General features: G+C 40.1%; 1 protein-coding gene and 1 long non-coding RNA gene across 2 annotated transcripts; both read right to left on the reverse strand.

Annotated features, from left to right (window-relative positions):
- Positions 1–5,020: 5,020 nt before the first annotated feature.
- On the reverse strand, positions 5,021–9,434 carry LOC147752887 (uncharacterized). The gene is made up of 2 exons (XR_015312842.1): positions 9,259–9,434; positions 5,021–5,382 (listed from the first exon to the last, which is right to left on the reverse strand). It is a non-coding gene; the product is annotated as an uncharacterized LOC147752887 (long non-coding RNA).
- An 8,890-nt stretch (positions 9,435–18,324) lies between these two features.
- On the reverse strand, positions 18,325–22,661 carry LOC111264866 (uncharacterized). The gene is made up of 3 exons (XM_022841091.2): positions 22,176–22,661; positions 21,148–21,383; positions 18,325–20,194 (listed from the first exon to the last, which is right to left on the reverse strand). The coding sequence occupies exons 1-3, from the start codon at positions 22,489–22,491 to the stop codon at positions 18,740–18,742; spliced, it is 2,007 nt and encodes a 668-aa protein (XP_022696826.1). The 5' UTR covers positions 22,492–22,661; the 3' UTR covers positions 18,325–18,739.
- Positions 22,662–72,089: the final 49,428 nt, after the last annotated feature.

A 72,089-nucleotide genomic window follows, 5' to 3' on the forward strand; every position in this document is an offset into this window, starting at 1 on the left:
ATAGAGCTAATTTATGTTTAGAGTTTAAAACTTCGTTGAAAGTCAATGTTTTGAATCGATAAAAAATTGAACTTGCGTTTTCACCACGGCCCGAAATCGTAGAAAACTGAAAAAAAACGCATTTCAGTCATTACATTGTATTGTTTGTTATGATTATTCAAAAGCAAATAAACACAACCAAATGCTGGTAACCCTATGATTAAAAGTACAAACAAGAAAAACAACGGCAATATAACAACTAATAATAAAATTGTATAATAAGAAAATCGATCTGCATCACAGAACCAAAATAGCACGCTATTTACATTTTGGACAATTCAAGGTCTAAACTTTAATCACGTAGGCCACAGGTAAAAAAAATCACTTTATCTAAAAAAATCTATAAAAAAATAATCACTTTATTTAAAAAAATCACAGGGCTAATGTCGTTTAAAAAGCGTAACAATAGCTCCTCCTTCCCTGCACCCGACTGAGGTAAGGACCCATTGCTGTCACGCTAGAAATGTAGAAAATAGGTTACGAAGTAAGCATTTACTATTTGTTTTGCCAACCCCTAACGAACGGACGCACGAACCAAGAAGCCAGATCGTCCAATGTAGACTAAAGAGAGCCCGACTGTAACAAAACCAACATCGAAATTAGTCTCGGAAATTGGTATACCGTAACTCATTATTACCTTTAAGCGTGCGAATTTTACCGGACAGCCTAAATTTTTGAATTTTAAAAATGTGACGCTACGCAGCGAATGTAATAGTATACAAGGAATATAAGGAAGGTATATACTTTTTCAGGTGGAGACACTTTTGGGGTTCTAATACACATAGGGATTTCCCTTTGGAAAGCAAAGCTAAATCAATAAAATCAGCCGTAAAAACTTGTCCGTTCAGTTTAAAAAGAGATAATTTACCAGATAAAATCAGTTATAAGAAATATATGTATAAAAAAAAAAGTAAGTTAGCTTCCTAGGGAAGCTATATGTGTAGGTGACATTTGCAAGACTATCTCATCAAACTATCAAAACGACATCGTAGCGAAGGTGATTAGAAATACTGATTTATCCTGTTGTAGCGGAGTTATCTCATGAGAGTTTAGTCGACTCGAACACCATTAGAGAATGGTCTATTTGCCTTTCTACTATGCGAAAAGTTACATTTTCTGAATCGCAAACAACTGGGCAGACGCAATTCGCTTCTCTTCGCTACGAGCAAGGCGAGGGCGGGGAATGTAAAGTTCTTAGCTCACGGTAAACAAACGTTCAAAAACATCGAAATATTGCTTTATATTACGTATTTTCATTCACAAAAAATGCATTGTTATTATGGCAATTAATAGATTTCTGGACAATTATTTAGATCGTTAATTAGTAAAAACCACGACTGTGGCGTTCGTAGTTATGCAGTCTTCATTCGGCAGTTGTAAAATGAACTTTCCTTTGCTACCGAACGAAATGAGAACACATGGTGCGTGTTTACGCGATTGACGCGGGTTTAATATATTAATTTTCGAGCTGTGAGTACCACTCATTTTTCAACCTTTTTCCACGGTCGATGCACATCCTTGCCAAAGTGACACGAATGCGCGATGGCAAAAAATCGAAAACATAAATAATTCCTTCGAAGCGGAGACTGAAACAGATCAGTGGTCCACATTATCTTGTGACGTATAGCAGAGGCAAGGACGACCATAAGAAGCATCCTTAAAATGACATGCTTTGTGTTCATGACTTAATTTTCGATCTACATTTTTATGATTTACTCAAAGTGCCCTTCGATGCATCTTATTCTATTCTGTAATCGTACTAATATGGACGCAGAAATTTTCAAGCCCATACATTTGCAGAAAAATCTGCTGTTGGAAGCAAGCCAATACAGGCTGCCTGTTAAAGATAAAAGAATGTAAGAGCGCTTTATTGCAGCATAAGCACATAACAAATAACTGAGCGTGAGTTGACTACTTAGATCCTTTGAGTACTCTAAGAAAACACTAATCGCTCGTTTTGTAAGTAATAGGGTTTTTCTCTATCATGAATAAAATTAGTTGACAAATCGGACAAGACAGAAAAAGTAAAGGAACAAGGATAAGATCAATCTCATCTGCTCGTTTAGTAAAAAATATTTGCTTGGTAGCTTCATGAAAGATAAGCATTAGAAAAAAATTGAAAATATACGATGTGTATTCTGGCTGGCCAACGAAACGAGAATTGGATATCGTTACATCGCATTCTTAGGCACTTCATGACGTTTCACGTTTTTCTGAATGACTAGAACGTGTCAGCCCTATTTGTCGTCTTGTGCTCTATTAGTACCATGATTTTAAATCTCTTCGTAGCATTTTATGACAGTCACGAAAATCGTAAACATTAGCTAGACATAACTGAAGACAAATTTGAGGAAAAACCAGTAATGTCCTCCACAGTATTTGTTCTCTTGCTTGACGAATAGACGATCGCTCGTTTATTCTGCTCACATAGACTATTTTTATGTGGGGTGTCAGACAAGCAAACACATAAGAAGCGTAGGTGACATGTAATTAGGAGTGCTTTCGTAATCAACGTATGATTGGTCCATGTTAGTCGAACATTTCCGTATACAAAGGCAATTTTAAAAAATACTTAATTAGATTGGCAAAGCAAAAGATGGACACCGACTATCAGAGACTTTACATGGTATACAGTACAAAGTAGAGCCGAGCTTTCAACCAACGTCATACGCCAATCAAGATTACTATGTAGTATGTAATAGTCGTGAAAAAAGACGGGATGTTTACTGTGCATCTCTCTACCACTAACGCATGGAGAAACACTTAGTCGCGCGCATTTGTTACCGCCTAGCTGACTTTCGCTTGCTAATTACTCCCTCCCACCTTTAGTACAACGAGACAAGTCGGTTATCCCGTAGTCATTTACCAGCAACAGCAGTTAAAAAGAACTACCCAACTGACAAGTGGGCGGAAGACGGCTAGCCTGGCCGAATGAGCGGAACGACACTCGGGCTCCTAACACGATCCATTGTGGACTGCGGAAGCCGGCATTTGGAATAGGCCCAACAACGGTAACAGTAACCATAAAAAATTATAAGCCCCTGCGAGAGCCACTTGCCATTGAGCTTACAGCTTGCACATATGCATGCAAAAATTTGAAGAAACACCTAAAGAAGGGGCACCCTTCTTTAACAGACGACCAAAAGGGGGCATTTAAACGGCTGGACAATTGGTGACGAACAATGACCGCGCAAGCCGCTGTAACAGCCGACGAAAATAGCATCGACTGCTATAGACAGGTAGAACAGACAGCTATGCAGACGAAAACATAGCCCAAAATAATCGTACGAACCGACACTAAATACCAGCTCAAACTGGCTGCGATGACAGAGCCACCATCGGAGAGGGGAAAGAGTGAAAAAGCAAAAAAAACAAACATAAGGGAAATGAATGCTCCGCTTGTCAATAAATAGCCCATAGAGTTAGCGTACGTATTTGTTCAAGTCATTTTGGGCATAAAACATCATACTATGTTAAGACGTGGCTATGGGCGCGTTAAAATACAAGGAAATACATACAGCTGCATGTCCAGTAATGGACTTCATCACGATGTCCAAAAATAATTAAGAATATGTATCCATTTAGACAATGTGCTTTACAAAACAATCAAATATCGGAGCGCACATACTTTTGTATTAGTATTTAGTAAGAAAAAAAGTCACTATATAAAAGTATATCAATTCCCATTGTTTCATATTTTGTATGCATGTAAAATTTCACTTGAATAGTTGAATGAAACAGACGATTAACAGGAAAAGTAATATGTTGCCTCGGTCAGAGATGGGAGTGTATTAGTTGCGGTAATACCGTTGCCAATGTCACACTTAGGAACCGAGTTACCGAGTCGTGCATTTGGCGTCTTGTATTTCCGTAATATACAGGAGCGCTTTCATTCGATCAAACGACGAAATACAAACAATGGGCGTCGTTCGATAGTCGAGTCTGAACTCATAACGATATCACATCGAAACTGCATATTTTACCATCCTTGTTCATATTATAGCTGAGGCTATATTCATACGTTATTAGTATTAACACGAAGATAAAGGCTGTTTGTCCTTCGCAAACAAGTACGACTAACAGCATCGGATGCACGTTTACGTGTAACCGATGGTGTGTTTGTAACTGCTTCTGGTATGACGCTTGCTATTTCAATCATCGCAGCTCAAAACATTGAAATCCAACGTCGTAAGGGAACAGTTTTTATACTGTCGAAACTGTCGAAGGTAAGGCGTGCCATACTCAATATCGCAGATATTAATAGTACACGATGTGTAATAAGTATAAGGGCAATAATACAAACTTAGACAAGATGATTTGAAGTTCAAATATTTCGTCTAACTAGCTACCTTCAGATATACTCAACTTGGACGTTAACAGATGTTCAAACAGATATCTATACATTGCAACACCTACGACGTTGATATAAATATCTTATCTTTTGAAGCTAAGCTAGAAAGTGATCTTTGTAGATTCGAATTTTTCAAATATGTAAAGATTTCGTATTAAAGCAGTCTGAATCCTTTTCCTCGTGGAGGTCGCAACTTTCACTTCTCACTGCGACCCATATTTATATATAAGTAGCTACAAGCAAATACGGTGCACGTTGAAACTGACTACCTTTGAACCAGTTGGGCCAGAACAATTTTTTTATCTGTTACAGGTATTTTCTCACATTTTCTACGTACGTATCGCAACACTCTAACGGTCTCCAGACAGTCATATACTTCCCGTTCGCGTTCCTATATGTAATTTCTCTATGTATGGTTTCTAGAAGTAAATTGATAATGGGATATACTTGTCCGACAGTTGCAATTTTCAAAAAGTTTGGAAACTCTTTAATCATACGGATTTGGATCAGGAAAACAAACGAATTTATGCTAACGTTGCGGATCCCTGCGCTCAATCCGGGAAGTAACTGAAGCCTAGCGACAAGATTTGGCATTGTCATTAAACAACAAGACAACGTTACCACGACTAATTGCTGCGCCATTTTTTTTAAATTTATTTTTTATTGTTTTTCTTCAGATATCATGCTGTATAAATTACTCATTTTCGGCACGTACCTCATGGATGCCCCTGATATCTATTGCAAGTGCCACAATTACCTTGCGTTTAAACGCAATCGACACTGCCGCCGAATTTATCTTTTGCTTGCTCCCTCTTTGACTCGTGATAAATATTGAACATGTCTTTTTAACCCTGTAACTTGTCAAATGTCGGATCCAGCTATAGACTATACAGAGCCTATAGACCACAGGCTCTGCCTTCGTGAGAAACCTTCTCGATTGCAGCAATGAGTTTTTGGTCTCCTTTTGGTCTTCAACAGTTCAATCTCCGTTCCTGAAATGTTCGAACCATTCGAGTACTGTGCTTTCGCTTAAAGCTTCCTTGCGTAGTGTTTTCACTTATTGAAGGTAAGTTCCACAGCGCCGTGACCTTCGTTTGATAAACACTTAAGTTCTGAACGATGATTGCCGACACTAAAGAACTAATTTTTCCTAGAATAAACTTAACCGGTATTTACTCAGGAATTTCTTAAAAACTAGAGTATTAGCCAGTCAAGCTTCGTCCACCAACGGTGCGCAGCTCAACAGTTGTTCAGTTCCATATTCACTCGATATAAAACTTCAACAAACATTTAGCGCTGCAACACAGCGCTAAATTTTTGCTCAACTGCGACTTTTAAATCTTTTAATATCGTCGAGTTTCTGGTGTAAAATTTATCATGAGTATATTCTTACAAAAAAATTAATGGGCAAAATATTCTAGTTCCCCGTTCTATTCCCGTTAGTCTTGGAAACTTCTCACCAGTATGTTTTTAGATTATAATGATAGTGTGTAGGTGTACCGCTGTATATGGGATTTGCCATTTTCACCAGAAGCATCTTAAATGTTGGCAATACATATTTTTTCAATAAATTCACGTGATTGGCATCAGTCACTGTACCGTCAAAAGAAAATGGCCCAATTAGTCTTTTGCTTGAAATGAAACTTCTGATATTTACATGGTGTTTTTACATAGCGTTTGGATTTACTGTTACCTAATTAATGCAAATGTGTCGGTTGATTATGCCATAATTATTTAAGTGTAGCTTCATCCCCCCCCCCCCAAAAAAAAAAAAACTATGCATTTTCTTCACCTTTTTTAACTACTATTCGTAATTGTTTTGTTTGATCCGGACGACGTCTGTACCACTATCGAGATCTCACTTCACCATCTACAACTTCTTAAATACAATGGATACCTGATTTTCTAGTATCAAGTTCAACTTGGCTGCATTACAGCTTTTTAAAATGTAGAAATATAAATTCCAGTATTTTTTTTCTGTCTGGTGAAGCCTTCTAATGGTCTTGGACTTCCGGAACGTTGTCTATGAACATACTGAATAGTTTTTACATTTTCTTTAGTTGAACGTAATAATAGCGAAAAGATGAACGAAATAGTTTTGCCAAAAACCCGCTTTAACGATATTACGTCTGCTACATTTTATATATATTTTTTTGCTTGAAACGTAACCTTGATCCACTTATTGTTTCCAATTAATTACACCATAAAAACAAGGAATGGTACAGCCCGTTGAACACACAGTTCCTATGAAAGAACTATTTTTATCATCAAAAACGTTTCTTTGATAAGTGATATAAATTATACATGATCAAATACACCAATGTATTGTTCTAACAATGGATTGTAACACATACATATAATAATGTAAGTAACATATTCGCTATCAAGTCACGTACCGGCTGCTTATTTCAGTGAAAAGTCACTTATTCCCCGAGTCTGTGCACGAGGGTTCTTAACGACTATAAAAATATGGAGCCAAAACGGAAGTTTCTTTTGGGCATTGATAAATTAGACCACCTTCTATACAACTACACATACTTAATTCTAGCACTCATGGCTCTAGAGAGGAGCTAGTGTGGAAACCCGCTGAATTCATGTAAACGAAGAAAGGCTACCATTATTCCTAACTGAGCTCTCATTATGCGCGGAGTTAGTAACACATTACAAATGAAGACAGATTGTTCTGTTCATACCCTTTAAACTCATACATTCTGCATGGTCGAATAAACAATGCTAATAAAAAATACAGCAGTTACTTTTCCTGTCTTCACTTAGCGTTAACTTCGATAAAACTGGGTTGAAATTGTTTTTCAGCTAGTAGTCCGATTTCCCTTATCATTTGTATAGATCTTTTGCAATAGCGGTAACTTGTTAATCGTTGTTGTTATTATATTCCAAGAAGACGCTATTTAGCTTTTCTTCTATAGTTTTTTTTTTTCGCAAATCAGAGGTTGACATATGAAATCCACTTTAGTTCTTGATTACCCTTCCCACAAACACAATAAACCTTAAAACCGAGAAGTGGATGCAACCCGTGAGATTATTCCAAAAGGAAGCCTCGCATTCTAGACACCCCAAAGATCTATCTTGTGTAGAAGGCCTCTACACGTCACACACACAAAAACTTCTGTCGAAGTTTTTCGCAAGAAGGTGTACATTCATTCCCAAGTATCCTGAGCTATTTTCGAAACCTATCTGTTTCTGTGCGCAAAACAATGTGATATTGGAGCAGTTAAACCAGGGTTCTAACTTTAAACATCAAATAGCTATATCTGTGTCGAAAAGGTGTCCTGGCGTAATCCATCCACCTAACAGCCATTAATTAAAATCCCTTAGAAATGCGAAACACTAGCGGTTCTTAGCTAAAGCGATTTATTCGTAGTATCCTTGCGTATTAATAGTAAATCAATTACAAAATAAATTATCACTTCTTAAGCCGAGCCGAATGAAAAAGTCTAAGGAGAAGCCCCTGTTTACCGTTTTTAAAAATCTTGAAAGAAATGTTGTATGCATGACGATATAGCACAAAGTTATGATGGAATCATTACAGTCGTCGTTCGAACTCTCACTACAGTCATGCAGATCAATACGGTGTTTACTATTTGTGAGACGCTTCATTTGACGCTATTCGGGCACGCCATGAACCACTGCCATAAGCACTATTCTAAAACACTCTCCTGCTTCTTCAATACGCATAAATTGCACATATTTCACAAACGAATTTGTTCATAAGGCTTTATTTTTAGATCGAAATGTAATCTAGATCATTCAAACTTTATCTTGTCAATTTTGCTGACACTTATCTACACAAATTCTTGCTTTGGAACTTGCTTTGGACCCCGAAGAGTATGTGAGCGCCCCACAGCACGAAACGAAATAATTGTCACGTCACCTTTCAAAAAAGACGCTGCACAGCCTAGGTATCGCATATTACGACCTTAACGAAAACAGGTCTGCTAACAAGTTATAGGGAACGGTAGATGTCCGTACAGGACGCTGAGCAAATATTTGCTGAAAGGACAAACGCCGATGCTGGGAATAGTTTCGAAAGTGTGGAGGAACGTGTCTGTAGTGGATAATTGTAAAAACTCGCTTCAGACTGCAGATCCATGCAGACCTGGCACAACACAGTACCTACGCTATAATAGAAAATATAGATAAAACCAGTACACTAATAGTTCCTTGGGGCATTTCTTTAAATTCAGATGAATTTAAAAAAATCATGGATGGCGATAAACATTCGAAGGTATATAAGAACGAGCAAGGTCAACTTGATTAGATTTCTACTTTGATATATGGAAGCTCTATTGAGAAAATAACCATGTAATAGGCAATTAATGCCAAGAATCTAGTGGATAGAATTCAACTATATGGCTAATCGCCCCCTACAGCCTACTAGTACAGAGGGTATTCGTTCGACAATACGGCATTTTTATCACACGAAACGCTTTCAACTACTCATGTACTCGGATCGACAAGCATTGTGGTATTGCTGAAATTCTTTGACTCCCCCAAAAACCGTTACATTTCCTTTGTGATCGAGATTGCAATATAGGGGCGCCAGCACAATAGAAACATTCCCATTCGTGAATTAGTTAAGAAGGCTAGCGTACTCTAGTACTGAGGAATAACTCTAGCTACAGGTTTTTAGAGGTTACACACACGACACCTGATTCGTAAATATAAATATGGAGCGAACATAAGAGTATCTAACAATAAATGCGGATAGAAAGAGACTAACGCAATCACCTATGCTGCCCTAAGTAAAATAGTTACTCAGTCCTTTTTTAGAGAAATTTATACATCCGTATATTATGTGAACTTAGTGAAAAATCCTACTAAAAAAAAAAATTAGCAAAGGATCTTACTAAAGTAGCGTCAGGCGAGTCGTGTCACTGAGTTGTAGAAGTCTACAGCGACTTCTATTCGGCAAAAGCTTTTCAACCAGAGGTGCCTGGCCTAAGAGTGCTCGTCTCCATGGGTAAGTGTAATAATGGGTTGTCCTTGATAACTACAAAATGAATCAAAGCCAAAACATCGTTTCTATAATGTTTCCGTAGATAAATGTGCTGCGGTGAATATTTGTGAAGTAGCGTATTAAATCGATCAGTTTCAGCTTGCCGAAAGATCACAACAACGACAGTTGGGCACCTTTCTGAGTTAAGTTAGCTTCTTTCATGCGAAAGCATCTCGGTGGTAAAATTGAAGTTTTCCGTAATATGCATAATTTATCAAATTATACACTGGATATTTGACCAATCGATTGGTCAAAGGTTTTTCGCGTTCAACAGCGGTAAGCACATACTGCAGGCGTTCCAGGCGAGCAGGCAATGTGCTTGATAAAATTCGATTCTGAATTTCGAAATTGAAAGTGTTTTAAAAAATATTTACTTACACTCTAATATAACGACTTCATCTCATAGCCCTTTGAGAACTTATTGCGCCGGAATTCCCGTTGTACAGCTCCTCATCATGATGGTACAATAATGGTTTTTACTACTAGGAACACGGTCCTTTCACAATCTTTGCTTTGCAACGTGTCTTTCAAGAGTCGGTTACTAATCTATGTTACTGCATAAACAACGTTGAAGAATTTCATGCAAAATAGGCAAAACATATAACATAAGTATATATCACATATACTCGTAGAATAGGCTTTTGATGGTAAAATGCATCAGATCCAAATACGTGTCTAATATTATATCTACTTCCTAGAGTCACAAAAATACAGGTCCATAAAACGGTCTCACACCTTCTCGCTCCGTTCAAGGCCAATGTGGCTTGTAACAAAGCTGTTCCATAATTCTTCAGGAGCCGCATCGGAACAGGTAGACCTGCGTAAACTCTCTGCGTAAACGTAAGTGTCTCAGATTAGTGGTCCTGTTTTTCCTTCTCTCGTTTTTCCTAGCACAGAGAACTCCGTAAAGCCAATCTCTAACATTGAATTTAGGTTTAGCAGGCGTTCATCGTTATTAGGTGGAGTACATGACGAAAAATATGGTGTACTATTCCAGTACCCGTTTCTTAGCAATCCAAAACGGAATTAAGTCCATGCCAAAAACGGTTTCGTAGTCGAAGTAGTACGGCATTAGCCAAATGAAGTTCTATATCAATGATGGTTTAGATCGGAATTTTTACCAACTTCAAGATTGCGACAGTCACTTTGCAAGTTTACGTGGGCATTCATTCAAGCGGACCATACATTTTGCGCCCTGCCGATCGATGCACGCGGTCGCAAAAATCATTGACCATGAAACTGCCCAGTTTTACCAGATAAAGCATGTTTACGGCTGAGCTAAAGGTGACATTAACCCAGGACCACTACTCCATTATTTGATTTGTACAGAAATGAGTTATACAATGTAGTTATAGTTGCAATAAGAGTATTTTTTGGTCTCAACGATACTGTGCGTTAAATTTTCTGTCTATCTAAAATTACTGCATAAATAAAAACACCCAATACAAGCTCAATAACTAAGTTAAGTGCAAGAGTTATATAGTATTATTAGTTATATAGTTTTAATTCAAGGGTTATATAGTATTATTTTAGTATACGATTCTACAACACCGACTTTTATTCCAATAAACAGACGGTTTGTTTCGGATTAGACGCAAGTAAAGTTCGACTTTCATTTCAGTTCAAAAACAACCATATTTGTCAAGGATATATCGGTTTTTGGAAGCCTGGATCTGCTTCTGCGAGACACGATGGTGCGGCGTAATACAAGCCAAGGTCTGCAAACTTGAATCTAGATACCCTTAGCAGTAGTAGTTGAACGGCATCGTAAAAAGTACAAAACCTTAAAATTAACTTCAAGATAGCTAGAGATCTTCTAGATCTGAAGCTGGACTTCAGATCTAGAAGATCATTATTTGCTAGGGGTAGTGCGCAGTGTCACAGTTACCGCATTGACCAGTATTTCTTTTACAAAATGCCTATTATAAATGCACAAAAGCTTTATTGGGTCTCTGCTAGCCAGCTTCTTCATTAAGCTATAATCAAAGAAATCCACTAAAGTTGTATCATTGTTTTTAATGACAAAGGCTGACATACGAATGTATCCAATGCTCAGACTATTCAGGCCATTTGGACCAATGGTACTGTTCAGGTAAGAGTGACAGGATTCCTATGGGTCTAATTAAGTTAACCCAATTGTTTGCGCACTTTCGTTTGAGAATCTGGCCTACGGCTTTCAACGTCGACAAATATAGGACAGGCTCTGAGACATCCAAAAGATTTGGCAAACATTGGTAAGCTACTTTGACTCCATTAGCGATTGCTCTAAAATTAAAAATGAGCACATCATGTCCACATATATAGATCATATAATGGCTCAGGCGCTAGACGCTTACATTCTTATTCTTCTGGTGATGGTTCATGATAGTTTTCTAAGCTTCTTCTGTCTAATACAGTGATGGAATTAACAAAAGGTGATGGAATTAACAACAAATCACGCCGCAGTGATGGAATTAACAACAAATCACGCCCGACATATGAGGTATGCATTCCTGTAAGTTGCTATTGCTGATGATATATGATGAAATGTTCTAAATATGCCCTCGTGAAAAACAACAGAAGTAAACACTAAAGCACACATTTACAGCGGGTGCATCATTGTTTGCCCAAAAGAAAAAAAAAAAAAAAAAGTAAAAAGCTAGTAGAGGGGTTACGATGTGCCGTTGGTAAAACGTTTTTATCAGAAATATCCTTTTAAATCGAATAAGAGGACCGGCCGTCTCATATTGTATTTGATACTCACTCGGATCTGTACTAGAAATTTGTACTCGATAGCACTTTCATACTCGACAACTGTCTAGAGAGGAGTTGACAAGTTTGACGTGAAACTTCGGTGTACATGAAAGCACGTTCATCTTTAAATATAGGGGTGACGCTGCTATATCAACTAGAAAAGTAAAATAGCAGGTCAACAAACGACAACAGTACAGACTACGATATCGACTTTCTAATTTCATTAACCCTTAACACGCTTAGCGTATATCATGTTTTTTGTTTCATATATTTATTCTAAACCCTATTAGGATGAGTGCTGTTGGAAAGAACTATTGTTACCAATGTAACAGGGCTATTTATGATGATGTAGTCTCACAACTCGCCTAAGCTATGATAGAAAAGTAATGGCTTTTGTTGCCGTTTGACGAGCAAAGGCAGGGGATGCTGAGGTTTGTTATGGTTGTGTCAGTAGGAAATCTCAAAATTAGCTTCAAATACTATGGTGGTGCCGTCGGTAAGGGTGGGTAGTTTTCTCTTTTTCGCCGTATCCAATATGGAAACGTGGCCAATGGCCTTAGAGGCGGCAACACAGCCATCATAGGCTTATTTTTTCTTCAGCCACCGCTGTATACCTCAACAACACTAAGGTGTTAGTCGGCGAGCCGGTTCTAGCTCATCTACCGTAGCGCCTTTCACACGCCGGGCACGTACCCTGCCCAACCAGACGGCGAGTTATTTTTTCAGCCGCTGTTAATGCTGCTGCTGCATTATCGCCACTGACAACAACAATGTTGACGGTCATGTAGCAACAGCGGAAACATCAACCGTTATAAGGCCCTATCGGGGAACAGGGCATGGAGGCTCGCTTTTCTGGCGGAATTCGAAAAACTCCAAGTGTTTTATATTTGTTGGCCTTAGCCGGTTGGCCCTCTTATTTTGTTATTATCGTTTTTTTTTTCTGTTACCGCTGTTTTTTACGCTATTTTTATCACTATTATACTTATGTAGCTTTGGCGAAGATCGAATGTACAGTACACACAATTGCAGCGGCCATCGAAGCCAACAAGTGAATGCAAAATCGATGTAAGTCTTTATGAGTACAGCCGGAGCGCTGAGCAGGAGGACGTGGACGAGGAATGACAAAATATCGACAATGGAGGGTAACTGTAGAGGGCATACTTGTTTATCATCCGCTTTTCGCAGCCAGGATGGAGAAATGAGAAAATTGAGCGCTTGGTTTTCAGTGGTGCTGCTTCCAGTTCAATAAGCCCAGATGCTTAGTGGTTTATTATGCCAAGGTTACAGAAATATTCTTGTTAAATAAAGGACACTGGGTAGGACGTGAGCCGTTATGGAGGTAGCAACAGTAAGGGGAGAAATGTCTATTTTGTTGCTTGCCGCAAGGGGCTTAAGGATTTTAGATTTACGTGTGGTGTCTTATATCCATTAGCTTAGTTGAACCCATGCTTTTCGGAGTGATGTATCAGCTGGTAGAACGTAAAACCATTGGAGACCATTCTGAGTTGTTGTTAATTCTGCCGGTACCCGAGACTTTCTACCTGGGCTACGATGCTGTCAGCTTAGAGTCAGATAATTAAACCTATTTTAGTTCGTCAGATCGTGATTCGGAGTGAGAGTTTGTTGAAATATCAACCTCTAGTAGGCGATACTTATTCGTACCTAAGCAAATATTTGAGAAAGAAAATTTCTAATATAGCGCGTTTCTTTTGTGCACAAATATCAATGTGAAGCCGACAAACCTGTGCATTGTACGAATTATATGTTTTTTCAGCCGTCTGACGTCAATATGACCAGGCTCTAGGCAACTCGACTTTGTGGAGACTTCCGAATTGTGAGAAACAAAACAGACAATGTTTATATGTTATGATAGAAGAGATGCACAGATATCGAGCGAATTTGCCGCTAGACAATTCGATGAGTCCTTGATACCTTCATGAGGTGAATAGTGGCCGATCATGAAATACACACACGAGGGCAACGGGATGGTTTCAATTTAAATTATCGCTGTTTTTGTCATCCTGAAAACCTGCAGCTGGCTAGCTCAGTCGGGAAGTAAAAGGAAAAATAGGTCATGTCACACAATGCACGTAAACGGAAGTCTTTTGTGCAGACGATAGCCATTGACATTTTTGTTAGATCATTCATAGTCGAGCAAGGAAGGTCAAACGACCCAGCTTATACGGCGTAAGGGTGTTTGCAACACTATCGATTATTTTATTAAGTTTCATAATTTCGCGCCAAATAAGCCTAACAATGGTATGAATGAAAAAATCTATCGTGCATGGTCTGTCATTACGACACGCACTGTCTACATAATATCAATGTAAAAAAAATGTTTCTTGATATTTAATATCCTCAATGAATTAAGTCCAACTCAGCCCTTCGCTATAAGATCAGGCGTCACGTTCTAGGAAGTGAGCAATCGAACAAACAGGGCGTACAAGCAAGCTTCACGAAATAAAATTTCCGTTAGCGTTATTCGGATTGACTTATATAGCAGAATAGAACTGGAATTGAGTTCGTAGTGAGGGACCCATCCTAAAGCCGAACAGCCTATGAACACGGTCGGAGATGCCTGCTCCCAGAGCACGCGTCTGTCTAAAACTGTTCATCGTTCTCTGGAGCCGACAGGGGGGTCAACGCTTCCCGACTGAGAAGAACCTGCGAGTACCCGACTTCTGAATGCTGCCAGGTGCGACGCCGTCTGGCCCTTCGTCCTGCTTGTCCGCAGGTCGACCCCGCCATATGCCGACTACAGCGTAATCGGTGTGTGTCCTGCTACTCGTCGTCTATTTTTTGTGCTTTTGATGTATTGTCGCTGATGTTGTCGATCCGTTCGGATACTTGAACGACACTGGGGGCGACTATGCCAGCCATGACAACGACGACCGACAGACTGCCCGCGGGTCGTCTAACCACTAGCCCACTTTCTTCTAGCCGAAGCGGCTACCGCCCGGTAAAGACGCTAGAATTCGAAGCATATTACTGCGCTATAAAAACAGTTACTGCTGCTGTTTTTGCCGCTGTTTCCACTACCGTTCCAGCTACAAGTATGCTACATATGTATAATAAATTCCAGTTCACTAAGCGCGTCCACGTTCATATACGTCTATTCCTCTTGCAGATTCTGTGTCACCACCCCCATTGCGTTTACCGTAGCGCTCCTTCCGTCGGTGGACGCACCCCTCTGACAACAATAGCCAAAGGCTGCCCGTCGGCATCGCGTCGCTCGTAAGCTTTACTCGTTTGTTCGTTTAGCGAACAGTATTCCTACAGACGTTGGCTGACGTTTCCGTGGCTGCTCTAGCTATGCAACATAGAGAACCGCTTTCGACAAAAGATAGCAACGACCGTGAAGTGCATCGCATACTGGCGCGAGAGAAGTGGGGCGGTTTTAGAGGGAACAACAAAGCTAGTGCTTTGCGACGTTTTGACCGGCGCTTCATTCTCAACATTTTGCCAGTTTACCCAAGAACATCCGTATCAAGATAGATGTAACGCATATACAGGCACACCACATTCTCCCGAAAATGATATGTTACGTTATCAAAGTAAGTCAAGCTTACGGTAACATGAGTTTGAAATGAAGATAAGCGCATCTACATAGAATTTATTATATTAATTGAAAATGATTTCGACTATCAAGGTTTCAGAAGAATTCAGAGTTTTCATCTAATTTCCGTAATCAACTCAGTGACGGAGAAACAATATTGAACGGATCCTTATGACAGGTTACCTATGCCAGGAAGTATTTAGTCGCCGTTCCAGCTCTTCATATTCCCTAAATATTTTTTTCAGTAGCATTTAACTTATTCGGATTTACTTCGCTTTCCAGTAATCAATTTACCAATATATCGGGAGAGTATATGGTGGGTTATGTTACACAGAATTCAATAAGAGGTGCTGTCAGTTATAAGGGCCAAAATTATAACCTCTCGTATTCGACCAACCTAATCTGGTTAATGCACAACAGTGATACATACTCAAGTCATCTAGACACCCGATCGACAGCGAAGCTGCTAAATCGCGACACGATACTGCCTTCTTGGCTCGGCAGTAGGTAATGGTGCATTTATTTTTGATCACAGTGCCGTCTGGGGTCAGACGTCAAAGGCGCGCCTGTGTACGAGCAAGTTGTTGGATCAACCTTCAGAAATGCGAATTATGAAAACAAGAGGTTGTCACCTCATACCATTTGGAAGCTATTAATAAAGCGGAAAAAATTGCCCTCGTATAACATTATCGTTCATAGAGACTAACACCGAAGCGATTTTCCTTTTCCGGGTTCTGCCCACTAATGGACGACATATATGGCGGCATCTGTTAAGTGTGTTGGTCTCCTCAAAGGCAGCAGGATTTTAGAATTTAGCGATTGTACTACGGCCTCAAACGATGGCTGACGTTTACCAGTGCATAAAGCTTGCAACATAGAGGTGCCACTTTTTTGTTGACAAGCTATCGCTCTTGTTGGAACTTACTTGGACGAACAGAATTGCAAGATATCTAAGGGAAGTGAGAATATCAGGAACATTGTTACAACTACAGTGTACAAAAAGACCGAAGAAAAAACATTTGATATTTAACCATAAAAACAGAAGGAACCACCTGTCTGCGCTGGGAGCCGGCTGATATCAAGTCAAGTCGGAAGTGAACACAAAGAGCCTGCCCCGCAATACTGTTTATTACTAAGGTCTATCTGTAAATTTTTTTTAAAAAGTTTACATGTAAATTCTGGAGGAACCCCTAAAACTGTGACCGTACCTAGATGATCTAGAGTGTCTGTATTTTGTATTTGTATTGCATTGCCTTTGGTTTTTTTCGTAGAACTAAGCTGTTGATAGCAACGAGTTTTTCGCTTAATACAATACTACACTAAAAAGCTAATCCTTTAATTGACGACTCAGCCATCTCTTATCCAAAGGACACTGAAAGGCATCCTTTTGGCTTGTGGTGCTCTTTACGACCTCATTGGATTTTTCATCTTACACATGTTGAGACCGTTTGTCTCTCCCTAAAAATAGGTGCTCGTACTAGCTGGCCTGTTCCTGCTAAAAGCAAACAGCAACAGCCGACTGGCGTGATTCCGAGCTGCGCATGTGTAATTTATGATACTGTAGAAAAGTTAGTATTATATTTAAAAAAAAAGAGCACGATTTATCTACTAAAACAGTATCACAATAACCATTCATAAGATGAAAATAAATGATTGAGGATCGGCCATACAAGTTATGCTTAATGTGAATTTTACGGCTAACTTATTTATCGTTCTTTTCCTCGTCAATGCTTGAGATAATAAGTGGGCTTTTGCAAATACACAATTCGAATCGAATGTTAACGTTTGACACTGGGTTAAGTTCACGGTAAGCTTTCGGTTTCTACAAATGCAATAGCCGTGACGGATGAGTAGAGAGACCATTGTGATTTGTCGTGTCAGGTTGGCAGAGCTTTCTCAACCCATTTTGGTGGCCTGCCAGTATAATTCTTTCGAAGAACACTTCTTCCAATCGATGGCCGCAATGAAAGAGCATGACAAAAAGAAGTGCCAGCTGCTCAAGTATTTATTGCATCATGCGAGAGGTCTGCCGTATAACCGGCGTAGATGGCAGACTCTGGTAGAACGCTTGATACAAAAATTTTTGGCAATCGATGTTACGCTAGTGGAGTTTGGGCATACTCTGCATGTTGCGTCCTCGTCTTTTGTCCCCATGATTTTGCGAAGCGATATGGGAATGCGGGCTTGGGCTCTGTTGGTTAGCGAGCTCGCCGACTACTCAAAGCGCGCCATTCTTTGGGTTGGCGCCAGACTTAAGCTATAAGTGCAAAGCTTGAATAAAGCTTTTATTCGAAATCATCTCAGTAATCGCTAAGTATCTGTGGAATATGGAGCGGTTTATGATACACATCTATGGGGGGTCTGTTCGACTGCGCACTTTATACTGCCTCCACTAGTTTATCCGAAAACCACAGTCATCAGGTGACATTGTATACTTTGCTTACCACAGGACATGAGAAATAGACACGTTAGAGTTGCATGCTGATTTTTGGATTAGGTAATAGGGGCTAAATGAGGCCATTGCCATCTCTAACCTATCGCCACCGTCTGAAAATTATTTAATTCTTATAAATACCAAATTAGGCAAAAAAAGAAATGAGGTAATAAGTGTGCTGCATCTTGATTTCAATCAGGCACAATGAAACTTCTTATTCCGTGCTGATCGACTGGTTCGTCCAATAAAGTCCTATCACTTTATTAAATATTGGTTTTTAAAGACAGTTTTAAACTGAAGAACGTCGTTTCCCGACAGTTCGCTCAATTTGCTTGTGACATTCAAAACGCGAATCGTAAGTGTAGGTGAAAAGGTGGCGTCCTGCGCGTCCCACTGAACGGCATGTGGCGCAGCTGGGATAGGAAAGACAGACATTCTCACCGGTGTGCTTGCTAAGGACCACATGTTAAAGTTAATATCAGACAATGGCAAAGTGCCGTACAATAAGGACGGAAGAACCATCAATTTTTCGAAGGCTACTGATTAGTTCGGTACAATTTTGTCTGATTGACGCCATATCAATTCATCCTTCGGTTTTTTTATTGCGTTCTATTTTTTGAACGAGTTTCTAGAATGACAGGACTGTCTTTTTTTAGACTCAAGATGAACACCTCTTCTTCTCTGAGTATTTTTGTCATCTCCGGAGTCCTCAAAGTCTGTAAGATCTGCACTGCTCGCCGAAGTGATGGGACTTCGAAAGGCGGCAGAATTTTGGCCGTCAGACGAAGTGCGTACATTCGATGTCGGTAACCCGCTACTTCGTCGGATTTTTGCTGCACCGACAGCTCCACCTTTGCCCTTCTTTCTAGGCTTTTGATTTTTTTTTTTTCTTAGATCACGTTTTCTCGCTTTTTCTGTTTTTCGCGGTTTTTTTTTTGCTTTATCTCTAGGCTCTACGAGAGGTTTAGCGTTATCCATGAAAGATTTTTTTGGATATTTCGCGCGTCTCACTGGAGACTTTAAGACCACCGTTTTACCAGTAGGAAATGGAGATTGAGGAGACCGAACTGGTGGTGAGATTCGGGGTGCAGATAACGGAGGAGATGGAACTGACTCTGGAGGTGAGGCCGATTCAGGAGGTGAAGCCGATTCAGGAGGTGAAGCCGATCCAGGAGGTGAAGCCGATCCAGGAGGTGAAATCGATTCAGGAGGTGAAGCCGATTCAGGAGGAGGTAAAAATGACCTAGGAAGACGCGGAGGTGATTTCAAAAGAGGTTGGGGTGGCTTAGGAAGAGATGGGGGTACCTGCGGAGGAGGTGGGAATGCCTGGGAAGAAGGTGAGGGTGTATGGGGAGGAGGTGGGGGTGCGTGGAGAAAAGATGGAGGTGCCTGGGGAGAAAGTGGGGGTGCCAGGGAAGGAGCCTTATCAAATGAAGCAGAAGGGTGGATGTCTGGATACGGAGACGGATATTTCTGCTTCGTGCGATGCAACGGTATGTTTGGTGAAATACTCGTTCGAACAGGAACATATTGATGTTTCTGGATAGACGTGCCAGGAAATGCAGTAGCACTTGAAGCAGGGGAAACCGGAATATTCACTGATATCTCAGAACCTACTGGCCGCTCGTCGCGAGCACTTTCCGGCTCCTCACACTCTTCCTTAGTTACCGAGCCAGAAATTTTTGGCACTAACGCCTTCGCCATCCCTGTGAGCAGTGGTTCAACAGGTTGCCATTGGCTGAATGCACGACCAATGATGGGTTCAACAAGACCGCTCGTTCTTTCTTTAGGCTTATCAAAATGAGTTTCAGCCGGCCATTCTTTAACTGTGCGTTTAGCTTTTGGGGTTACTCCTTTAAGTTTGTCAGTTTGATCAAGGAACCTCTTCACGGATCTTACTAGCGAATCCTTCGGGACTGGATAGGGATTCGTCGGGTCCTCATATCTATGCCTAAAGTATCCTTCTTGACGAGACGAATTAAATTGCTGAGTGCTGTTTGTAAATACATGGGCATCTTCGTCCGAATGTGGGTCGGGGGTAACCAAGTTCGCCATCTTCTTTACCTACATGAATTTCCAGAAAGTGAGTATTAAGTCCGTTTGCATATTGCAAGCAAGTTATTAAAGCTCGGATATGCTACATGTACGTTATAACTAAAGCGTTACTAATAAAAAGATCATACTGTACCCGAATGCAATACCTGCATAAATAGATATGTTATTGAAAGGCTTCTATATGAATAGTATAATATGGCGCACGTACGACTTGGGCTTTAGTAAAGTTTGGTTTCAATTAACTTGAGATGGAACAGCAGAAGCCCCGGCATAGACGGACCAAACTGGGTACGCTTGCATAAACTTAGCGGACGAATGGCATGACATCCGTAGGAACTTTTATGTACTAGTCTGTTCTGTTAAACTAGCCACCACAATAACTAAAACAACCATAGCTCAATAAATAAATGAATATTATTAGTTTAGAACATTTTAGTCGGTTTTAATGACCCAGTACGTGCAATAATCATTGTTTTTAAAGTCCTCACTCGAGAATGTCCATGTCCTATGACTACTTGACTTCATGTCACGAGTTCAAAGGCGGTTCATCGTTAGCAAAGATAAAATTTGGATATGTCAGCCTAACGTGATAACAAATCAGGTGATATCCATTATTGCGTTAGTAGAATAAAGGGCAGCACTATAATTACTAACAGCAATTGACAGTCTTTCTTCTGATGCGTTTGTGATCTCTATCTTCAAAAATTTGGCGCAGGGTAAAACGACGAGACGGTTCTGTCTACCGATTTAGTTCCTATGAGATAATATCTCAGTCGTTTTATCTTCTTGTTCTCTTGTTAGATGAGTAGAAGAGGATAGCACAATTGCAACGGTTCATGGTGTATAGTGTGTCCTACGAGCGTACCAACGTGACGATGGAACCAAAAGTTGGGTAAAAGCGGGCACACGAGATCATGACAGAATATAAAAATTCAGCCCAATTATAATGCTGTACCACTTACATTTTTGTTTCCTATGGCGGGCTGCAAAGACGGCTTAGCAGTATCATCGAAGCCAGCAATCTCGAATTGGCGGGAAGCCATGAAGTTGTTCTTAGCCTTATCGTTAGTAGTGGTGGGTAGTGGAGAATATGAATGTCTTTGCTGTTTGCTCCTTAAATTACTTCCCAAAGCTTTATCCTGACTCTTGGAAATTTTTATCCACTTGTAAAGCACAGCAGTGAATATGATGCCAAATCCTAAAATACACAATATTGTAAATAAAATACGCGTTCAGTCGATAACTAGCAACCAGCTCATGCCTGAATGCAGTGAAGACCCTAAAACATTTTTTTTTTTTTGTTTTAATTTAAGGATTCGTCACTGTTCGTTATTCAAGTTGCTCTTTGAGAAAACGGCGATACGCAGATTTAAATGTGGCAACTTTTTGCAGGTCCTTTTGTCATGGCAGATAGGTGCACCTAAATTCCCAAATCGATTAACACACGATGGCAATTAACAAACTATGTGCCCTGCGCTGTCTAGCAGGTCAAACGCAGTAGATATATCTAACAATTATATAGCGGGTGAGCTTACTATTATGATTTATCTAAACGATTGCTTGGTCGGCTAAAGCTAGTATATTGTAGTATTATATTGGTAAAAAGAAACTGCTCTTCAGACCCTACCTAAACTGATCATATCTGTATGTTTTAGCCAACATAGACAACAGCCGGACGAGATAGGCGATTTTAGGTCTATCTACATTCCGCGTAAAATTCAACAACCAATCAAGGTATTATCACGTATATATTTTGAAATATTTCATTATGTACCATGGATATTTACTGTCATTATTCAATTTTCAAAATCGCAGTCCTATGTAGAAATTTTACGTAGGTTTGACTTTTGGGGTAAACTACCTTGAAAGTAACACAAAAACGTTTTCACTAAGGTGAACAAAAACATTTCCTCTTTTCATCGATCGGATACAGTCGAGTTTAGTAGACTCGGGAAAAAGCGAAGAACATGTGCAGTTAAATGATGCCCACCAGGTATTAAGAGGACGGTCATTTGTGACGTCACTGCAATGATGACGGTAACCACCCCGAAAGCCAAAAAAATTACGATAAGGATGCATGCCAGATCCCCTTGAATGAGGAAATCGTTTAGTGGAAACGATGGCGTCTGGTCTTTTGCAGCATTAAAAGACGATCCCCTCAGCGCGTCATGAATCCTTACTGGGTGTTCCAGAAGTGGGTCGCCGACGCCCTTGACGTCGATCGTTATTTGGCGGTTATTCCATATATGTCGTAGTTCCTGATTCACATTGGCCTGGCTTTCATTATTCCAGTCGTAGTTTCCCATCAGCTCGTTGTCATTCGGGCATACCCCCCTATAAAATTCTAAAATTCGGGCAAGGGGAGTGATGCCAAATTCGTGGTCCTACCTCGGCAGCCTTTCGATGTAATAACGAGTGAAACAAATGCAGTGCGTAGCAATGTGCATAGTTCACATTGTTTTGCACATAATGAGAAGGATGCGGGTTCCTTAGGCTATGGGCTGCAAAAATCGTACACATCAGTTTATCTAATCTATCACCGTTTCAAATTTGACAATGCTACTTATTGTCTGCTTTTTTCATGGGGAACCTCACTAATGTTTCTAACGGATCACATATAAAGACGCGAAAACATTGTACGCTCACATGAACTAATATATAATGATGATTATCAGCTTGCTTATGGTGGCGCTGCTACGGCAAAACGTCTTGATTCCTATCGATATGCGGCAGCAATATTGAATTCTGTAGTATTTGTCTTTGCGTAATAGCGCCATCGCAAGTGCGTACATTAAAAAAAAAAAAAGATTAATTTACATCAACTTACAAATGTCAGTTTTGTAATTATTCAACTCCTTATTATCATAAACTTATACGCTGCTTGAACATTTGTGTTTGCGATGCATATCTATTTATATGATGTTCTACGCTTGGGTGGAACATTTTGCTTGTTGAGGGCTAATAAAGGATTTCATTGGTTTTCCGAATGAATGAAGCAGAAAGCCCGACCGTCTCCACGCTTACAGCAGACGAAAAAAATTACGTAACCACATGTCTCTTTTTAACTAATTACGTCACTCCTTTTCAGTAAAACGAGATATATCACATTCATATATTCGTACCTATCAACAACAGATTTATTACACCGTCACCTACCTGTGACAGAACTATTTGTTAGATTCTGAAATAGCTCCTTATGAACAAAGTAAATTGAAAAATTGTTTGTTTTTCTTCTTATTTGAGAACTTCGGAACGGAAACACGGGGATAAAAGAAACGATAATAATGAATATTTCGTTGCGCAAACGAAAGCACCATGAAGGCATTCGCTTAAACCATACCTTGAAGGGCGATACCTCTCATAGACACACCTGTTACCATTATTCGCAGACTGTTCAAGACCGAAGAAGAAGAATCTAGGTCATGGTCTCGCTGCCTAGCCCTTGCTTCAAACGTAACCTGTGTGTTTTTTCTATTTTTCTTTCTATTTTTTCTATGCCCATACAAAATTTAAGAAACCAATAGCGTGATCTGGTTATTATTTAGAGCGCAAAGATGTATAAAATAAGAGCAGTAAGGCTGCGTTTCTGCAACTGAATTACCTACAAATATAATAATTAAATAAACATTAATAAGCAAGGACATCGAGTTACTATGCCCGAGATGCTAGGTCAGCCAACAGTGCTTAGATTTACCGCTATATATAACCGTTAAGAGATTCTATCACCGTTTTCAAATTTGCTCCAAACTAATCTGTGAAACTCAAGCCTCGAATTATTTAGCGCAAATAGGGGTACTCTTTTAACATACACCTTTTGCAGTAGTGGCTAACAGGACATTAGACCTAGGGTACTGAACTTGGCAACAATCGTTTAGGCCTTTCGACAGCTACTAACAGCAGTATTCGTACGTCTACAATTCCATATTCTGATTTTTGCAAAAGCTAGACGATCTTCACTTTTCGAATGCAACATATACACAAGTGAAATGTTGTATTTAAGGCATACAATCACCAAATGGCCGATTCATGGCCTAAGTGTTTCAAGCTTTACATTTTAAGCGTTTTTACGTTTCCGTACGCAGCTCGATCTCACATAGCCTGTATCGATAAATAACATGCCCGATTCGAGCCTAGTTATCTTAAAAGCAAAAGATGAAATAGAACATGTCTTATCTGGCTATAATAAGCTTCTATATTAGTCCTTTTCAAACCTACACAATAAAGCACCGCTTCTCCATAATGATTCAAATCATATAATAAGGTATATGCTATCGTCTATTTAAAAGAAAATTATGGCTAAACATTAACGAGAGGCCTTCCAGGCGAGATGCAACAAACAGGAAAGAATAATTAATGGCCACTAATATTCCAAGCGAGCGTTCTAAAGCAGCTCCTTATCCAAAATGTGGAATGATTCAAGCAGATCTTTTTAGAGTAACTCGTGCGTTACTCATGATCGAAACGAGCAAGCATCCTGATCTTATTTCTATTATTGTTTCAGTTCAATTGAATGCAACGCCAAAAATCTTTATCTCTACTCGCGCCATTTTGTCAATCCCTCCCCAAAAAGGTCAATCATCCCTTGTTGAGAACGTTTCCTCGCATACGAGCGACTGGAGCTATGAGGATGTCAAATTTTGAGGGAATTAGCTAAATCGTCCCTCTGTTCCAGCGCACATCTCAGGATACACGAATGATGATAAAGATAGCTAGTTTTTTTCTTTTTTTTTTTTTTTGCATGCAGTAAACATGCAAAAATAAATGCGCGTTTATTGATACTTGGCTGATCAATTTAAACATACGAAAAATACATACGTAACTTTCCATCAGCTAAAACAGCCCAATTTAGAACTATGCTTACCTTTCTCGGACCTTATAACCATATCATCCGGTAACTCTAAAGCATCTGATTTTGATATTCGATATAAAAATAGTATGACCACTTGCAGAAATGTGCTTTGCAGGATTAGAACTTGGAATTCTGCGGTCCTAAATCTCTGACATACATACAATTCAACAGCTGAACAAAACATACCATTATGTACTCAAATAATGCATGGTCTACCTTTCTTTTCAATGAATAAGTGTAACTGCATATTTTCAGCTCCCTATTTAACATCATATGTAAAATCATGTAATTGACCACAAATTTGGCAAGCTACAAGCTAGTATTTTAAATATTCTCTAAAAATTAGGTGTATGAGATCTGCACAACGCACGCGCTCGCTCACATATTCGCCTTGACTGAAGTGATATTTAGCAGAAGATTCATCGCGATTAAGGTTTTCAATTAACGGTAAAGGTGTCCAAGAAGATCACCATGATTAATCCTGTATACGAAACGCATATGTGAAATAAAGATCAATCATCTTCATCAGGCGATTTATGTTAGTCAATTGAATTGAGGAGCTTAACCTGCCATAATTCTAAAATGGTTCATGGCAATGACAAAAGCTACTCCAATTTTCTGGCTCTTTGGTTTTTTTGGACAAAATATTCTGTTATCAACTGTCGACACTTCGTTTGGCTCTGTTGTCAACAAAGTTGCCTCTATGGGCCCTATATAGGAATCTGCTGAGGGTCTAACCCGAGAAGAAGATAGTTACTGATTTTCGGTTCTTTTAGGACAGTAGAAACCTACTTCCGTAGTGGTAACGCGTGTACTTAGCTACCTTAGGGACACCCGGCCTCAGACGTACCTGGTGTCGTGTTGGCATTCAGTTTTCTAAAGCAATTTTTACCTCGACGTAAAACTCGAAACATTTACTTCAGGTAGGAGAAATCTTTGAGTAGTCATACTCTGTGAGCCACATTAAGCATATGACATGTTGCGAGCCGCAAATAAATACTTCCAATCCAAGCTACTAGTTATTGCGTGCAAAAGACGTTCTGGTGGTAAATCTTCAATATTATTTCAGCCACCGTTTGCCTTTTTGTTTTGGATGAAACAGACATAAATCGTACGTTAGTAAAACAATTAGTAAGCGATGTTTTACCCTTCTCGCTTACGGCCAAATACGATGAAATGGCCGAAGAGAAGAAAAGGGGCTGGTATGACACAAAGTGACAAAAAAGCGTTCTGTTTTATGATTTTTTTCTTTTTTCCTACTCACTTTTAGGGACGCCCGTATCGCAATGGGCAGGGGCCAAACGGGGCCGTAGCACTAGCTCAGCTTTTTTGCCGTTACTGGCTTGACCGGAGCTGCGTGCTTTCATTAATGCGTCCCACACAGCCGTCCTGTCATGTGCAAAAGGAAAAAGATGCACGGTAACGAATGGGAAGAGAATGCTTTACTGCTTGAAGGGGGCCATTTATGACCATCCCGGGACTCACAGTGGTAGCGTTGGCGACAGCAGCCGTTCCCTGTTTCGAGTTCCTGCATCGCCTTAACGGCGGTATTACGATGGACAAACTATTCTTTCACTAAGAACACCTACTGTAACTGATCTCCCTATCGTATGTTCTGATGGTTGTCGGCTGGTTAGTCGTTACTCGCCATTTCTTGAGAATACGTGCAACGACATGCCCTCGCCAATCCATCCTCACCTAAAGCGAGCGAAAGCAAATATGAGAGGAGAAGTTCCCAGAAGAGTGGGGAAGAAAGCGTGCAGGTGGTTTGGTAATATCTGAAACTCATTCGCGTTCCGAAACGGAATATCACGATCCACTGTGAGTACAATACTACTAGATGATACAGTCACGAAATGAGCGGACAGATCTGGTTTCAATATGATATCACGCATACAGCAACAATGCCAACCGAACCAACAGAACCTTAGAGAAATAGGGTCTCGGCCGCTTCGTTCGCCCAATCTTCGCCCCAAACACAGAGGCCATATTCCTCCGACTTTCCCATCGCTCTCCCTGCTCTCCGACCATTTCTTCGTGGTACCAGTAAATCTGCCCCGATGTGCTAGTAGTTACACCACCATATACGAATTCCTCTCTGCCGTACTATTAGCAGTATCGTTCGTTTTCGACCGCAAACGCGGCCATTGCTGCCGTCGCCTTCGCTGCAGCACCGCAAGCGGAAAAGCTATCTGATGGGAACCGAAGTGGCTAGTCGTTGTAAGAATGAAGTGAAAGCGGCGTTGGGTTAGGCTGGAATCCTAAATGAAACGCGGTCGAAAAAACACAGATCGCGATGGACAACGAGTGCAGATTGAAGAGCCGGAAAGGAACTGGGGTGGGGACTGACCAGATGGAAGCCACGAGCGTAACAAAAGGTCCTACAACGAGCCTGCGAAAACAGGCCACAGAACCGTTGGTCTTTGTTCGGTCATTTGCTAAACGAAGCTCACTCAATACGTCCAGTCCGCCTAGAAATACAGCAGATACGTATCCGCACAACAGACGTACGCAGCAAATGTTTTCATTACGCTCCTTACAATTGCACACTTTTCATCGTACACGTCACCATCGAGGTTCCACCACCACAACCAGTTGTGGCTGGCACTGAGTCTTGAAAAAAACAGGGAGTGATGAAGGGGTAGACTCATAGAGCGTATCAGGGTTAACAAACTCGTTCCAAGGCTAAAGCTTGCAGGCCATATTTGTTTATGAATGTTAAGGAGACTCTGAAAATTGCAAACAAGGCTATCGAATAGGCAGCTAAAAGAAAGTTTCGCACACGCATAGCCCTGACGCAAACTTCATTGTCAGGCGACGGCGACAGATATAGAAACACATTTTACGACATAAGATTCGTACCTGTATACATGTTCCACCTTAACCTTTACTTTAGGTTTACTATAAATTCAAGATGAAAAACATGCAGGTTTTGTCCGAAGGATGATCATGGATCAATTCTAGGTTAACATGTTAAAATAACATGTTGCTTATTTGCCTAATAAGCTACGCTACAGCTTAGAACTTGGCTTAAACAACATATATAGTTGAAGTTATTGCTCGTTCAGCTAGAAACCATTCGTACTATAATTTCCGTTTTCAAAAATGGCATGTTTTATCAGTGCTAACCTAGTCAGAATCCTTTTTTGATCCAAAAGATCGAATTGCGTAAGCTCTGGTTTAGCAAAAACAGAAGGCACGTCTAATTTACTAATCCTACGTTATAAAGCGATATAACCGACATAAATAATACGTATTGAATTGATAATTCTAATAACACTCATTCCAGTCAATCAGCTATAACTAATTCATAGCTACACTCTCGCTGCTCAGAAACAAAATTCTGTTCCCCAGGTTGTGCATGCGTACTGGTGATTTTGTGTTGAAAAATTGTTTGTCTTTGAAAAATATCCTGTTTTTCTAAATCTCAGCTTGAACGTTGCACGTTCAGCCATTGAAAACAGCTAACAATAGAAGGCTAGGGGAAAGCGAGCATTTAAAGAAATGCCCTTTCTTACTACATTAAAAATATTCTATTATTACTGTTGATCAATAGTTGAATTATTTATATTTTTTATGCATGCTGTCACAAAATCAGAAATACCGGCTATATCAGATTTCTACCTTTTCGACCATTGTGACGAGGTTGCCGTGACCAATAAATAATACGAGAACAAAAAATTTAGTTCCAGCTTATGTCCAACGAGTGTTAATTGGTTTCACGTTTTGTTTGAAGGCTAATAAGAAATTTATATATATATATAGTTAACTCCAGACAAGTATTACTAGCGAATATTTCGTGTGGGACTGGGAGCAATTCATGTACGCTCTCATCTTCGTCCTACTGTCCTATGTCTGTTCTCGGCACAAATTCAAGTGGCCTGCTCAGGTTAAACCTGTAACACGGTTGGGCAGAATGTCTGTTACCTTTCACGACAGCGATATGTACGCAAAACATGAGCTAACTCCCAATAAAGATTTTAAAATTATGCAGCTTAGATAGCAACTCCGGTTTATTAGCGTACCAATCAAGAAGCGCCATATCTTAATGACCTGTCTGAGTGCCAATGGGTGGTTCGAGTGTATATTTCGATTCAAAGGTTATCCAATCAAGATTTGTAGATACTAGATAAGACGAATAAGTCATTGATCCGTCTACTGGCCGAGTTTGACCGAAGAGCAGCCCTCTTAACAGCACCGCTTTTTACCCTTAAACTGAGGTAAATAGATAGTGATAAGCTTCAATCCAATCCGCGTCTGAACGCTGTCTATGATCATCTAACGACCTTTAAATTTCCACGGAACTGACGTTTTTTTTTGTATCAGTCAAAATAGACCAGAATACGTAACATGCATTTGTTCTGTTGAAGATGGAACACTGATGAAAATGATTATGTTCCGGACTAAAAGTGGTATTTCTTGGGCCTAAATAACAGAAACGGTTTACAATTGGAACACACATGTGAGACATCAGGTTTTTATTTTCCTGCTGAAAAGAGCCTGCAGCGACTGTCGATGTGGCAATAACGAAAATACCGAAGACTCGATAACCTTTTCCTCACAATTATACGAAATACTGGTACGTGGTAATGTTTAGTGTAATCAGTATATTCCACAACTACAGATATGGTGTCGCTAGTCGCTGTTGTGTATAATTATCGGCTCTAACTTTTAAAAGGCCAAATAGGTTCAATAGCCCTAATCAGAGGGTACCTGTTCTCACTGATCGTTTATGTCTTTGGCGTTTAAAAAACGAGACCTAACAGCGTTGTCCAGTGCTTGCACACTTTGCATAATAACAGCTATTCCATGCTGTTCTGAAAATAAATGTTACCATAATACGGTTATAATAAAGCAATTTTTTAAAATTTTATTTCAACAAGGTAGGTTTAATTACGCAATAAAGGCCGTTGGAAGTTAATTTGATCATGCGATTGCGAAGATCATGTGAAAGTCATGTTTTATTCAGGAAAAAAAATCTCAGGCTGTGCACGTGGGCTTAAACGAGCGCACCGTTAGCAGGCAGACAACTAATTTCCGCCAGTGTTGATTTTATCAATCCCATCTAGCTATCGCTTATTACATGAAGATGAAGAAAGCCAGACGAGGACTTTATAGCATGCTTTTAATCGGATAGAAAAATTTACCTCTTCTGCGGCTCGTAGTGCTATGAAGATAGCTGCAAAGAGCTAAATTGCTTCCGACTTTGTCAAGCGTTGGATCAATTGCAGTGGATAACACTTCGTGCATCTGACAACACTTTTCCGAACCGCTGGCAATTAAATGATTGATTTTTAGATGCGCTCGAATTGGTCATTCTCTGATTTCTAATGCTGTTTTTCTACTGAAGCCTTCAGTATGACTTCTATTTTAAGTTAGGCCTCAGAGCTAGCTTGGAAGCATCCGTTCTTCTTTGTAGTCATTACTACAACTTAACTATGGGAGGAACTTAGTATGTATGCTGTTATATGGCATAACTACATACTCTGACGGCAAGCCAGCTTTTATCCATCACTGACGATGATCATAATGGTTATGATAATTAACAACATAATGCAGGGGTAAGTAAGCTCCTAATAAGATAAGAAGGTGTTATCTGCTGGTCCAATAGAATTTGAAGCCTATCGTTTTTCAACAACATATACATATTTTTTTACTGCTGCGCACCTTTTCAGCTTAACGCACCCTTTCCTCTGTATATCGTGCATGAATATGTGTCAATAAGTTGAGTACGGTCAAGTGTCGAAATAAACGCAGACGCAACAGAACAGGTTAACAATAATAAAGAACGAATGACAGACCCTTTGCCATTACTCATTGTCGTGTGCGAGATCAGTTTTGTGAAAAAATCACTGTAATATAATAAACACATCCCAATGATTACTACCTACATATAAATGGCTAACAATTTTTTTATCATAATAATTCTGCTTCAATTTTGTTTTCTTGAGTTGTGTTTTTCTAACTATATCTGATTTGTTGTTTACGTGCTCTTTCTACCGTCGTTTGTCTCAGGCTGTCTATGAGACAACGTGTGCCGCGGGGATAGGCATTTCGGAGGGTTAGTGATCGTTGTTGGGGGGTGTGGCTCGGGTGTCCGGTGCGTACTGGTGATGTATGTTGAAATCTTTTTGGTATGATGATGTCGCCTGTGAACATATACGTCGTTGAGCTGCCAAGATGCAAGCAAGCGTCATTTGCTCGTTGCCTAAAGAGTAATGAACATTATTCGATAGCGCCGTTCCAGATGGTGAAGCAGCTAGCTACCAATAAAGATCAGTCACTGCTATGAAGCCGTACACGAAGGACAGAAGATGCATCGAAAGTCACTCAGTCAAGTATGAAAGTAGTCAATAGCATTTCACGGAAGGAACCAGACGAGAAACATGTGGAGATAGTGGAAGAGCGGAAACGACTTAGTGAATATTGTCGTATAGATACACGCTACGAAGAAGGAGGACGATGTATGCGCATCCTCTCGAAAAGTCGGTAATGTTATCGACCGACAAATGTCCTTGCCGTTGACACATTACCGCACTATACGGTACCTGTTAACAACTACACGGAGATTTGCGGGATACAAGAAAGTATCTGCAACTAGAGCAATCACCACAACACCATCTACTATAACAGCATCAGTAAGAGCTAATTTGCATGTACGTACAAATACACGAAGGCAATCAACCGCTACGATGACTACGAAGAAACCCTTTCGAACATCCCCTACTTGCTACCGCTTAGGGTAATCGTGCACAATCGGTCACGCATACAACTAACTACGGCGTACTTAGCAACTGTACCATGTTGACACAGAATCAGCGATCAGAACGCAGTGAAACATGACGTCGCAACTTTGGACAAACCAAGTAATAGCAATAGTTACCCAAGGCACTACCTACTAGCCGTCTGAGTCATTCCTAAAGCACGTGATAGTGTAGGGCAAAACTTACCAGATGTCACTATATACAGTGACTTGAACGAGATGTCGTTGACTGTATGTATTATGAGGCTAATCTTTTTAGTAGTTTATTACATAAACGATTTTGCAAGTAAAACAAACCTTGGCAAGACGGAAGTAACGCTTCTGTAATTTTTCCCGCTAAACAACGCCAGATTCATGCTACTAGGCACATTGGACCTAGCGATTGAAGAAAAATCTCTAAATGACAAGACTTTTTGCCATTTTGTAAGCCGCCACTATTTCCAAAATGACCTAACTTTTTAAAAAATTGAAATTTAGGTACACTGATTGTAGGTTATGGCCGTTAGTTCTCTTAAAAAATATTTTTTAGTAAATTACAGGCTGCAGCCTGTTACGCCAAAGGTACGTATTGCGGCCTTTTAGTTTACTGCAAGGCAAAGCTGATGCCACAAATCAAGATTAGAAAAGTAACCTTTAACTATAAGGACCTTCGAGTAGGGTTTTTGTTTTTCCTAATTAATAACTAATAAAAACTCTAATTTGCAAATATGTATTACAAGGTAAGTGATAACGACCATTAGCTTCAAGGTTCAGTATAATTAGAAAATAGCAAATCTTCAATTAGCAACCTATAATAAACAACAGGCTATACAAGGGTTTGCTCGTGTAAAAAGCTAGTATTTATCTGTTCTTAAGCAAATCAAAAGACATCCCCCCCCCCCAGGGGATACATCCACGAACGCATAGAGCGAAAATGATTGACCCAGTCAGAAGAAACAATGCTGGCTGCCGTGAAGAATCTAGATGCTTTTTCGTCGATCTCGATGAAATAGGACTCAGCAATTTAAGCAAACGCGTGTTTTCTTCCATGTAGATTCATGGACGGAATTGACGGTATTGTATCATACTTCATTGATACTAGAAAGGTGGCGCACTCATGGAAAAATGTTTGGCTTCCTCTAGTTAAGCTTATCTCTATAGTCTTCGAAAGCTAGCCACCGTATCTCTGGTCGAAACCGAAAGAGTGGAATGATATTGTTCGGTGTCTATATAGATTTACTTGCTATACTTCCGTCATGCACACTGTAGAAAAAGCACTACGGCGCGCTTTATGACTATGTGTCAAACGCAGATGCATACTTGACAAGCAGTATAATGCTCATTACAAAGCTAAACATATTGCAAATCGCTGATCGTTTTGATACTCCATAATGCACAATATTTCCATTTGCCCTTTGTCTAATATAATTACCTGAAAAAGGGGCATTAAATATTCACAAATAATGGGACATCTCAAATACTACGTGGCCAACTGGCAGGAGCAATATTTGCGAAAATTACCCCCTATGTCGCTTCGTAAATCGTTCTGGCCCATCAGAAACGTAATTGCGTATTACAGTTTATTTGAAGATCCGTAGACTGGCGCATTTCTAGAAGCTTTTCGTACTTGAGAGTTGCGTGCTACATGGTAATGTCAAGCCATCCTTTTTAGAAATCTGTTTGCATTAGTTGCAACGTTGTTCTTTTTGTAAAACGGCGCTTAAATATGGTTGCAATATGTTTATTTAGACACGACAAAAGATTCATAATTCTATTTGATTTACTTTAGCCATATTAGAAACATAGTTGATGATTTTTTAATGTCCTAAATAATCCATATGTTGTCTAATTTCTACGTTTGTTTTTCTATATTTTTGTGTATAGCCTTATCTTGCATTTAAACCACTTGATGCTTCTGCGAGATTGCGCGAGAACATTGTAACTTAAAAAGCTAAACATTGTAAACTTAAAAAGTCTCAAGTACGAGTCTTGGGTTGTAGAAACCCCAGGTTCGGAAAAGTGATGCTTCTGTTCTAGGTGTGGGGTTTGCACTGTGATTTAATCCCTAAAGATTGCATCTTGCACATGCCTGAGCAATTAAGCAGCCAGCTTGCACTTAATTTTTACGACAAACAAATATAAGATCTATTTGTATTAACAAAACCGCTATTTGCATTCACGGCGCATAGCTGTGCTTCAACGGAGCGTAATAACATGAATAAAATTAACAACGCGTATAGAAAACGCATATATTGCACAAACAAGCTAATGCTAGCCAAAATCAGATCGTCAAACGTCACTTTCCACGATATCTATATTCTTCTTATTCTCTCTCTCATTCAGAAATCTCTAATCCTGAACATTTTCACCTCCTGCTTAGTTCGCTTGTTAGTGTCCTCGCTACGCGTTTCGCATGTCGGGTCAGATAAATCCTACCGACGGGAGCCTGTCGCCGGATTCGGCCACTTGGTAAACTATGGCAGCAGCGGGCGAAAGCAGCAGAGGGCTTTACTTCGCTGCGGCGTACCGTCATCTTATATGTCTATACTACAGTAGCCGTTATCACACTGATTGGTCATTTCTACCCTGTCCTACACGCCGTACTTCAGGGGCATCGTGCTCAGATCTACCCCATATGCCCTCAGTCCCTGTACTGTGCTCCAAGATCATACAGACATACACGAATAAAACTATTTTCTTTTGTTCAATCGAGATTACATGCCGCCGAGGGAGTAAAATAGCAGCGTTTGTGAAAAGATTTGAGAAAAAAAAAAAGCAATCTAATTGATACACAATGTCGAGTTCGAACGCATCTAAATATCAAATTTAAGTATGAATTTTGACGCGTTTAGAAAGAGCACCATCCGTATTCTGTTATACTCTAATATATGAAACAACTAGCATCTGTTTCATATATTAGACTATAACTATGGCTATGTTTTGGCCTATTATTTTCATATGATATAACCTCTATATACCCACGTTTAGGACTAATTAAATGAAAAATTGGGGAGGGGGGATTACGGAAAATATATCAGAAAAGAATATCATAAAAGCTCTATATTCTTACTATAATAATATATAATTACTATAATATCTCGATAATATTCTTACTGTGATCGGAAAGATATTGCTAATAATAGAGCTACAATGAGTAACCTACTAATTTTTTTGTAGTTGAAAACAAAACGAATATTTAAGCCAAAATTAATCATTGCTGATTATATTTCTCGAATACAACGAAAATGCTATCTGGGGGCATGCCAGCACCAACTCAACCTTGTGATGCTCGTCATCGTTAGAATAGATACAGCCTCTGAGCTTTACGTCAGGTATCGCCGTCAGGCATTCCATCAGAGGAATATATCTAATCGGTTGGCCATTCTAGCTCTGTCATCGTGTAAACCCTCGACGCAGCAGAAAAACACACCCGAACCTCGAATTCCTCAACGTTTGAAGCTTATCTTTCCCGGTGTCCACCTGGGGGTCGACCCTTGCGGCGTTCCTGACTAAACGGAAATACTACTTATTCTCCTCGATCAAATTAGAACCGCAGTCGTTGGTAACGATGCGTATATTATCATATATGCGCATCGTTAGAGAACCCCTCGGGCTTTAACAACTGCATTGTTGTTGATCGAAATTGCATTTCTATGCAAGAATATATATGAAAGATGGTAATTAAGTTACTAGAATATGTAACGATTCCCTTGCCGCAGATTAACCTACACTCTCTTGAGGCAAAAAAAAACTTTTAGGTTAACTATCAAGCTTCCAGTAACCTTATTCAAGCCTTCCACTTTTTTCACTATATGAACAGGCCGTTCAACAGCACTTTTAATGATTTACTTTTTGTTATTGCGGAAAATTGAGAACGTTCATCGCACCTCAGACATTACCCAAAAGTATATTGGTTTTATTTTTTGAAGTTGTAATTTTACTCACACTAATGTAATATACATATAAAAGGCTTATAGTTATTCATATATAGCTAGATGTGTAAAATGCGTTTATTTACGCAATACACAGTGCTATGAATAATGACCAGTGTCCCGTAGTTTGCCTTCTGTTCCTTATTGAAGGCCATACCCTATTAACATCGTTTGAATATACAGCCACTTAGGTTCTATTTTGATTCGTAGCAAATCCAGTTTCTCGTTTGACATGTCACTCCAATAACAATTGGATAGAAACAATTAGATTACACTGAAAAAGAAGATAAGTAAGTTAAATTGAGCGAATCATAAAATCGTCATGGAAAGCCGAACGCCACAACTTGTATCGTGCATCGAAGTGTTAGGCATGCAAGTTTCAGGAGTGGTCCTAATGACTGAACATTGGACCGTAAGATGTGAGTCTAAATCAAAGCATAGATAGAAAAATATGAAGTATCTGTTTTTAACCATGGGAAGAAGCAATGGGAAGAAGCTATAATGAGCAATGGGGGAAAGGCAAGAGGATGTACCTATCTTTAGCATTACCGAATATCATCATCGATTGACTATTGATGTCTTTAAATCAATTATTGCTTAGATCAAAGCTGTTTTCATAATTGACGAGCATCTTTAAACATTTGCATAACTCACTTGAGTCATGAAAACCGTAAGCCATTGTTGTAGAATATATGAGATATTCTACAACAATGGCTTTTTTTTTTTAACATCTTTTTAATTTAATATCTTTTAATAATGTATCAGTCTATCTTCGCTGCACATAAATGACTATTAGACTAGTTCTTTGTCGCCTTTGCACTAAATACGGACTTACTTTTTCTTGTTTTTGGGACCTACAATTTAAAAGAGTAGGCTTAACTGTAAGCCTACTTCGAATGAATACCTTATGTGATTCAGGACAGTTGTTTACATTCCGTAACGTACATTACATAGTCTATGAAATGTGCATGTATAAGTTAAAATTTGATATTTCTGTTCTGTTATAGTGCTCCTGTATGTAGGCTGTTGCGACAGGCATACCCTGTATTCACCATAACTGAAGTCTATAGAGGCTGCATAAATGCAATATATTTTACATGGATATACTTATGAAGTTTATCACAATAGTGCATAGATTTAGTGATCGATGCGTCATGTCACCCCAGACAGGTAGTAGCATCAATATCATGATCACCTAGAAATTTCTGGGTCCGGTGACTGCTTTCTTTCTACTTACGGCAAGAAGTAGAACCACAATATAGCACATACAATATTTACGACTCATTCATATTTACACTGCACGAGCAAGGTGTATATATAGCTGAGTGCGTAGGACTCCGTCTTTCAAACGATATACCAAACGCTCTACGCGAATTATATAACTCAATTCTGTTTTACATTGGGTTACGCACAGGCCTCCAAGATACGAAATACATAGCATACACAGGGTGCTGCGTTTGAGTGAAGAAACTTTTGCATAATGAGCATCAACTTATACGCTACACCTGGTATCAAAAGAAAGCCAGTTTTTTTGGAAAATAATAGTAACAAACCTACATTCGCTAGCAAAGGTCGGCTATTATCCAATCTTCTTCGCGCTAAACGAACCCCCGAGGTTAAAAACCTCGTTTAACCAAAGTCGACGATCTACGTTGATGCCCCTTTTCATGCGGCCCTTCAGAAAATCCAAGGAAGCCTTTTTTGAGGCTTCCTTAAATTCCGAACCGGAAAATCTTCAATAGAATCCAGATTTAAGAGACTCAAAAGTGGACCAAATGGCTTCAAAGGCCAATTTTAAGACAGCAAAGAAAGCTTCGATGCAAAAATGAATTGCTATCCTAAAAGGGAAGATATCGAGTTACAATTTATCTAGATTAGCTTTTTAAAACTTTTTTGTGGTTCTAAAATGTCGTGCTTGTTACAGCCCTGAAGTTATCAATTAAGTTAAAACTCTTCATATACACTATCTGCGTTCACCTACCTTTTTTTACATATCGTTCGATGTACGGTTACTATAAAATAATTATTTATTATTACTGTAAAAATTAAAGGAAAAAATACTTTGCGAATCGGTTTTCGGCACCATGATCGCAGTGAATGGTCGTTGTGTTAAATAGACATGATTGTTAGATATTAGGCATAACAATTCCAGCCAATGCAGAAAGAATCGTTGAACTAACTGTTTATATATAGATACAGTCTTAGAAACAACGCATAACCAACTGGACAAACGATTGAGGTATTACCCAGAAGGGTGACGAAATGTTGAAACCCCTGATTTAGCGGTGTCATAATCTCAATACGTCATTCGATTTGCGGTGACGGCCAAGGTAGAGTCGGGTAATTATCGTTGAGGTGGTGACGCGCACGCAAATTGCAATTACCTGACCGTACAAATTCTACAAACGAGCATCAATGATATTAATCGTGATTGAGACCAAAGTATTTCATTGTTTTTTCAAATGACCTAATTTTATTTGATTTTACGATTTACGTCATCGACCGACTCTACTTAGCCGGTTGTAGGCGGATCGAGTACATAAGATAAAATGTTGGCATCTGCTGCTTATTAATATTTATCAGGATCGACTTTAGCTGGATCAGGCTCACTATACTGGACCTAAAAAATAAGAATGAGAAAAATAAGGTAGAACGGAGCCCAGGTGGCCTGGTCATGCACTAACGAAGCCAGCACATCGCTTCGCTAGCCGTTTTGAGCGTACTCTTGTCGCTTTCGTAAAATTTCAATATCTCTCATGACCTTGGTTATGGTTGCAAATAGTCACAACCATGTTATGCCTTCTTCCGGAATTCAACATTGGACAGTTTCAATATGAATTAAGTGAGTTGCAGAATGATCGCGGCAGGAATCTACAGCGAAAGGCTAGCACTGTGGTAACATTGTGTACGTGGCAAGTATGTTTTTAGGGGCCGCTTGTATGGGTCTCTAATCAGGTCTTAATCGAGTAATGTCACTTACAGTTATCGAGGCTATCTGATTGACAGCACTTTAATAACCTACTAAGGAGAACGCTGCGAGGGTCTTTACGAAGGGTATCATAAGGACCGTAATGAATGCACACATATGTGTTTCGGACAGAAAAGGCTCATCCTTACCTGAAATGCTTCGTTTAGTAATTTAGCGCAGATAAGCCGGGATTGGCTGGAAGGAACAGATAAACGCGGCCCCTTAGTCCCATGTATATATATATATGAAACTGAGAAGTGACTTTTTCTGACACTGCTAGCACGTACAATGTCAGTACAGCCACCCGGTAACGGGTCCTCTTTAGCCATCGCTACATGACCATACTGTAGCAATCTAACCAATAGTAAGGCAAAGGTAGCAAGCAACATATACTCAATAGCTAGATCGAGTAACTGAAGCCCTACAGGCTGCAAGTTTGGCGACGAGAGAGGACTCCCGAAAAGTCCCGACCATGTTGCAATCCAATATCAATCTCTGCAGGCGCACAGAGCCTCAGGCGATAGAAACGGCCGAAAAACCATGCCTGTACAGCGGCAGGACATGATGCAGAGCTGGTGTCTTTATCGCTGCCGTTTTTCGACAGGCATATAACGAAAACGGGTCTTTCGCCAGCGGCATGCATCAGTGACCCTGCGAACTCGCACTTTGCAGTGGCTTGTAACTGTCTTATCGTTGTTAATATATGTGCAATCGAAATGGTAGGTTGACATCGCTAACAGGATCACCAAAACTGCCCGAATGGTGCCTAATTTTGAAATTATTATGACCGCTGTTTGTTATAGGTAAACTGGTTACCCGCTAGTTTTGGCCCACATGTACACTTCATTCACTTCCAATGTATATTCATGTTATCATAGCACTGTTTTTATAAGAACTACCCTTTAGCCGTAGAACTACCCTTTAGTAGCTTTAGACGACAGCAGAACGGACGTTTCTGCTTCTCGACTTTGATTGCAGTCAAACTACTATATATATATTATTAGTTGCACCAGAATGTGTAGGACACCTATTATACAGTTATGCTTTTATATTGTTTTGGTAACTGACTAGAGTTTAGTGGAAGTACTACAGGTCATGATAGCAAAAGAAATCAAATTGTCAAAAGCTCAGTCACCGATGATCTGTATGATGATCGTATATATAACCTTGTTCCGTTACAATCGTCACTTTATCATTAGTGCTGATATATGAATTTTATGTATAAATGCGCGTCGCGTCTTCCGGGTTGTAGGAAGTTACGATTTTTCCTCTCGTCGTTTATTGCCGTTACTCTCAAGATGTTTACATTGCTAGTTATCTCGAAACTACATGTTATTATATGTTAATAAATTTTAGCATCGGATACAGAATACAGTTTGGTTGTATAAAGTTCAAACGTGAATTTTTCAGGATGATCAATGATTCTAAGATACAAATGAAGATAATTGTTCCCCATACATTCAATAAAATATGTCGTCGATACGAAAAAGATGAATTGTTGTTGTTCTAGTATTATGCATTAGGTGTATAATCACTTCTTTAGTTTAACAAAATGAAGCGGACAACCTAGATATTATCGTTCAAATTAGGCTACACGTAGTAGAAGCATGTGTGAATCTTATTTGTTTTCAGAAGCCCGTTTACGTTAGTTTAGCAAGAACACAAAAAAGTAAATTTCCTACTAAGTCTTCCGCTCGTCTAACCGCGGACGTTCAAGTTGTATACTGTTTCTGGTGCCATCGAAGCTTCGTAGTAGTCCGTTACCTTATTTGTGCGTACTTCTAGGTAATGCTTCCCCTGAAGGCTGGGTGTTGTTCCGGACGCAGGGAGAAAGAACATCGATGGCAGACGGGAAAGCCGCCTCAAGTTTTTTAGTTCGATAAAATTAGATAATCATTAATAATAATCTGCCCCTAGGGTTTAACGCGCCAGGGCATCAGGCGAGGCTATCGAGCTAGGCTAGACTCCCGAGATATCTTTCCGTCTTTTTCCGTAGTTAACCTTCCTCGTTGGAACTGATGAACGACAATGACGCTCCCCACCCAAAAACGAATAGAGGTAGTCTCTAATGCAAACAAGTCAGCCGCTTCTCGTCTCATTTGCTCTCATGATCCCGTTCAGCCTTTGGACTGCTATAGAGTTTTCATAAGTGGCTTTTTACACATTGGCAATAAAATATTTTGGATGGTCAAAGATAAAGGTTATCATCAATATATCATCACCATCATCATGGACGATATTACAAGGAGATAAAACAGTAGACTATATATTGTATGCAATGACATCTGCTTTTAGGATGGCAAATACACGTTTGTGGCAGTACTAGCAATAGCAAACGTAGTGATTAGGACTATACTAGCTTGTTCTCGTTGTTGTTGTTGCAGCCTAAAAGACCTCTCGCCTAGTGGCGTGGGACGAAAGGCGTGACGGGGGTGATTGGATCCCTCTGCCGTCAGTGAAAGGCTCGATAGTAGGATAAGAAGTGCGAGAGAGACGCAAGGGTCGATACGCTCCCTCGTAGTCCATTAATTCCACTTCACGACGTATCTGCTTGCTGTTCTCTGCCACCTCCAGGAGCTGCGTTGATGGAAGAGCTTGGCGGCATTCCCTTTGTTCAGCACAGTCTCGTGCGGCCCGGCCTGCTCTGGCTTAGCATGACTTGGCGCAACTAAGCCCCGAGGGAGGCAGGCGGTAGGGACGACGATGATGGTGATTGCGGCACTGCACAGACCCCTACACTCTCTGCGCTGTGTAGTGTGAGTGGTCTCGTGCCTAGAGAGATGATTGCGGCAAAGGCTATAACGGCTTCCATTATAGCCTGTCCTAAAGCCAGCAACAGCGCAACCTTTGGGCGGTATGGTGAAATGCGTCCTATATGCTACTGGCCTGCATTCCCGGTACCGCCACCACTGACAAGCAAGCATACGAATCGATGGCTTGCGAAACTAGCGGCCACGACCGGCAAGCACTCCTTGAAAGGAGAAGGAGAGAAGGCAATGATGGTACACTATCGTTGTATCGTTTAGCTTGCCTACTTCACAGATGCATGTGACGGGCGACTGTTACGGCGGCTATCGTGACAGCCGTTGCTGAAGTAGTAAAATCGATGAAATTGAGTCTCATTTCCACTTGGATCGGTGAAATCACATACTCGAAGTTGTCCTAGAGAACAACTTCGAGTGTGTGTTTGCGTAGCTGTGTTTGCGACGGATAATAGGTGCCGACGAGAGAGAACTGAAGTGGTCAAAAGCAGTTGGAAGTTGCAGAGTCGTACCCGAATTCCGAATGCGCGGACAACGAGGCTATGGCGACGGTAGCAAGGATGTCGATAACGAGCCAATCTATCGGTCTATGCTGAAGATGGTTGAACGCTTCAAGGATCTTATACTGCCAAAGCTAGCTTGTACCAATTGAAGGTAGATCGTGCCCGTGACTATTGTCCTGACTGGGGATATGCGTAGGGATTTTATACGACAGGCCAGCATAAAGGATTGGCTGCTGCGCAAATGGCGAAAAAGTGGAAGATCTCTAAAAAAATTCATAGTAGGGACAGCCTAATGCGGCGTTCATAAACACGTAAATCGTTATTTCTCCCTTCGTTCTTCGGCCAGATCAAGAAACCGCTGACTTCTAGGACAGATTCATTTGCACTATATTGTGACCTTCGTACGTTTTACTATCTCAAATACACGTTCGGCAAACGCAGCATCATAGCTTGCTTTACCGTGAACTCTACTAACTTCAGTCTGTCCGTAACGTAACTTTAGAAAACTCCGCAGAAAAGGTTACAGTGATGTGACTAAGATAGAATCCCCCATGTGGCTTATCGTATCTATAATCGAAAATCGTTTTGGTTTCAAACAAACAAACCTAACTGTAGAGTTGGCTGATATTAGCGTTTTTTTTTTTTTTTTTTCACTTATCGCTCTCTCAAACAAGTCGCGTCAGTTCGTTATCCTAGAATGATCATGTGGGCGGTTCATCTGTATATACATATATATCTTCTGCGTTAAGTCGTTTTCCATATCTATTGAGCGGAATAGCTAGCTCTGTTTATTATAGTAGGCGGTACCAGCGCTACCCAAGGAGTGTCAGACAGGTCATAACGATGCAAAAAGCTTTAACAGGTGATTGTTTGTCTATTTTTCTTGCCTTCGTCCTTCCTCGTTTCTTGATGCTACCGTTGACGACGCTCGGTGGCTCCATAGCCTCGACATGGGTTGAAGGCACTTTCCGGGTTTTTAGGTAGTGTTACGTCGGCATACCTTTACTTCTTTTCGCTTGCCGTTTGCCTTCGGAGGGTGCCAATGGCCTCCGTTTTTTTCCCGCTTTTACCTCGTAGAGTACACTACTAGTTGTAGTGGGAATGGTCGTAGGAGAAGCAGAAACAGCAGTGCGGCAGCTTGCGCTAGTTTCCTCAGCAACCAGTCTAGCCAAATACACCGTTGATTCAACCCCACAGATCAGATCGCTGCTTTTGTGCGGTAGTAGATCGACAACGCCACGTTTCGGCCTAACAGCAAAGTTCCGAGAAGATAAAGAAAAAAAAGGCACGAGAGAAAGAGAGAGAGAGAGAGAGAGAGAGAGAGAGAGAGACAGAAGAAACTGGAAACATCTGCAGCTACTGGAGAAGAAAAACAACTACTTAGTCAGAATATGGTCTAGTGGCCAGGGGCGCTTGGAACGGTGGACGAATAAACGGTACTGTTGTAATGAATCTGTTGCTATACTCTGACAGCTGAATCGAAATCAGGGATAGATTTTTTTTCGTTTTCCTGCTATGGAAACTACTTCAGACATTGCTACATTGATTTCGGCGATAAACTCAGGCTGACTAAGATTACTTAAAATACTTTTAGACCTATACAGCCTACAGGCTGACGTTGGCTAGGTGGCCCAGTCCAGACAGACGCTTGATGGGCCTGCTATGCACTATCTATTACGCTAAATTTGGCGCAGTTAACAATGCGGCCAAAAGAGCCGCTTTGAGTCGATTACCCTTTTTTTCCCTGTTTTCCTCGAAGCACAAAAATCTACCTGTGTAACCGAATAGAGCACGTTCTCCATGGACGCTAGCCCGACATTTCGTCCTTACTCCTACGCTGCTTGTAGACGTGTCCGCTGTGGTTTGATTGATTGACTCTTGATAAATTCTATTTCTCTTTATTCAGTTTCGCTGATCAGTACATTGTACGCACATACGTACAAACACATATATATAAGTCAGCTGACGCACTTTCGTGAAGGCAGCCAAGCTCATATGCTCGATAGCCTATAGACGTTAATGTATAAATGCCCGCAACTGCATTATAACGTAGTAAGGCGCATTATTGAAACAACACCTAGATGAATTTTCTGCGGTTTCTCGTCGACAAGCCCCTACAGCGGCCAGCTCGCTTTTTTTAGTAAAGCCACATGAACCGTTTCATTCTATTTCTGGTTCAAGCTTGTCGGTCGTGGTCAAAGGTAGAGGGTGGAGGGTGGAGACAAAATTAGGTAGTAACTAAAGAATGTCTTGTAGTTGAAGAAAAATTGAGTGCAGCGGTGGTCCATCGTAGTACGCCGTTGCAGCTACTGTCACGAGCACTTAGTTATTGTTGTTGTTGTCGTAGTCTTGGTGAGAAGCGTTGTATCGTTGAATTCTACACGCGCATGATGTTATAATCTGCAACTCACACTCCCCAACCAAGCTCTAGGCCCCCAATCCTGCATATTTGCCCTGTTCTATTGTTGTCTCGTTGCTTCGTCGTCTCCCGTCAGGACGAGGTCATAAAGAAACAGAAGATGCCGTTTACTCTTAGTGTCTATTTTAAAGTCAACACACACAGACACAGAGTCACGGTATATACAGGCCCACATTCACGCTCGTGCAAGGGAGTCGACACACACACGTTTCAGTATTCCCGAGAGGAAGTCTCTCCTTTCTGCTCGCCACAGACAATTCCCTTTCGTCCTATATTCGCTGCTGTTCCAGCTACTGCTGCCGCATCCGCCAAGTGAAGCGTCTTCCTCCTCTTTTTTTCACAACTTGCATTGAGGCAAAACTCTGCTTCCCATCAGAGGTTTTTCTCTCATAGGCAAACAGCTTACAGGAGCTACTACGCAGCCTCCCACATCTTGGCAGCCTCTCCGTCTCTATCGCTCTCGGATTTTCGGCGTCCTGTTCCTCCCAGCTTGTCTGTCTTCCGAACGGCTCCCCAGCAAGTAGTACTGCCTTTCAGCCGCCTCCGACCCATCTCCCTGGTGTCGCTCGCTGGGGTACGTTTACTTCACTTTGAGGCACAAACAGACACAGACAGGGCAAGAGAGCTATAGGAGAGGCGGAGGAAAGCTGTGGACGGGAGCCGGAAGAACTGATTTCCTCTAACGGGTCAACGGCCCCGAAGTATACTACGTGCATATAAAGACTGCTGGTGAGTGCGCGCGTATGTTCTCTATGTCTGGAGCTTTTGTCCAGGCACAAGTGCAGGCAAGCAATCCAGTCCGTCCTTTAGTCTGTTACTTCGTCACTCCGCCAAACTGTCTGCTGGTTGTCTTTATCAGGAAAAGAAGAAGAAATTGGAAAGTAATTTTCTTTCAGGTTTTTTTCTATATGGTACTCCTACTTGAATACAGTTGTAAAACTGTGTCACTTCAGTAGCAGTAGAGGTTGAGCGTCCCGTCGCTCGCGACACGTTATTCCAACGTTGAAATTTCCTTACGGTAGAAAAAGGACATGTCGCCGTTAACACCAACACGGCAAGCCCGTGGCTACAAGGAAGGGGATGTTTATTTTAAGGTTTCCTATCAATTGGATATTTTTGTATGCATAATTTATAGCATAGTCAATCTAGAACTGACCAGTAAGAAATTTTACGCATGGTCTTTTCAATTGGAAATCCCCAATGAGAGATTCCGAACGAAGTATCAAGCTTATCAATACTTATCTACGGCATGCAGCTGTTCAGAGCTGAATTCTGCCACGCCTTCCTGCTCGTAGCTGTTCATAGTGAATATTAAGCTAACACTTTATGTGCTGTTGCAGTACAAAGCTTCATCCTACTAATAATACTCTGTTCTTAGCGGTCATACTACTTGTGTTACAAGATCTGTTCTCCTAATGTATCTAGTCCGCTGTGTTTCCGTGTCGGAAAAAGTATATCAGATAGTAATATCAGTTACCTGTTTTAATAGATTTAAATTTTTTTGTTTTTAGTGTCTGTGAAGAATGCAATTTGTTTCCAAGTTAAATTGTCAGATAGGGTGCAGAAGCTTTCTGAATACTGCAACTTTTTGTCATTGAGATAAGGCTACAATCGAATGCTAGGATCTATAGAATTTGCAATTCTCACGCTATAAAAATGCCAGTTATGACGATCTTTAATTTGTAGCCTTATGAATAAAATAACTGTTTACTTATTCAGCGTCGTTTAACTAAGTGATTCCTGTAGAGTGAGCAGGCCTTTGCTCAGTGATTTAAAAGTGACGCGAATTTCACCTACCCCGCGCAGTTTCAGATCGAGCTGAAGTTATGTGAGCCTCTTTTATATACAAATAAATTATCTACAACTTTTAAAATGTTAATATGCCGCATCTTTTATAAACAGGCGTTTTTTATATTGTGCCGGATGTACAGGTAAGCCTAGCACACATTAGGAAATATCGGGAACCGGTGACGGAATGCATAACGGTAATACCGGACGTCAAGTTCGAAACATAGAGGGCATATAAATATAAATGTTGTGCGAGTATAAACGTTTAGTAAGTTGGATATAGTAAACGATTTGATTGACAATTATTGACATGACCTTTGCAAATAGTTTTCTTGAGATACTACTATATAGGCTAGATAGGCTTTATATATGGCGATAGTTTAACTGGCGCAGAAAAGTGGCATTGGCTTGTACCGTATCCCTGTCCTTTTTTTTCAATTGGCTTTCGGTGTTCGCTAAAGAACATTATTTAATAAAGGTGGACTTTTTGTTTCCAAGCCTCTCTAGAGTAAAAAAGACTGGCGTAGGAAGACCGTTCAAGGGTGAAAGTGGTGTCGTGCTCCCTCAAAAGGTGTAAAGTAGTAAGCTTATGCACGAAAACCTAACCTGAAATAGGCTACTGGAATAAATAGACAGTAACAATCTGCAAAAAGTTCTTTTCTAACGTCCGGGTGAAACGTCTAAGATTTGTTTGCCTCTCGTTTTCTGGCTTGGGCATTCGAATAAGCCGACCCCCTACTAAGGAAACAAGGGCGACGTCATGTCTGCAGAGAGTGATTATATTCCACCGCTACGAACTTACGACTGCAACCTCATGATCTGCCTCTGATTTCGGAAAGCGGCCTCGCCAGCGCATATCAGCACAGCAATGACATCCTCTTTGGCAGATCTCTGACAAAGCACATGGACCTTATGAATTCTGACGACACATTATATTGAGACTGATGGAAAACTGAAGGAGACAGCGAGGTACTTTAGCTGTAGTCACATGCATTGAAGCACAAACATTTTCCCATATATGGTAATATTTCGGACCCCTGTCACACATACGTTTCTCGCGTTGCCGAAGTTCACGATAGACGTCACAGTTTACCGACAAGCATCATGATAAGCAATGTAAGCTGCAAGTGTATTTTGTGCCCAGAGGAGATAAACGGGTCTAATAATTCTGAGTAGGGCATTAAAAGTTTGCTAACTGAAGCTAAAAGCTTTTAATACCGATAAGCGTCATGAACGGGCTGATTTACATGAAATAAATTGAATAGTAATTTTAGCCTAAGGAGCCTTCTAGGTTCACAATAACATTCTTTTAACTGAATGTAGGTACTAGGATGGAAAATAGAAATCAAATTAAATGACGCGACCTATTACTGTAAAGCAAATGAGAATCATTCAGCCATCCAGATTTCCTGCTGTAAAAACATCACCTTAAATTATATCTGTTTTTGTGTTAGTTACGTTCAGTAGTACGTGCAATGGTTGGATGTTGATAGGACAAATAAAACGGTAAACAAAAGATCAGGTAATATAATGGTTAGTTTCTATCAGCATACAGATTGATTCTCGATACTTACTCGTTGAGGATACTTAGCCAAAATTAGGACAGGTCATTATTTTTTTTGTTTACTTATTATACCAAATTTATTTAATATGCTGGTCAATAATAACAGAAATACCTAAACGCCGCATACTATTTTCCTCTCCTTAATTGTTTCTAGACTTTAGCTAGAATTTTAGTAAGCGTGACTGCCCTCATAGGAGGGTAAGGGTGGCCATCCATTCACTGCACAAACAGTGAGCCGCTCTCCCTTTTGGATTTATCTAAATGTTCAAATTGTAACGGAACTAGCTACAGCATCCTTACCTAAAAGTTGCGTGGATAACTTATAAATGTTAGCCTGTTGTGAACAGAAACGCTGTAGTGATCTCAAAATTGGGTGTACGTGTATCAAGCTCAAAGTTACATACAATACGAAATTACCGTGATAAAATTTAAATGAGACTACTTACTAGCACAGAATGTCTAATAAAGGTAAGAGTTTCTTTTCTGGTTTCGAATTAGTAACAAACGTCCAGCGCTGGCGTATATTACTAAGGGATGTTTACTCGTAGAGACCTCGGGCCTGACATTAATTTGATAATCATTTCAGCAGACGTAACGCCATCATAAAGACGCTGGTAAAAATATGGCAATGAAAGACACGTATGATTTAGGATCCGTACTGTGGAGCGTCAATGTGTTCATCGTTATGCTACCAAACTTAAATAAAATGACTACCACCCATAATCCTTTCGATGACAGCGTTTAACGAAAAACTTCGAGTAAAAGGTGGACACATTAATGTTTTCAACTTAGATATTGATGAGGAGCTTATATAGAGCGTTAGGTAGCATAGGTACCGCTACTTCTGTACAAAAGTAATGCTTTAAATTGTAAATATACGCTTCGCTTGAAATCTTAAAGCTTGTAGCCGTTTTAATTCCGATTGAACCAGCGTGGTAACTTCGCTTTTCGTGATAATATTGGCAAGACAATTTTCACTGATGGCATTCCGTTTCTTCTGAAAAAAAAACGGCAGATTCCCCCACGGATTACCGACGAAGCTGGAAATATGATGTGTCTGGAAGGACGTTCTGCATTTTGAGGATCTGGCAGATACAATTCTACTGTAGTAACTTGTATTAAGTTGAGACATCTTCACCATCGCATCGCACAACTACTACGACCACCACAACTACTTATAATAGATGAGCTGTACATTAACTAACCGATTGGACCTGTCTAAAGATCAGGACGCTAAACAGATCGTAGGGTAGTTCAAAGCCGTTGTCATACCAGGTTGTTATAGAATTCGCATACGCACAAACATATGCCGACCCGCTCAATGGGCATCGTTATGGTACTATGGCTCCCTATTCAAAAATGAGGGGTTTCCGTTTAAGCCGTGCCCGTTCACATAATTGTAATTCATCGCGGCATACTCATATATATATATATATATACTCATATATATATGAGTATATATATATATATACTCATATATATATATATATATATATATATATATATATATATATATATACTCATATATATATCGAATTTGGCACATTTTTTGTTGCAAAGGAATTAACCAAAATGCATCAAAAGGTCAATTTTGATATGCCTGTATTTCGGAGATTAATAGCCTTTTTAGAGAAAGTAATCTCAACCTCTAACTTAGTCGTCCAAGTAAGCTCAGACGGTTAGATTTATTCCTTTTCATGCATTTTCCGCACTATTTGTAACTTTCGAACTTCCTAGCCGTTTTGAGCTCTTGCGTTTTTGTGAGGTTTAGCCTGCTAGTAGCGTAAAAAGAAATTTTCTGAAGTTAAAACACGTTTCCGGCTACTAACATCACTTGACGCACAGTTAGTATGAAAAATTGGTTTACAAAATAACGAATAAAAAATACTTACATAAATATAACTAGTGAATGGTGTAAATTTTGAATTGAGGATGCAATTGTGTTAAATAGCGGCCATATTGAAAAAATATGACCACCAGAAGTGATACACACATGCACACACAAAAAAATGGAGTTCATCTACCTTGTTTTGTTTACATGCAGTCTTAGAGGAAAAGCATAAATGTCCTTTTTAAACTTTATCTTGTTTCTCTATAACTCTACATTACTATCTAACTTACTAAGTCTTAAGTAGAGGTTTTCCCATTCAAAATAATTCCTGATAGTGGTCCATAGGGTGCCATCCTAAAAAGATCTGCGTGGTAGGTGAAGCCGATTAACCAAGGATTTTGCTTTATTATTATTAATTTTCATTACTTTTCACATTTGAAAACAACGCCGCACCAGCGTTTATAAACATCAAAGTAGCGTCCAACATTATCTACGCTAGTATTTCATCAATGTGAAGATTGTGTTCCAAGGTAGACTGCGTTCAAACTATATTATAGAGGAAACGATCGAATTTTTTGTCCACCACTATTATGATCTAATAATCAGCAGTATTATGCCGAAGTAACCATGGTCAAAAAGCGCGATCGAGAAAGACTGAGTCGTGAGGAGAGTCAGCGAAACAACAGAAAAAACAAATGGTCGACGTAGAACAGATCGTGAAAGGCAGCAGAGTCTCAAACAAACAGAAGCAGCAGAAGACGTAAATAATCAAAGTTGAGCTAATACTGAATAGCGTAAAGAAAGTAGAATAAAACTAAGTAGCGCAAAAACATTTCAGTAGATGTCAGTAAAATGGACAAACTTTTACGCTACTAAAAAATTCTTTGGTAAAAGCAAAGTGACAAATTTCTTGTTGTATGCATACATGTAATTCAAATTATTTTATTAAGAATTAAGCGAATTATATGCAAGTAATAAGCCAGCAGTTGAGGGTTTTCAAAAAAATCCAGTTGTCGATTTCAGATAACGTCTTTTGATGTCATCGGGAAGTGGCACCCTCCTGGGAAAACGTACAATCCTTCGTCGACAAACAGCATCCTAGATGGTGATAGGGCGCTGTTTATGATGGAATCGATCGCTGGTGCCACGAAACGACGAGCAATTCCAATTTCTTCAAATCTATTTCATGGCTCACCGCAATACAGCATTAGACTCCGTCTACAAACTTTAAGTTTTTCTAGAATGCCGCGCCCTTTTTAAGCTTAGAAGGGCGTACCTCGAAGAAAAAACCCTTACGTCTACTTGATACCTAGGAACAACAAAAAAAAGATAGTAAATATTTATTTAACGCTGATTTAAGGCATTAACGCTGATTGAAGAGCACCAAATAAGTGTGGGAGAATGTACAGCCTTGGACGAAATGGGAATGGGAATGGGAACGCTTAAAATGAGTCAAATATAATATCGAAACACATTGTCCTAAGGTACCGAGATCACCTGAACGAACAGGACTACCATAACAAGCGGCTCATTTTCAAATCACATCGATCTTGTGACCCTTTAAAGTACGTTTTACTGATCCCATTGGATAAAGATCGTTCGCATCGTGAATTACGCGTAGGGCAGAACAAAAAATCACGTATGGTGAAAGTCAGTCTAATCATCTCTCGTAAGCAGGCCCTCTTTTTAACAATATCTGCTCAATATGGCTGCGAAAAAGAACTCAGAAAATCTGTCGAACATTAACTTATTAAATATCGAAGATTCATTGCATATAGAGGTACTAGGTGCGCATACGATGCGAACGTTTCATCCTGTCATAAACATTTAAAGGCGGACCAAGATAAACAACAGAACTTCGACAGGACCCCATAATGCTACTTTAATTAGTATTAAAGGCAGCTGCTTTAACTTACAAATACACGGCCTAGAACTGAAGGAACTGGAACTGATGCTCCGATGCTTGGCGGCGTTATCCGTACATGAATAGAGACAAAAATATCTAATTTTGCAAGAAAACACGACAGAATAATATTCAAAGAAAACCAAACTGTCTCTCTTATGCCCTTCAAAACTAACAGATCAAAGGAATTTTAAGCATGATAGCCAAAAGTACCTGAAAATGAAACGGGGATTGTTCATTCGACATTACATCTACTGCAAATAATCGTTGTTACTCCTATACAAATAAAGCAAAAAGCGTCTACTAGCGAAATAAACGCAGGACGAAACTTCTACCCCATCTGCTCTGCTTAAAAATCTAAGTCTCTGAGTACAAACGCGATCTCTCAAGGGAGACGAATTTGGCGGATTTTTTGCGGGTCATTAAAGTTTAATCTTAGAAAGAACTCAACATAAAATGGAGCCAATTAGAAGTACGCCTTCCCTCGAAGTGTTTTCCTCTCATAGAGCGAAATGCCAGTTTAGGCTATTTGTTTTAGATTTGCTTGACAGCCGTTTAGAATTTGTTGAAGGTTCATATTGGAAAGATGCGTATTTTTTAATTTCTACTAGTTACTAAAAGTTACTCTGCCACTTTTCACTACCAACACTGAATGAGCAGCTTTTTGGTTCATAATAAATGACATAAGGCAAGGTGTTCCTTCTTAGAGGAACATGATTCTAATTTAGTTAATGTACGAAACAGCTGATGAAATCCGAACTACCTTGACACACGTACTTAATTGGGTAAACACTTTTTTCTCCCATAGAGCGTGGTGCAAGCCGACAGATTTTTGGCAACTTCTTTCGTAACCGTTGAGTCTTTGTGAAATGTTTATATCCGTTTTCCGATGTAACATTGTCATCTAAACCCCTATATATATATATATATATATATATATATAGGATTTTTGGATTGTTCTTTTAGGAAGCAAGTTTCTCTGTGCTATACGGGAGCGTGCGGATACATTTAAGAACTGGTTGAAAAATATGAATCATCTCATGACTGATATCCTTTTCGTTCATGATCCTTTCCGAGTGTAGAATTAATCGAGATCGGGAAACGGGATACGTGCAACGAATAACGGTAATATCTCAGTCGGAATATAATTAATAAGAAATATATAGATATATATTTTGAAATCAGTTATTTTTTCGAACAACAGGAAACATTCGGTGCATTAATAGATTAATTGTAATCTGGTAACGAGGGCACTGATGGCGATTCTGAACGACGCCAAGAAGACGGGGCTACCTACACAAAATAAAGAATTGACTAAGCACGACAAACAAGGTACTACAAGGTAGCTGCAAAACAAATAGGACAAAATGTCAGGTCGGCTAGAACACCAATCGACGGTCCGGCAAACATCACATAGACGAAAGGATTCACTCAACTAAGGAAGTAGACTTACTATAGAAGGCACAATGGAACTAATATTGCAAAGTGTAGCAAACTATAGGCTAACATAGCCCGAGTCATATTCGTTCGTGGTTGATGAAGTATCCACCATTCGATAAACCACGATCCACCACTGATTCGATAAACACTTTTGTTCTATGTGGTAAGGTTTATTGAAATAAGGAAATGACATATACAAAACATGTATCGGGACAGCAATAGAATTACAACAGGATATCGGGAAGCAGGGAGGCGGGACCTGGGTTATGTAAGGTCTAGTTTTACCTTAGATATAAAGATGGAACTTAGATGGGCAATTTCATTCGAATTCAGATGTATCTTCAAGCAGACAGATACGTGCAACTCTGCAACGGATCGATTGCATTTAAAGAGAAAAGCAGAATCATTCCAGCAGAGCAATTAGTCAGAGTTGAAAGACGGTCATATGGCAATTGCAGTAATTAACTGGGCGGCTAAAGCAAAGTAACAGGCTTACTGAGTCAGAGAAAATAAGTACCGTGCCCGCGAGCTCGCGGCAGGGTAGCAGAAGTAATATAACAGGGTCTCAAGAAAGCTAGAAGCGACAGTTTACGTTACGTTGGATGAGACAACCATAACGTGCCAATAGGATTGTTAGAACATTCTAATGGGAAGATGGATAACTGCGACAACGTGAACGTTGCTATTAAATTAGTTAAATCAAGGGAAAAGAACGGGATATCAGAATCGGTAGTCCTTAATCTTGGTACAGCGGCAACGGATTTGTACACACAAACTACACTTTATGTTTACATAAACGTAACGTAAACCATATTACGACAGGTTGACAAAATAACTGCTACGGTATAACAGGCGCGTACTAGAGCTATCATAGCTTACGTTGGCCTGGATGACATGTCGGCGAATAAAATCAGCGGCATTGATATCGCTAAACTAGGTGAGGCCTACGTATTTAATATTAGCAGGCATACGGCCGCTCACATAAAGCGCTCGGTTTGCTAATGTTTCCCTATTACCTCAAATGTCTAGGCCCCGACAAACAGAGACAATATGTTCTTTCGACTCGCTATTTGGTAAACAAAATCGGATTAGAACAATCGCTCAAAAAAGCTATTGATCTGCCCAGAAGATGTACATTTTCATACGGTATCAGTCGGGTCATAAAACGTACATCTCGGCTGTACGATAGAAGAAGATACTTATCTGTGCTAATAAATAATTATGATTTGTTTCAAGTCATAGCCCATATCGAGTCTTAAAACTCAGGGCTATGAGAACCCGTAGCTGTTACTAGAGCGTTCAAGATAACGCAATTTAGGTAAGAATACACGGTTCTAATATACGATAGTTTTTATCGCTCAATAATGCTGCTGATGATTAGAACGAGATGGCAGTCAATGTAAGCAGTCGAGCTGTTCTCAGAGAATTAAGTTTGTTAAAGCATAGGAAGATGTACTCCTTCAACAGCTTTCTAAGTGAAAACCTGACATTTCTTAACGTTGTTAAAACTTTGCAGTTATTATAGCGCCAATCTAAATGCGGACACGGGGCAAGTCGGGTGATTTACCTTTGAGTAGTCGACTGCAGTCTCCGTAGAGGATACAAACACGAGCATGTTCCGCACCTACTTAACGCCCCCCGCCTCCCGCCCCTGCTGACATAATCCCCGTACCATCAGCCTATAGAATTTGCGAGAGTGCATTGAAATATGTTACGCGGAGCCGGCGGAAAATAATGTCACTTTCAAGTTTATTTGAACAGTGCTATAATTCGCGTTCAAAAAGATAAAAAAGCCATATATGTCTCTGGAAAATCAAGAATTCTCCTCAATTGTGCAGAGTGATATGATGTGAGGTTACCGCATAAGACATTATATAATTCTATTGGAGAACTACAGATATTACAAGCGAATCCGGTCGATTTCAGAAATTCAGTAACGTTCAAACTAATTGGACCAGGACGATCATTTTTTTAATATATGTTTTTTCTTTCACACGCTCGGTCTAGCTTCTGGACAACTCTATACCTATTATTCGTCTTCCCATGTGTCATTTCTTTATTTATGGCTCCGACAGTGGGATATGTTTGCGTCTTAGTTCTCCTTCTTGGGATATGGAAAACCTTGCGATCACACTGATATGGATCGAGAGAATAAACAGGTCGGGACCAAGGTTGGATATTCCTTTGTCTAATCCACAAAGTAAGTACCAACGGCCTATGGATCTCTTGAGGGACTAAAATAGCAGATCGTATTCATTGTTTCATTTACAGCGACTATCTCATAGTAACATATGCTCCTTATGTTCATTACAAGTGCTACCATCACCTGACGTCCAGACTTATTTCACACTTCAGGCCGAAGTAGTTCTCTCGTCTGATTCCTTTCTGGCTAGCGGTAGGGATTGAACTATACCTCGAGTATAGCAGCCATATACTTCAGCGGGCCGACGTAGCCTTTAGACTCCAAAATTAGTTTCCGTGAAAAATTTCCTAAATTGTGGCAATGCATCCTTGTTTTTTTTGTATAGACATCTGATCACCTCCTTGCCGGCCTTCAACACTCCAGTTTTCCTTCTTGAAACGTTTGCAATATTCTTGTATCGGACTTTCACGTAAGATCTCCTTGTCTAATAAGTTCACCAATCTTCTATGAATTTCCGCAGCGCAGACACAAAAACTTGATTACTAAGCGTTGATTTTCGATATTGAAATGTGTTTTTCTTCTGGGATAAACTCAACAAGTCTTCACTCGTAAGTATCTAGAAGATCGGAATATTCACCAGGCAACTTGTCTGCTAGCAGCGCACAGCTCAAAAAAGTTAATCAATTTCAAAATCCGCCGGAACCGTTTGTAACAGCCTAGTATTGGACTTCCGCAAAGGTATTGACAGTCTTCCTAGATAAATGGTCTCCCAGTCACAAATCTCAGGCAATACGACTTGCGTCGATAACTGAGAATATGAATCGGCGTTGGTGTCGTCTGAAAGTTGGGCTTTGGCAGTAGTAGATGTGCTGATTGATGTTACTCGATTGATGAATTCTATTCAGAATTAAGATATAGCACCTTAACGATAAGTAAAATCTCAGCAAAAATTCACCATGTCCTATATTGTCGTTATTAAGATGCATAAATGCTACCCGGGTCTATCAAAAACGTGTGCTCTTTATGGTCGAGATGCATCATCCGTAGAAATGGTGCGGATCATCGTAGAAAATCCAAAGATGGTTCGACCAGTTATGAAAAAAGTTCATAAAAGTATTATGAACGGTAATGAATTCGCATGATATCGTCAAAAAGTTAAATATCCGTTATTAAACGGTTCTAAACTACTGGGAAAGGTTAGCTACAAAAAGGCTTATATCTAAGTGCCACACGAATCAACGCAAAAGAATCGTAGTTCTATCTGACGCAACGAAAGCCAGCCATTTCTAAGATCACGGCTAATGAAAAATAAATCACATATGATAATACTGTACAAATAAATTAAAAAATATCAGTGATAAAACGCACACTGACTTGTACTGTCAATGACTAAAGACATTGTGGCAAGTTATTGAAGAAAAACAACTGGGATTTGTGAACGGAAGAGACGACTTCTTCCACCACAGCAATGTCTTAGCTGCCGGCAAAACTTGAATGGTAAATCTAAATGCGTCTGTCATATAGGTTAATTGTGTTTGGTTCAATGGAAGGATGCAAAAGTTACCTATCACAATTTTTCTCAATTTAGCAGTTATAATGTTGCCAGGAAAATGGTAGAAGATCATCAATAAAAACGGCAATATAATTTTAATATTATGCACTGTGCCAAATATTACATAATAATAAAATATTAATTATAATATTAAAGAACGCTGTTGACATGAAGGCGTCCATATGAAGGCAAATCAGTCTATACCGAAAGATCCGTACGCGGTTATGCGGGATTGTGAACTGCGGGTAAATTTCATATAATTCAATATAAACAAAAAAAGCATCCGTTATTCGAGTTCAAGATTCGCTATTGGCTTTCACAAGTTTGCTTGACCTCCATTGTAAGCTTTAATATTCGTTTCTTACTTTTTTAGTGACAGCTCACAGCCAAGCCGCAAGAGCGTAAGAACTAGACCTTCTATTAGGTCCCGCAGCTTAGTGTTAGGTAGACAGAATCCTAATTTAAACATTCACAGGCATACTTCAGGCAGAGTATGTGCCATTTTTCTTAGGCCTTTGCATAGTAACTTACTTATTTTGCTGCTGCTGTGGAATTATGGGGTGCATGATTCTATAATGTACCTTCAATGTCCTAACAAGAGTCGAACGATTCAGTTTACAAGGAAGTTAAAAGTCCAGCATTTGGAAAGATGTAATTTAGGGATAAGCAGTCTAGTGAGTACGGTGATGACGGGAAGTTTCCATTTTCCATAACTTTTTGTAAGCATCATCCACGGTGTGTGAGGTCGCACGTGGTGTGGTCGTACAGTAGAATCAGCTTGGCCCTGTTATCTAATCTTGGCTACTTGATGTTAACTTGTTCATCATCTCCTCCAATCATCTAACCGCAATGGACGAATCAGTTGTAGTAAATAACATCTGTACTAGAATATTAAATAGACACCATGAAAAATTGTGGCTGTGTATTCGATTTGGGCTAATACCCCATTGATTTAGTCCCATCTATTCACTGATACGACCGCCTACGATTTTCGTGGAAGGCCAATTTTTCGTCACGAGTAAAAATTCGATGCAAGAATGAATCACAAGTTCAAGTTCAAGCGTCTCCATCTCTTCGTTACGATGTTCGCCCAAATCCTACTATACTCATTTGTTCTATTTTTTAACCGCGTTAAAATTGACCGAGATGAATATGAACTTTCCAAATTTTACCCTAAATGACCAAAAATATACTCTCTAAATCCAATATGATGAAAAAAATGATATCTCTCACAATGTCTTTAGTAACGTATAGGATATTAATGCTTCTCTTCAAAATAATTTTCTGCTAGTCTTAGGACGCGAATCGCACACAGCTAACTTATTTATTTTGTATCATAATCCTTAACTAAAACATATATATATATATATAGCAAAACGTTCGTTCTATACTATGGATAAATATATACCTGAGCAGGATATGATTCTGTTCGAGGAGAATCTTACGAAAGTGGTAGCCAAAACGACTCGGCAAAATCAATATATAGCTTTCAACGGTTTCATTGCGTATCCACACTTATTATCGAATTGACAAAGTGATGTTTTTTTCATTTTAAGGATGTTATTATGCTCGTCCTATTTCGATATGACCGTACGTTCTATAACTACCTTTCCTACAAGCATAGTGTTATAAACACAGACGTTTTAAAGAAATGTTTAACAAGAAATCAGTATTTAAGCCATAATTAATTCAAATAGATAACACTGAATTTAAGGTACCCATATATCCAACTGAACTATTAAAACATTCAGGTGCGTACGTTTTCGTAAGGTCACTTCGTTTTCCTTAACGAATTCAAGGCTAAGCCTTTATTTTTTTATTTGGATAGAATGTAAAAAAGCTTAATGTATCTGAACTGAGCTGAAATACTAAAATTTCAGTTAACCAAGTGGTGGCTTACCCATAAGCATATTCATATATGCTAGCTAAAAGTAGTATTTGAATCTGCAAAATATGCTCCAAATGCGAATGTTAAATTGTGTGACCCTTGTGAAGTGCTGATACCAATTTTTGGAACTGCTTCAAATCTGTAATTTTGGAGAATCTAGGTAATTAGGAACCGCCGAAATCCGTTGGGAATTGGACTTGAGACAGTTCACAGTCAAAATAGTTTCAGCGTTGAAGGCATTTTACCTCGTTCCTCTATCTTCATCTTGACATCACCGATGTGTCGTCAAAGGCACACTCATAAAGAAATGGAGCTCAACGCGAAGAGACTAACAAATGATCTGCATTTGGGTCTCGGTCCGTTTTAAACTATGAATGTTACCTTTGGTTGCAGTAGAACGATACGTAATGCTGTGGAGTCATGTAGCAGGCTACCCCCGCCGCGTAAGGTTTAGTTGAGCCCTCGCTGCTGAGTAGGGGGTTAATGCAAGGATTGGGCGGCAGCCAATTAAGTACCGCGGCAACGAGAAACGCCCAAGGATTAAAAGAAAGAGTATTGACAGCATCAACACTTACCAAACCAGCTGTAGGATCAGTGTAGCACACACGACATAGAGTCTGATTTCTCAATGCATTTTAGTATTCTACTTGCTGTCGGCGGCAGAGCAGGTCAGACTGAGAGAAAGGCATATAAGCAGCATGTTTGAACAGTTCTTTCCATTAGACGCGATCTTCGAATCGTCGGCGTCGTTTCTTCGCCTATTCATGCGTTGTTCGCATACAAGCACAAATACCTTTGTCAAAAGTGGATGGGCGGACGTGTGCCGCTGATGCTGTGCGTTTATTGTCTCGTGTGCGTAAAGAAGGAAGCTTTACCGCTTGTCTTACGCTCTGCCTACCTTTTGCGTCTTTGTGCCAACGTTGTCATTTTCCATCATCACCGTATGCTGTACAAAAGTGGCGAATGCCGGTCTGAAAAGCAAGTGAGAAGAGGCGTGCGAGAGGCGTTTGCTTTCATGGAGAAGGAAGGCAGTGCTTCTTTCGTGGCAGCAAATCTTTTGCAGAAACGTGCTTTCGAGGTGAACTTAGTAAACATCCCTTTGCGAGTGGCCGGAGGGACAGACAGATAGGTCATGTCAGACTAACCCACCAACCTGACCTGTGGCCTGCTGATGGTAGGCCGTTGCGGAAAGGAGAGAACGCACGGATTCGAGTTTCGTAGGGCAGAAGAAGGTAAAGACGGACATGGTGGTGTTGAATCGTTGCGAGTGTATTGGCATTTGGGATGAAGAAAGCTGGGGACCGTCGGCAGGCCATTCGTCGAGGAAGGCGGCCTGAACAGAAAAAGGTTTCAGCTTGCTCAAGCGAAACAGCAACAACTTTGCTCTTCCTTCCCTGCTGCCGCTTCTGCAGCTATAGTTATTACGGCTAGGATCTTCTCCGCTATTGGGGTGGTTTGTTCCCCACCAGTTCCTTAGGACACCTATTTCAATAAATGCTGTGCGCTATGTCAGCTACCATCTTGGACACAAGGGTAAGTTTTCTAAGGTCTGCACTTAGCTTTAGCCAGAGATTACTGGGCAATGGCTGGTGTTGGAGCGAGCTGTAGGGTCTGCTGCGCGCTCATTCACTGTCTGTGTCCTGCTAGTTTTGAGAAGGCCGTTTTTCTGCTGTTGTTCTTTCATCGCTTTACAAGAGTTATGCCGCAGCAAGAGGCTCATGTGCGCGTCCTTGCCTTAATCCTCTCTTTCATTGTCTAGCTTTTCCATTCTTTTACTTCTTCTTCGTTTTGTTCTCGTACGGTGTTTTTGGTGGCGGTCTCGTAAAACATGTCACGCACAGCATAAAGATATATACAAGCCCGCAAACAAACACACACAAACAAGTGCAGATTTTTCTTACGAGCATAGACACTCCAACACAAGAGGCACCAGCCACACAGGCTCCGTCTCTTCCATTATCTTTGCTGTTTCTGCGTGTCCTTATTCTTGGGCGAGCCATGCAGTCCGCTCGGGGAAACAAAGTGAGAGCTGTTGGCTCTAATGAGCCCCATTGCCGCCACCGCCGCCATCGTCGTGGTCTCCATCAGTCCTCTCTTGTGTTATCTACTACGGAGCCGACGTAGCCTCTTCTTGGTTGACTCTGGCCTTGTCAGGGAGCTGTTGACTGGCGACGCGCGAGCACTTTGCGCATTCGGAATGTCGACGTCCCGCCGTCTTCCAACTCTCGTCCTGTCTCTCGGTTAAAAACTCTGTTTGCTTTCACTATCGCCCGACAACCGCTACTGATGTTGCTGCTGCTTCCACCGCAGCTGCTGTCGGCGCTAGTGAGCACGCGACTAGTAGAAGTGCAATTGTGAAGGTCATCCCGCCCCGGACCTTTACTAACCCCAAAGTCCAGAGCCCATCAAGTAGGTAAGGCGACTCCACCATCACCACTGCCGTCCGTCCACTTTCTTTAGTCACCCACAATCTCTCCCCGTGCCCCTTTTTACTCGCATGGCAGCTAAAGACAGCCTCCGGCTGAAGGCTGGATACCGTCTAGATGGCCCACCAGCGAGCCGGAAACATCGCCTAGATTGGCGTATGTTTCGAGTATGACTGTTCCTATGGCTCTATGGAGAAATGGGCTGTGGAACACAAGGCAGATAGAGCACCGAAGAGAAACAGCATGGCAAAGCTGTATACAAAAAAAGACACATTTTATAAAGTAGAAAAAAAAAAAAGGATAAGCAGCCACTGTGGCCACATAGAAAAAACGAGATACTACACATTGAAACAAGGAGAGGACATAAAAGCGGATAAGCGTAGAAAAGAAATTGGATCGTTTTTAAAATTTGAAAGCCTTACCATTCCCGTCCATCCCAACAAGGGTTGTTTCGCCTAGCGGCGGCAGCTTCACCGGCCGCTGCGTTGCTAGCGTACCAGTTCATGCCACCCGTGAGTTACCATCCGTCCCGCTTGGCTTTTAAAGGGGATGTTTTCAGTTTATAGAAAAATTCAGTAGCGATCACAAATGTGTCCCACTTTATTTGGAGATCAAATTCAAATGTGACGAGCGCATCAAACACAGAACAACAGCTTCACCAACATGGCTGCAGAGGCCAATTCCAGATCCAATATCACTAAACGTACGAACAGTTCAGTTTCGATGAAAAAAAAATTGGCTTTTCTCTTTGAAATATAAACAATTTGGGTTTCGCATACGCTCACAACCAACAGCGTTCGTGCGTAGGGATGTGTACGTGGTCTATATCAGCAAGTGTGTCTCTGAATTCTGCGTCTGCACTGCTGTGTGCGTACGGCTTGCTTACTCACCTCTTTCAGTCGACGTTCTTTTCAAAACGGTTCGAGAATGACGGGAAATAAATTCGTTTCCGGTGCCGCACGAAGACGGGCCCAGGACGGCAATTGACTTTAACCGCCTACCAGCCGGCGCCAGGTATGTATGTGAGCGTGCATGAACATCTTTTTGGGTATGTGTATATTGAAAAGTCATTTGAAAGATTGCCGAGTGTCTTACGGTCGCGTGTCTGTGCAAAAAAAGAAGAACAGTCAAAATAGATTTACTCCGTTCCATTTTTCTACCTAAAACGGTCGCAATTTGATGTTTGTATTTCACGACTTTTCCGCTGAACTCCGTGAATTTCGTCCTTTACAATGCAATGCCTATTTTTCACTTTGACTAACTGTCGAAAACCTGTTTTGAAAATACTATTATTACTCTACATCCAATAATACATTGGCTTCGTTTCGTATATAAATACATATTGACTCCTGTGGCAAATATAGATGTATATATATATATATTTATTGAAAATTTATATGTATTTCTTAACGTACTGCTTTCGCAGTGTTTGAACCGTGCCTAAGATGGAGTATTTTTGAGTTATGCGGCATGATCAGATGAGTCGTTAGATCGCTAAATATGACACAGTTTTAAAACACGTACATAAACACATACAAAATCACTAAGCACTGTTGACCTATAGAACTGGTAGAAAGAAGACTGCTACATCGGAGGGTTCGAGCAGCTTATAACCTCAAATTGTGCAATAGCATAAAAATTACGATCATCTATGTTTAATCAAATTATTCTTGTCAGCTTTGTAGCACACCAGCCGTTGTTTCAGCAGCAAATGAAATTTCCAAGTAGACTCATTTAAGTCACGTGGCTTAGTTACTTGTTTTAACGTTGGATGGCGCTGACGACATTCCATGTTTAACGAGGGAAAGTTTAAAGACCTCAGAGCTGCAGGCATTCCGAACCTGGCTGACTCTGCTCATCTGTTGTACACTGTTGGTAAGCAAGCTGATAATGTCACTGTAATACGCTCCGAAGACGAGTGTTCTTTGGAATGTAAGGATGCAACATGTCAGCCAGCCAGCCAGCCATATTGTACGTTACGAGGTTGGCATAGGAAGAAGCCACTGCCACGTAAGAGGACCGAGTGCTTAGGCCTTGCGAAAAAGTTCACACACCACGTTTTTCGACGTCGAGGCCTTACCAGCATCTTGCCGAGCCTAGTAAGAAGGACCCGCCTCAATAAGGAACCCAAATGATGAGTACTATTCTCTTATGTAGCTAGGGTTTTTATCTGGTTTAAAAATACTTCGGCAAAGCAGATGAACGAAGCCGCATATCGTAACGGGCCCTAAGTGCATAACAGAAAATATATTATAGTAAATCAAAAACATTTATGTATATTTTTAATAATGTTAAATATTAATGATTAAACCAAAAAGTTCGTTTAGATGTGCTCTATGCAAATGACTAACGGCAAGCAAAAATGCATTATGCCATACCGTATAACTTTACCGAATACTAAGCATAAACGGAAGCTCTGACAGTATTGAAACACACTGCTACTTAAATAGCTGGCCTAAGCGAAATTAGGACAAGCTTTTCCAGGTCCCTTTTCGTCAATCAATCGGTCACTGGTGATTCTTACGAGCCGAAAAAGCTTAATTTAGAGGTACGGTTTAAGTTGCTTATGTACCAGGGTAAATCATGTTAGAGAAATTGCAAGAATACTCCGTTGTATCCTACCAAAGATCTTAGAATAATTGATTTATTAGAGCAATAAAAAACGTATTGATTCATAACCAAACCGCTTTTGATTTATGGTACAGTTTGCAATGAATGAAGTATCTAAATCGTTTCAAGTTCAAGCCAAAAACATATTCTTGATTAGTTTCCTACTAAGCCGTTATTCTTTCGTTAAAAACAGCACTAAAAACATATCGTTTCTACCTGCAGCCCTGCAGATTCGAGTTATACAGGCTATTTATTGCACAAGCGGGTCCTCAGCGTCCTCGGAAAGCCCATCTAGCGTTCCCTCGCAGGTCACGGTTTGCAGTAGCGCCATTCTACTTCAGTTAGCTGGACAGCAGGATATAGAGCGCATGAAGCAGAGCATGTACGCTCACATACACAGTAATAAATTCATGGGAACCTTACATATATTTTGAAATACTTATAGATTTAACAAATCATTAAATGCTAAATAGCTTTGCCTAGATAATAGGCGAACGAAGTAAAAAAAAAAACTCAGTTACCATTCTGTAAGTATAACACGTGAACAAAACAGATAAACAATGCGAACTAATCTTTTAGGTTTAGATACCAAAACCTCGATGCTGCTAAATCATCACAAATACTTTTCCATTAAGATAAAGTCAAATACTGTTTTACACATATATAATATAGGTGATTTTATAACGTTGATGATACCTGCTGCTATCTATAAGTGCATCATTCGATATGCACACCGACGATTTCTTTGTAATGCGCTTTATAAGATAATGCTATAAGTTCTATCCTCATCAAATAAATAATCTCATACAATTACCTGTTACTCACGTAAAGTCATTACTGGCCCAGCTTTTATTTTCCATTTGAGACCTTCTCATATATATAAAATACGTCTATAACTGTTTAGTACATTTAGGGACAATTTCCAAGTTTGAAAGACACAAGAAAGCAAGTAACTTACTAAGCGTCAGTGTGCAAAAAAAGGACGACTGGAACAAGTCTTCCATTAATTTCCACCTTTAACTTCAGAACTTGAGTTAGCGCAACTGCCACTTAAGCTAGCGCATCAGTAACCCAGAGCAATAGGTTACGGAGAATGTGTATGTTGACTAAGAAGGGGTTTCGACGGGCTATTTGATACAGGCATCGGGGCCCGAGACATCATGCGTGCACAGTAGCTCAAAGAAACGCCATGAAAAAATTACCCATGTCAGGACCGCACGTAAGATGAGCTCGGACTTAGCCAAGGATTTGCATTTCATACCTCATAGCGTTTTTATTTGCTTCAAACCGATCATTTGCTCTACAGCTTCACGGAATACTTCTAAGAATCACAGAATTCTGATTAAATTGGATTCCAAGTAGAAGCATTCTTTTGTGTGCCATGATACAGACAAGCGTTTCTCAATAGAGTGATTTAGAAAATAATGGCCTTATCCTAGAACTAATATTTGACACAGTAGCTACCACAATCGGTAGCTCGGGTTTCGCTCTGCATTATTGCAAATCTTTCATGCTCACCCATTTTATCCTAATATAATGGACAACGTTTGTAAAAATAACCGGCTCGGAATCTACACAACTTGCGCTATCGATACAAAGCTTCTCATCATCTCGCAAGGGTCCCATTGGTTTCATTTCAACATATAATCCTGATCCGGCAAAGGCTAACAGCCGCGTTCCAGTGGAATATTTATGATGAGTACGATACACCCAAAGCCTGGACAACTTCATTTTTTCTTGGCGTTTGTCTGTTCCTCCGCTTCTGTTTAACGTAAAAAAACAGATGGAAATGGATCCCTCTAATTTTCCATTTCGATACTGAATTTAGAGCAGCTTAAAATAATACAACTGTCTTCAGTGTACACAGTAGTTGATTCACGCTTTCCAACTCTGATTTTTCTATGGCTGGCAATAAATAGAGAATAATACGCATCAAAAGAGAAATATCCGTGTTGACAACTTACGGAAACGGGAAGAGTAGCAAAATTGCTACTGCAGGTGGCCATTTTCAGTGATCTGGCCCATTCAGGACAACTGCTCGTACACCCTTTAACTCACAGCTTTCCTAATCAAAAAAATTAAATAAACATATTGCTATAGAAGCTTTTAACCCGCCAAAAGTTTCTTGCCCGAATCACTTTTACACGGTTTTAGCGTAAAAGCGATGCTGTTGATTCTTACTATGGTATTATTATCCGTATGCAAAGGAACTCCACACCTGTGTGAGGCAACGAACCTTTTGTAAAGTGGCTCATATTTGTAAGAAAAAAAAAATAAGACAAATCATTAGTATATGGAAGAATAAGTTGTTTGTTCGTTTTATTTATTTATGATACAAGCGATAAGCAGCGTCTTCCTGTTGTTCTAAAACCGAAGGCGATTTCCTTACAAATATGCTTAGTTATGGCTCATCGAGGGTTTGTGCAAAGGTATACCTCATGCAGTCATCGTTTCGTTTCCATTTGTTGATCTTGAAATCGACTATTTGTATAGTAATAAGAGTAATAATAATAACATATACCATTTGTCTACAATACACTGCATTCTCGGTGTGTATAATGGTAGTCACTCACGTAGAAACAATGACGACTGCACTCTACCTTAGCAGCATTACTCGAAAATTATATGCGCCAGGTTACCATTGCATGTAATGTTTTAGTTTTCTTCAACCGTAGTTGTGATTGTCGTCGTCGTTGCTTTACATTGAGAACTCTTTATCTTTTTCAGAAAGCCGCATCCAGGAAGCTGCACAACGGTCTTTTTTCCTCCTCTTCAAGGCGACAGATTCCCAGCTTCATCTCAAGACGGCAGCGGCAATGGCGGGCAGTGGTGGAAAGCACTAGAGGGCGCGACACAATGAGATATTATGGCCTTACTTGTGGCAGGGCCACGATGGTGACGGTGGTAGTTACAAGAGTGGCGGCGATGGTATTGTATATCATAAGCGCGATAGGACCGCCCGCACAGGCCTAGGAGTCCTTTGCTAAACCTAGATACTTGATAATGATCTTTTGGTTCGCGGTGGGGCCAAGAGGCGACGACAACGTAATGTAAAAAAGATGCGCAAGTGCCAGATAAATCTTACAATTCTTCCATTCCTAGAGACGCTGGTTATGGGGATGGGCCGCGGAGTGGAGGGGAACGGGGGGTACTTGGGCCAGCTAAAAGGTATGTACGCACGGGGCAGTTGCATAAACATAGTCCTCATTATGTTCTATTCTTTACATTATATAAGTACCTATAATAGCCAAGTTCTATTGACCACTCAATATGTATATAGCAGTCTTCCCTAGCCCAGAAAACAACTTGCTACTACAAGTACCAGGCAGACGTTTGCTGATTTGTAGGAAGCTAAATTCGAAGAACCTGATTATCTTAAATGGATGTACATGAATTCGAAATAATCCTTTGACATGTGCAAGTCGGATGAATGTAACATGCAACTTGTGAAATCGACGCCGAAATTGGAATGTTATTGCTACAGGTTTATTTCGGCTAAATGTGCTTGCCTGGGTCCAAAAAAAAAGTGAAATGTATTATAATTACACCTTATCCGCCAGTAACTTAGTTGCTGAGGGCCTGAGATTTAGTGAAAGATTAACGTACATCAAAATATCAGGACATATAATTAAGCAAGTAATTTACAAATAGGTGCTTGGCGAGCACTGTAAATTTCCATAACACTTAAGAGTTCACTTTTAAGCCTAGAAGGTTATGCAGAATAGGCATACATACGCGATAAATAGCTTTTACAATTATTGACTGTAATGTAATGTCTTAAATTTGGAATTTTATTTCCAGTATTATTGCGTAACGGTAGTAGCTCTCATCGAAATATTAAGCCGGTCAGCTTATTGGTATTTGCTACGACAGATTTATCCTAACAGATTCATATTTTGATCTGAATATAAAGAAGCATAGAATAACTACGAATTGCAAGCTAAATCTCATTTGAAAGTGACGTTAGCTTTTCTACTCGTATTTCATTCAATGAATTACTATGGAATAGGCAACAGCACATGTAAATGCCCGCATTCAGTTGTGCATTTTTCGGACGACGCTAGAATAATGTGGCCAAAGGGAACGCCCTTAGCTGACCTAAATAGGCTACGGGGACGAAATTTCTTTAAAAAAAACTCGTGAACCTCCAAAGAAAGTGTCCACGATGGGTGACCTTTACTAGGTATAATTGGCAATACACTACGTATATCAAGCAGTAAACCTGATGGTTCCCCTTTAACATAAACTCTGGTTAGACAAGGATCTACGGTTAAGAAAAAGTAAGGAACATTTAAAAAACAAAGAAATATATTTATCATTGAATTGTTCAAGGCTTAAACTGTACGATCATTAGACAACTCGGTCCAGCCAGGTTATCTGAAACTGGAAATTGTGCATCTGGTGTAGGTAATGCGGCATTTCTCGGCAGAACGGAAACCTCAAGAGCTATCAGTCACTCCAGAACCTCGCCAGTTTACTCAGTACTAGAAAGCAGTACGTTTGGAGGACGCGCAAGTTCAACGTGTAGCCTACTTTGAAGCAAAGCTTTAAATCGTGAAGGACTAACACATTGTGTAATTACTGCCCAAGCAATTTAATACATATATGCCTAGTAATGCGATACGTATTTCTTTCTACGTATATCTGACCTGTAGTTGATTTCAGTTTGTTTGCTCATTCCAAAACTACTCAACAGTAACACTGACTAAAATAAAAAAGAGTCAGATTTTCACAGATCGGACACAACAAATGAATATATTCGTGTTCAATATTACTACTACCACCTTTCGTTGGTTCGAGATTTACGAACATAGGACATTATACGTGACGAAACCGTTATTCTTTCTTCTTTAGCTTTTGTATATTTGCTATGTTTAACAGTACAAGATCGCCAGATTTTTACGTAAAGACTTCTAATAACCTGAGGAAAGAAATGTACTGGAAACAATTGCCGCTTGCTTTCCGTACGGCATTCATCTGCTCTTTCGTTTACGTCGGATCTCTCTGTGGATATTATACTCTCGCAGCAGGGTCCCTTTCGTTCCTTATTTACCCGTCAGCCTCTGCACAGACCATGACTTGACCCTGCTACGAGTACTTATGGTTGCAAAGGGATGGCCTGCACTTAGTGGATATCCGACCGCTAACCGGCCAATATCTTGCAACGATATGGCCGGTAACCCCTGCGTTCCTGGTTTGACATATTGTTCTGTACAATTCAAAGCGACGAATGATCAAACCAGGAATGGACACGTAAGGTTTTGAGGTCCCGTGATACGTTGCTTCCATATGTTTGGCCATCGTGGGCTCTCAGCTGCCATCATGTTACGTAAAACCTGCCCGTCTGTCGAAGATTAACAACAAAACGACTAACGACTAAAGTTCTCATATGCTTACCGCGTTGAACCCTGCAGTTATTTCTTATATCTTTCACTGGCCCTTATAGTATATAAAACAGATTCTGTGCATTGTAAATTCACTTTTACGTAAATGATGCTGTCAAAGGAAAAGCACACCGGCTGCGTCATTCATCATCCTGCGTAAACGCGACGCTTCTGTTTTGAAAAAATGCCGTTGTTTAAGGTTACTGAAAAACACCGTCCGTTTCATGATAATATTCTATTTGGCTTTACTACTTTTTTATAGTTTGCATTCGTTGAAAATTCGTTTACCGGCTAGTGCTGTGTAGCATAGATGAGAGGGACAAAATCATAAACTGTTTGAACAAGTATTTACATGCAACAAAATATCTACGTCGTTACTACAAAAAGGAAACATACTCGTCGTAACTACGTATCATCTCGGGGCGTAGGAGTAAACCTATACTCCCTGTTAAAGGTGCGAAGGTGCACCATCCGCTGAACAGTGTAAAATTCTCGTGGGCCGCAGTCTTGCTGTTACTTGCATTCTGTATTCATTGATATCTACCGTCCTTATCTTTTAATGAGCTCCACGAGCTATTCTCCCCCAAGGAGACACGGTCAACTATCAAGTTAACCACTGCATTGAAAATCTCCAAAATATTCGAAGTATACATTGCTGATACGTAAAGCTATATCCGAAACACGCACCTAAAAACAATACGTCTAAATTATAAATACTTATTCCGATCAGGCCTATAGACCAGGTGTGTGCTTTCGTTATAATGATCGTAATTTCATTCCATTTAATGATATTAAAAAATGCAGTACAGTAAGTGTTGACTAATAAATTAAGTGCGGGCTATTACCGGCGCAAAAGCTAGATTTACTAGCTTTGGCTGACACGGTGATAAAAAAGAAGCACTCGCCATGGTACAATCATTTGCATGTCGCTATATAATAAATAGCCATCGCAATTCATTAACGAACATAGGTGATTAAATGGATGTTTTGCTAAATCTATTTAAGTTCAATCTATATTGACTTGTACAGCTGTTCCACAATCGGCAGAGCGTAGGCAAAGCGTGGAGACATGACTGTCCACATTGTGATTGCTATTGTGTATTTTTATATAAACGTAGTGTTCAATATATACGATCAAGTGTGAATAAATGTTTTTGTATAACGTACATAAAATATAGACGCGTTAGTAGATCTAGTATTCCCGCGTGTTTCTCTCGACAGTTAGAGGGACGCGTCTAATCTCTGCCATATAAACCGCACTCGATGCTTATCTCTATCCTAATATTCGATACTTACTCGATACTCTCGCGCCGTGAAATCAAAGAATAAGATTAGGAGCGGAAAAACGATGGGCTAACAAAGCCCATTTACATTGGGAATCGGGAATTATGATTAGCAATTGCGTAATCTAACATTGTGAATGTAAGCTCTCCGATGATAAATGTAATTTGCTTATTTCTTACTTTAGTATTAAAATTTGGTAACGAAGACGTTTTGATTCTCGTTTATTTCAAGGTGGACATTTCAGCATCCTCAAATTTAGCTTCGCCGCCCTCTCTGTTCGATCGTTGTGTCCGTATTGAAAGCCCTGCCAGACATAAGATCTATAACCATCCATTGCACGTGTTATTTTCTCTAAGGATGACCAAGATCAACTCCAAATATACTACGGGTCGAGATAATATTATAAAACACATTAACGAGAAGCCTAATAGGACATACCTCGTACTTAGTAAAATAAGTTATATTTATTGGTTAGCGATGCAAAGCATCTCACAAATGAAAAATTAACCAATAATGCTAGTATGAAAAAACTCAATTGTAGCCTCGAAATGTACCTGGCTCATTCAATATTATCTGGGGCATGAAACGAGCCAACAAAGTTCAATAGGACTGCAGATAATTCAGCAGCTGGAAATATATATACATCATTTCATCATTACGACTATTCCTGACTATCTTCACTCTGCTTTAACGTATGTCAAGTAATTGCTCGAGCTAAGATTTTCCTTTTAACATTTATTTAATGATAAAAGACAGCACCTATTATTAGTCCGTCCCCATCTCGCTGTAGGACGTGGGCTATGATGATATACTGAACTAGACGTATTACGGCGTAATGACTTTTGCAATTTTTGTAGATAATGTGGTGATAAGCAAAAGCCAGATCTGAAATTCAAATGAAAGTGGAAGACGACACGATAAATTAATAAAAATCTGCATAAAGTAACGTGGACTTGAATCAACTACCGAGAGAACGAAACTGGCAGGAAAAAAGCAGTAACACAAAAACTCGCATTACTGGTCACGCAACCCGCCCGCAAAAGAAACTAAAATACTGAGGAGTCATTAAAGATGGCCGTCACGTCAACTGAAAAGTCAGCCAAAATTAATTCAGAGCCTGAGACATTTCATACCATTATTACATGTCTCTGACGAAAAGTAAGAAGAGCTCTAACAACGGTTGCTGACTCCATGACTACACAAGTTTGCGACACGGCCATTTGAAAATAAACAGTGTGCGTAATCTCAAGTTTTCGCAAAAGCAAAGAGAGATAAGAGCAACAAGAACAGCTTCGTCCGAAGCAGCGACCTTTATTGCCAAATCTATGTTCTGGGATTCGCAGATTGAAGACAAAACGACCAGCTACAAGAATAAAGGATCAAAAAAGCTGTTCAGGCGCACCTAATAGATGGCAAGAACCTAAGTAACCCCAATGACAATTGCGGTGTCCAAAACATTCACTAAAGACATCATCTTTCTGTATGATAGGAAAGACGAGAAGACGATTTTGTGTTTGGCCTATATGCTGAGTGGACATGGTCTTGTCAAAATGTACCAGCACTAAATCGATTTACTAGAGCGTGACATCTGTACAATCTCGAACAGAAAAGATCTGGGTTCGTTAACCGTACATTCTGGGAATGCGACATGGCCAGGCTATTAGAAGAAGAGCTGGTTCGTCAGACTGGCAACCGAATGTGAGAATTTCAGAACTATAGAAGCATATGCATGGCGAATTTTATTTAATTTAAAAACAGAAATCACCAATAGCAGCATAGGCATAGAGTAAATGTTGTAAGATACCAGTGCAGAACCATCTGAAGTTCCTATTTATCTTTTTATTTGCTTGAAGGTGATGAGATTGACATACACCAAATGTCTTCCAATTTGTTACCAAATGCATTCTAAAAAATGC

The sequence above is a fragment of the Varroa jacobsoni genome, unplaced genomic scaffold (assembly GCF_002532875.2).
Source record: "Varroa jacobsoni isolate VJ856 unplaced genomic scaffold, vjacob_1.0 scaffold_908, whole genome shotgun sequence".
NCBI classification, from domain to species: domain Eukaryota; kingdom Metazoa; phylum Arthropoda; class Arachnida; order Mesostigmata; family Varroidae; genus Varroa; species Varroa jacobsoni.

Excerpts from the sequence above, each read along its gene's own strand:
- LOC111264866 (XM_022841091.2), bottom strand. The coding sequence starts at position 22,491 with ATGGGAAACTACGACTGGAATAATGAAAGCCAGGCCAATGTGAATCAG. Across the intron at positions 21,384-22,175 it reads GACCGTCCTCTTAATACCTG|GATTTGGCATCATATTCACT; the intron begins GTGGGCATCATT and ends TGTGTATTTTAG. Across the intron at positions 20,195-21,147 it reads CCGCCATAGGAAACAAAAAT|GTAAAGAAGATGGCGAACTT; the intron begins GTAAGTGGTACA and ends AAATTCATGTAG.